General features: G+C 37.5%; 2 protein-coding genes across 3 annotated transcripts; both read right to left on the reverse strand.

Annotated features, from left to right (window-relative positions):
• Window positions 1-30,410: 30,410 nt before the first annotated feature.
• Window positions 30,411-33,486, reverse strand: LOC134846804 (uncharacterized). Its single transcript, XM_063864196.1, has 3 exons — window positions 33,440-33,486; window positions 31,230-31,434; window positions 30,411-30,874 (listed from the first exon to the last, which is right to left on the reverse strand). The coding sequence occupies exons 1-3, from the start codon at window positions 33,484-33,486 to the stop codon at window positions 30,716-30,718; spliced, it is 411 nt and encodes a 136-aa protein (XP_063720266.1). The 3' UTR covers window positions 30,411-30,715.
• LOC134845608 (uncharacterized) lies at window positions 32,616-50,306 on the reverse strand. Of its 2 annotated transcripts, XM_063862589.1 has the most exons (16): window positions 50,161-50,306; window positions 49,678-49,858; window positions 46,873-47,038; window positions 45,027-45,230; window positions 44,072-44,342; window positions 43,547-43,620; window positions 42,729-42,848; window positions 41,543-41,708; window positions 41,004-41,152; window positions 40,502-40,694; window positions 39,965-40,175; window positions 39,579-39,710; window positions 39,100-39,250; window positions 34,618-34,766; window positions 34,160-34,364; window positions 32,616-33,804 (listed from the first exon to the last, which is right to left on the reverse strand). In XM_063862589.1, exons 1-16 carry the CDS (start codon window positions 50,276-50,278, stop codon window positions 33,544-33,546), a joined length of 2,751 nt encoding a protein of 916 aa, XP_063718659.1. In that variant the 5' UTR covers window positions 50,279-50,306; the 3' UTR covers window positions 32,616-33,543. The 2 variants fall into 2 exon arrangements, with proteins under 2 accessions (XP_063718659.1, XP_063718661.1); XM_063862591.1 differs by lacking the exons at window positions 45,027-45,230; window positions 46,873-47,038; window positions 49,678-49,858; window positions 50,161-50,306 and adding an exon at window positions 45,283-45,566.
• Window positions 50,307-68,689: the final 18,383 nt, after the last annotated feature.

A 68,689-nucleotide genomic window follows, 5' to 3' on the forward strand; every position in this document is an offset into this window, starting at 1 on the left:
ATCAAGGTCGTCTGTTTGAATTACATATTTGCTGTGATTCTGGTTTGGTGAGCTGAATTCTATGGAGTAGATTCCGTATTGTTGTGTTAAGTTACATATATCTTTCAGATAGTGATCGATAATTTGTCTTTTGATTTTTACATCTGGGAACTCTGTTTTACATGGGCTGATTCCGGGTTCAAACAAATTTAAGAGTAAATTCTTGCAAAATATATGCTGTCCTCTATCATTGGTTGCATCTACAATGAAGGGGAAGATATCATCATCATCTGGACTTTCTTCACCTGGGGTGTGCGTTGAGCACATTTTTTCGTTTGATGACTGTTAATATGTAATTATCGATGTGTCTAATTGGTTGATTCCAATTGTATAAGTGTACTGGTTTGTGTTTATATTGCTTTTTTATTCTTCTTTTTCCTCTTTTTGATGAATTTGAAGTTGTTTCTGAGTCGGAAAAATATAATTGATCGTGAATTGGGCAATTTTTATCTATTGATTCTTTTAATTTATAAAGTTCGTCTAAACTGCTGGTTTCTGATTCTGAAAATGCGTTTCGGTTTTTGGAAAATCTTTTTCGTGTTATTTGTCTTTGTTTGGTTATTATTTTTCTTTTTAGTGTTTGTCGTTTTGTTCTAATATATCCAACTGTTTGTGTATGAGGTGTGATTACAAGGTCGTATTTTTTGTTATCTATCTCACAATTGTGTAAAACGATTGTTTGTTTATTTCCTAGGTTTTTAAATGACATAAGGTTTAGGATGACGGATGCAAAAGGTTGTTAAATGATTTCTATTTTCTTAGACTGTTAGTCCTTACGGTTTTTTGGTTAGCTTAACCTGGGTCTATTTGTTCAGGGTTGGAGAGAAAAGTATATCGATTCCGAAGAAAGATTTTTTACTTTCTCGTGGCTAGTATAAGCTAAGGTGTTAACTTACTTAATCTTACTTAAGGGTAGTGATTGTGTTCAAGGGTTGGAGAATAGTAAATCGATCCACAAGGTTCAGGTATAATTAGAACGCGAGTAGTTCGTTAGATACTATTTTAAACTTACTAAGTCTAAGATTTATCCTGGGTCTGGTAAGAGGGGGGATCAAGTGAAGGATGAATAACCGAAGTTCTTCACTGTTTATCCTAATTTGAATGATTAGTTTTGTTCAAAAATTTCTATTAGTCCTGGGTTTGTAGAAAGGGTTGGATAGTGAATCGACGTTTGAGGTCGTTAGACACTAGCTAAGTGGGTGTGGGGGAGAACAAAATTGTTCTTTTTGAACCAAGGATAGGCCTTGATGATCAAGTTTTAAATTTAATTAAATAGAAAATGATTTAAGATCCAAGGATAAGCCTTGATGATCTGGTTTTAAAATTAAGTGAATTTAAGTTTAAAATGATTTAAATTTGTGTAAAGAAAAGATTTAGTGTTTTTATGATATTAGTGAGCTTATGAATGCTGTTATGTTTAGGTGATGAAGCTGGAACAACAGGATGATTTATGATTACTAACCGTTTATTGTCATGCTACTAATTTTTATTTTGATTTTTCAATAAATATTTTTCAAACATGTTTTGTATATTACTGCAGAATTTAGGAAAACGATCTGAGATCTTTTTATCAATCGTTATTGTATATTAATAATTTTGTTTAGCGCCTGAAATGATTATGAAGATTGACTTCAAGATTTTATGTTTGCAAATGAAAATCTAAATTCATTGCTAATAAAATTCTAAATACAAAACTTGTGTTGGCTTTTGCCGAACTATCATATAACTATATGGTAAGTTTCTACTTTGTCGTATGTCGTCTCTGGTTCGAGGTCTTCTTCCAATTCCGGGTAGTTCTGTTATTGTTCGGAATATTGGCTCTGATCTATTGAGTCGTAGAGACATTTCGATTCAATTATCGTCGTATAACATTTTGTAAATGTTTTGTCTAATTTCTAATCTATTATTGGTTAATTCTAAGCTACTAAGGTCTTGTTCGAGACTTATGGTCGCACCAGATGAGTTATGACCGATGTGGTTAACTCATAGAGTAATTTCGGATAGGGTACACCGTCTGCTCGTCACGCTATCTTATTTTCGGCCGGATAGATTCGTGCAACTTCTTAGTCTAATACCGATCCTAATCTTACTCTTATACTTATCTAGTCTCAGGTTGTTTAACTAGTCTCTGCTAGGCTCAATAGATCTAGGGTATACTGGTTTATTGCGGCTGCTGAAGTCTTCTTGGAGAGTCCAACTAATTTCTAAGTTAAATTCAAATCTCTCTGGTGCTGAAATTACAAGTAATTTCAGCACTTACAAATAATTGGATTGTTAGTCAGATGGATCATGATTGGTTAATATTAAATACTTTCCATTGGTAAAATATCTAATTTATCCAATCATAAAATGTAGTTTAGATCAGGTTCCACAATCTAGAGATTTTAACTTGTCTTCTTTGTTTGCGAAAACCATAACCATCATAGATGCCCGTCCCGACCAATTAATTTCAATTCATGTTTCCGAGAAGGTAAACAGAGGTTATATTATTAGGATCGAACCCAAAAAAACGAACTAGCAGTTTTGAATTTACGTTTTGGAAATATTTAAAAGTTGCCCGGGTAGAAAACTGAAAACTTTTATACCGTACTTACCAACTGATATTCATAGCCAGCGATTGAAAAGTGAAATAAAGAAAATCGACAAAAATATTGCATTATGTTTGATAAAATATGGATTAAATTTTCATCAAAAAAATCACTTTCTTTCTAAAATAATCATTTATATCAATTATATGAGGGACATAGCAACAGAAAAATAGCAACATTGAAATCCATTGTGAATCGAATGATGGGGAGCGGTCGTGAAGTGCTTACGTCTCCGCCTCTCAATCGAACGGTTGGATGTTCGAGGACCGCCATGATCCGTGCTCATTGCTTGAGGGTGAGGCAGCATTACCCAGCCCAGAAAAATAACATGCATGTATTTCGTAAGCAGGGGGCACAACAGCGGTTCGCCGTGATGAGCTGTACAGCTCGTATGTTGCTCCATTCTCTCGGGGATAAATGGTCGTTACTTACTATAATCTATTATTTTTTTTTTGTTTTACAGGGACTGTATAAAAGGACTACATAATTGATCATTATCCATGAAACTGTAGTGCGGGATGAACAGAAAAGCTGCTTAGAAAATTGTTGCAAAATTGTTATGTGGAGCTAAAGCAGATCCACTTTTGTCTGAAAAAGTGAAATGTTGAGAGTTGCATATGCTTGTACAAATGTAAATTGGTCAGCGAAAGCACAGAAGAGAAAAGTTAAATAGAGAACACCTGTTAGTTTTTGTTTTTAATGAAGATTTAGCCCCTATGTTAGGAACTATGTAACATTGTAGGTCATGGTTGCAACGATAATGAATGATTGAGTGTTGATCAAAAAAGTAAGAAGTTCTTTGCATCCTACGTAGAACCAATTGTCTCCTTAACATTAAACATGCAAAACTCATTTTGGTTGGAAAATGAATCAGAGAATAGCTTGAAAACTGTTACTCTTCGGATGGCTGACTTCGTGTTCTCTAAACAAACAAGACAGAAAGTGTTTGAGGATCCATCATTGCTGAACTCTTCTCCCCTCACTGATTAAACAGTTTTAACTAAACTAGCTAACTCCTCCTCTCTCTTTGTCAGCCACTCCTCGTCAAGAGAGTTTAATACAACTCTACCTGTAAATCGCTGCTTCACATGAGATACATGAAGATCATTGTTTAACAATGGTGAGCTGTAATTTACGACTGGGAAAACATTATGACATCTGAGTCTGAAAATCTATTGCTTATAATCTGATGACATTTTCCCAGTCCTTGATTTACTTAGATCTAAACTCTTTGATTATAAATTCCACAAACTTGGAGTCTGAGCCGAATAGAAAGAAAATGGATGGCTCACATCTCAATTTCAGTGAGGAATTACCTAATTGGATAGAACTAATTGATCTTGAAAACATGGAGACTGAAGCAACGCCTTTGCTGAAGTGGCAAGTTCAACCTGATTACAGCCCAAGCATGAACTTGTTTCCGGAGGGAGAAATTAATTCATCGGGTAAATACCAAGTCTTCATTAAAAAGCTTTCAAATTAGAATTTAGAATGTTTATGCTTTGCTTGTGCTGAAAAAAGAATTCAAGAAGTTAGGATACTCAATTGATCGTTCGTTTATACTTGTTCGAACCGAATTGCGATATTTACAAACTACGTCCTGATTTTTTACATCCTGATTTTTTCGGGCTTTTTTTCGAACTTGATGACAATCAATTTTGATACAATTTACGTCTTGATTTTTCGGGAATTTTTTTTGAACTTGATGACAATCAAATTTGATTTTTTTTTTGCGTTTTGACTTAATTGATTTATTTTCAATGTCTAATGTTATTCAGTTATACATGAAAGGAGCAAAAAATTTTTGAAATGGATTTTGGTTTTCAAAAATCCCAAACAAAATAAAAGTTGTATGTTGATCTTTTGCTTCTCAACTTTGGTTGACTCAATCAAAAAAGTGTTAATCATTAAAGTTTTTGAGGGCGACCGCTCAACCAGCATAAAAGTTTATACACAATAAAATTTATCAACTAGCTTTATTTTAAAAGCATATTACTCAAAAATTAAAATGAAAGATTGACAACTACGCAGTAATAATCCACAATAAATTGGAGCAAAACCTTTAACCAATCGACCAAAAGTGCTTGCTTGATTATCATTTTTCGATGTCCAGATTTATGCTTCCTTTTTTGGTTACTACGAATATTTAAATAGAAAGCTAGCATAAATTTTGGTCATCGAAGGATGAATCAACTGCATCTTAACCTTACAGTCTGAGTTAACCTTAATTATACGTCAAAATATGCGCGAAATCAGCATTGTAAAACAACAAGTGGAACCAACTTGGTTGTTGATGGCTACCGATTTAGGAAGAAACAGAAAAAAAACAATATTGTGTTTGTGTAAAACAATCCTGCAAATGTTGTTTTTAAAAACTATCAGTACAAATATTATATAGAGAAACATAAACTGTACCATGAAGCAAGTTTTGACGATTGCAAATTGAGAGAAACCCAAAGAACTAAATCAACAACATTTTGCGAAAATGTATTCAAAATTTTTGTAAGATTTATAAGTTTTTATAATATCAGAATATCATCGAAATAGACAATCCCTAAGAAAACGGAACACATTTCTCCCTTCGATTGCAATATCCATACCGGAATGTAAAATAAAGATTTTTTTCAAAATTTTGGAAGTGAGCCTGTTTTTTTACTTGAATCCAGCGTTTTACTGATAAACTGCATTTGGTGTTATAAGCCATGCAATTTACTTTTAACATTTTCACACACAATAATATACCAAAAACGTCACTTTTTGTATGTGGCTAGAAAACTTTTACTTAGCAATTTTTGGTTCTTGAGAAAAGAAGTCTGTTATCTTTATGAAAAAATTGTTGTTTATTTTACCGCATGAAAACATAACGTTAAAGAGACAAAGAAATTTTTCTCCGTAAAATGCATACTCGAGCACTGAAGCAAGTTTGCAACAATAAAGTATAAAACATTTTTACATAAAATGTGTAATTTTTCTAGGGAAAAAAGCATATCGTACAATTTTCATAAATGAAACTGTATGATAAGCATTGTTGGTGCCAAAAGTATTTTTGATGCTCTCATATAACGGAAATTGCAATCAATTTCTTTTGATTGAGTCTTTAACCAATTTGAGATAATTTTCGAAAAAATTTTCTTTTGGAAAAAATCTTAAAATCTTGTCATACAAACTTCTTCTTTGAGAATTGAAATACAAGCATTTTTGCATAAACTTTATATGATGAATTGTATGATAGGCGTTTTTCTTGTATGGACTTCAGCTCGGGATACCGTATTGATAATTTTAAAGCGTTGGGCTGGAAAAGCAGAGTATCTTTCAAATTTCACCATTTTTGTAGAGGACTTAAATTAAATAATGCGGGATTTCCGAACATGTAACAATAATTCATCTCAACGTGTGAAAGCGAACTAATTGATCAACACGCTGCTTAGCGCCACAGATGCAATAAAATGTCAATTGGTACTTTGAACTTCTTCGGAGAAGAGTCCTTTTTCTAAACATTGTCATTTTTTAATCAAAAGTTTTTCCGCGACTTAGAAAAAACTTGTCACACTCAGGAACTTAATTTGATTCGTGCAGTTTTCATGATACAAGGGAAATGATTTTCGGAATCTTTCATACTCGGGGTGGTGTTTTAACTAAAACTGGTTCCGATATTCCAAATATTAAGTGACTAAGAAATGTTGCCTGCGATATATTGTAATTATTTTCGTAAAAGTTATGGTTCGCCATCCATAAAAGGCTATATAGGTTTGTAGCTATCGAGGGTACTATTTTATAAAAATTAAACAGCTGCTTGCTTATGTAGTTTATTCAAAACGTCGGAGCTTGAGTGCGTCAGTAACTCGAAAAGTCGATGGTTTGATGGGGACCGTAACTTTTAGCATAAAGGTAAAATAACATAAAAGTTTAAATTTTTCGAAAAGATGTTCAAGTACTTAGAAAAGATGTTCAATATTAGCCAAACCGATTTCATGATTTTAATACTAATCACAAATTCCGGTTATTGGTCTCATCAGTTTTAATAAAAAATTTGGTTGTAAATCTGCACAGCAAAATATTTAACTAAATTTTTGTTCAGACTTGAAAAGAAAGTGACGGAACATTTGTGTTCGGGTTAGTTTTTTTTCTTGGGACAATTTTCGACTTTTTTAACTATCATTTTTGACAGAAATTTATAAACATCATACTAAAAATTTTGTTGTCCTGAGCTCAATTTTACAAAGTTATTTCACCTGTGATCATTTTTTGTAATGTTATGGGGGTTTAAAATTGCCAATTTGGCCAATTTGAGACACTTACGCGCGATACATAAGCGAAGATTTATTCTGTCTTAGAAACTGTTCCAAATTAGTTGAAGCAGGCTATTTGCCATAATTTTTATGTTAATAGAAGCGATATCTACCACTTTGTACTATATATGGTTTGATTGTTTAAAAAATCTAAAATTAAAAAAAAAATCTTTTTTTTTTTTTGAAAAATTCATCAATTATTATAAGACGAACACTGCTTAATAGAACTTACAAGGTAGTCAGAACATCCAAATCTTCGCTCTGATACGAGCTGTCTTGTTTGCGAAAGCTGAATTTTTGTTAAAATGAATCAATAGTCATGCATCTGCCACTAAATGGCCATGTCGAAAAGTTCATCCAGTTCTTTCAGAGTCGCGGTATGTATAGTTCTTCCAAAATTCCAAATTTAGTTACAAAAATTTATACAGTTGCTTACTTGATAAATTAGTGAATCGAACTCTCTAATGTTTATTTAAACTTAGAAATTAATCTATGAATACATTGGGGTTTTAGAAATATGATGACAAGCAAAGTAGACAATTAGAAAAAAAGAGAAGTTTAGACAATAACTTGCGTGAAATTCATTTACAGACTTAAATTACCTCGTGGTTAAGTAAATTCTGGTTGTCCAATATTAAATTAGGTTATTTACGTCAAAGTTGCAAAATTTATGCGTTTCAAAAAGTAATTTACTTTTAGATTAAATGTTTCCCCGGGTCAAGATCTCGCTCAAAAACCGCTCAAGATATGAGCGGTTTGAGCGGTTTTTCAGCAAGATTTGAGCGGTTTGGGCGGTTGTAAAAACCGCTCAAACCGCTCAAATCTTGCTTAAAAAACCTCTCAAAAACCGCTCATTTCTTGCGGTGATTTTTGAACGGTTTTTCAAGCAAGATTTGAGCGGTTTTTGAGCGTTTTTTTCGAGCGGTTTTTGAGCGGTCTTATAAAGAAAACCGATTAAAACCAACAAAAAGGCCTGGAAAAGTAATGTGACCCCGGGTTGACATCCATAAACCGAAAATGCTTATTTTGAATTTCCCCTTACCGAAAAGGCTTATCATACAATTGCCTGCATCAAATGTATGGAAAAATGCTAATCATACAATTTTCATACAATTTCAAAAAACTTTTGAAAAAAGATTCAATCTAGTTTCTCCGGCTATTTGAACCAAATACAACAGTCTGGTGATGAAAAATAACAACGTTTGTTTTTTTTTGAAAAAAAATGGTTATCATACAATTTCCAATTTCCAAGCATTTTTGGTCAACCCACGCATTTTTGGTCAACCCAAAAAAAGTGCTTAACTGTTCTTAAATCAAGCAATATTTTTTTCGATGTCTTGACCAAAAACAATGTGAGCGACTTTTTTCAAATGCTCGAGCAAAATAACCACTGGAAAATATGTAAGACTTGAGCGGTTTGAGCGGTTTTTTTAGACAATTACGCTCAAAATCTTGCTTCAAAATGAGCGGTTTGGGCGGTTTTTGAACGGTTTATCTAAAAAAAACCGCGCAAGATTTGAGCGGTTTGAGCGGTTTTTTTAGACAATTACGCTCAAAATCTTGCTTCAAAATGAGCGGTTTGAGCGGTTTTTGAACGGTTTATCTAAAAAAACCGCTCAAAAACCGCGCAAGATTTGAACGGTTTTGAGCGGTTTATCTAAAAAACCGCTCAAAAACCGCGCATGATTTGAACGGTTTTGAGCGGTTTATCTAAAAAAACCGCTCAAACCGCTCATTTTGAAGCAAGATTTTGAGCGTAATTGTCCAAAAAAACCGCTCAAACCGCTCAAATCTTGCTTCAAATTAGGTGAAAAATCTCGACTCGGGTCATAATAAACTTACAATAATAATTTTGACCTGTTCTTTGATCATATGTTGTATTTGTTTTTGTGTCAATTCCTTCTAAGCAAAAATTTTAGTTGACCCATCACTTATCGTCTAAACTCACATTCATAATCGACGTTCAAACAATGAAATTTACGTTTGATTATTGAAAAAATTACGAAATCAAGAAGTTTTTAGATGCTCATCTCTCGCTAAGTTCTCTTACATTTTTTCATTTATGGCTGCAAGTATTCACTTAAAACTAGAAGCCAAAAAATTACAGTAGTTAAAGAGATAATTGCTTTCTTCAATTTTTGAAAATAATAGAAAACGGGTATTACTTTTTTGTATAGTAAAATAAATAGTTTTTTAGCTAAATAGTTTGGAAGCTAAAAATTTTTAGGGAGCAATATGAAGTTCCAACAACTTGTTTGAGGCACCGTAGATGTGAGTCACACGCTGGTTACTTATAGAATTGATCACTCCAGATTGCATTTTTTTATTTTTAAACTGTAAGATTTATGAGGAAAGCCATTCAATGTCGCCTCCTACAGCGTTTTTTTTTCATCACAAACTTCGTCATATAGTGTAAATTCGAGTCTTAACGTCTGCAATGTAATCCGAGTGTATTTAAATTCGAGTTGAGGTATTTGAGTATTGTTATAGAAAGACTAGTTTTCGGCGTGGTAACTTGGTCTAGCTATTTTCAGTTTGCAGATATATTAACTTACTTCAACCTATCTGTGTTGATTGTTTTCGACAAGTTAGTCTCCTACTGAGGCGCGGCCGCTTGAATGCTCAGGCATGGTGATTTAATTGATGAAGATTGTGAACAAAACAAATTGTTTCGCAAAAAGAAAACAAATGGTCTAAAGGAACCTTTTTGGTGCTATAAAGAAATATATTTGTTGATGATCAACAATAAAGTTTTTCGAAAGGCATCTTTGGCGCCAAAATACACTGAACTAAAGGGGAAAGCGCGCATCCAACAAAAAATTTTATGGTCAAAAAATTTCAAAAAAGACTTCATGTTTCGAAACTTAGCAAGTTGTTTGGCAAAATAGGGTCTTTATAGAATTTAAGGCGAGCTCGGAAAATCAATTTAATCGAGTTTAAAAAAATTTGACAGTTTTCTTAAAACGCTTTTCCCCGCCCTTCTCGAAAACTTCTATCGTGCGCACACCACTGAGAAAAACTAGCGGTAAATGCTGAGAAAATTGGCATAGAGTAGAATGTAATTGTGCGTTGAAGGGAATATTAGAGCTGTCAAAATTGTTTTCTGAGTAGAGTTACCTCAAAAGGTGCATAATTATGATCTTAATAAATTTATGTGCCAATTTGATTTTGTCGGTCTATAATTTACATATCTGCATATATGGTCAGTTTCTTCGATTAGCTCTTTTCAGTTTTTCTGGTTCAAAAGTCTCCACTGCCGAGCTATTTTAAGTAAAATACGTAATCAGGTCACTGGGCTGATTTATGTCGCACATTTTAAAACGAACTGGATTGAACAAACTGAATTTTGAAATATTTTTAGCTTCCATCAGCAAAGTTGACCAGCGTTGTCGTTTTACCATCAAACTGTCTGTGTGGACCATCATTCTCCTCATCTCCGTTTCCATTAATGTTCTCTGCCTCTTTTTGGAATGGGGGCGGAAGAGGAACCTAGCTTCCATCAGAGTAGCCAGATTGAGATATTCTAGCAACTCGTATGCTTACATCTGGATACATAAGGTAAGAGCCATGCTGAAATCAAAGTTAGCGAAAGTTTTTCAAATAAAGGGCCAAGCTCTTGTTTACACTTACAGTTTAAAAACTATTGTAGCAGTCCATAAATTTCCTTGTTTGCTGACCACAGTGTATGCTTATATAGTTTTGACTTAAAACCAGGGGCACGCCTCGGTTCTCCGTGAAGAGCTGAACAAGACGTAAGTAAGCCGTTTTTTTTTGCCTTCAGGAGAAAGAAGCCTTCTTACCTTTAACCAGAAATAATTTCGCGATTTTCTCTAATCAACAAGACGTGGTTTAAATATCATGCTAGACAAGATGTCATAATCCTTTGTAGTTAAATTGATTCACGAAAAAATTTCTAGTGGTATAAATACAGTTTATGCATCGTTTCATTTTAGATACCTGTTACGTCTGCGTAAAAAACTAGTGTTAATCTGCTTGAGTCAATAACTTTTTATAGATATTTCTCGCGTCATTTGTGTCAAATGTTGCCTACTGCGTGGTTGCATTGCTCGTCACAGGGATCGGACATCTGCCATCAACTGAGTATGCAAATGGAGATACATCCAAGCTGGCCTCCATTGGGGAAGATATCGCCTTTGGTGAGACATGGCGTCCAAACTTTAAATAGTAAACAGTAGCAGTATCGGTCGGGCGTTTAAAACGCGGAGATGTCAGATCATTAGCAAGTTCCGCTTCTATTTCCTGAAAATCGCTGATTTTTACCGTATTTTACCATGTTGATCAGGTTTTTTTGTTGTTCCAGAAATCCAAAGTGGTGTGATGTTGATATATGCTGCTGTGGAGTGTATGGGTGTTTACAAACTGGCAAAGTTTCCAGGATGCTACCCGAACGTGCTAAGGTACAGTAATAATAAAGGCGGAACCAATTTTTTCACCCTGCAAAGAATAAATTATAAAGGACCTTCATCTAACACTGAACCAAGAGCCAAGCGAGCAATCTTTTTCCCTACATCAGTTAAAAGGGATCTTTACCTGGCAAAGGTTTGCTCGTTTTCAGCCAATCACTGTTCACTGAGTTCAATCAGAAATCCTTTAGTCGAAATAAACTTGTAGATAAAAAGTCATTTTGCAGGGAAAATCAATCAGCAGTTTTCCAAAAAGATGATTGTGTAGGTTCAACAAAAGATGGGTACTCCTGACAGGCGTGTCTTGTTTCGCCGTGTTCACATCACTTCTGTCAATCGATGTCCTCATTCAACTGTCATCAAGACAAGAAGACAACAAGCACGATTGGTTAGTCACAAGAACCGTTTAGTCAAGCAGTCGAATTGGAATACACAGGCTCTGGGACAGGTTTTGTCGAACTTTTTTGCAGATCAGAAGTCTCGAATTAGTTCTAAGAAAAGTTTCCAAAACAATATGATGAATGTTTTGGCCTCCGAATATTTGGTTAGTTTCAACTTAAAAATTGCGTTTTGGAATTGCACTATTCGTATAAAAACTTTGAAAGGCATTTTTCCAAAAATTTAAGAAAAATGTCAGCTGAAAACTGGCAGATTGAAATATTGATACATAGATAAATTTTGGATGTCAATTGGATTATCTTTGGCTTTTTCGTCCAAAATTTGCCTGCGGAGCAGAAAACCCCCTAGCTTTTGATCACCCAAATTTGCGCTGTGATCTTATTTGTATTTAAAAAACAAAAATTTTTTTTTTTTTACTTGTGTTCCAGGGTCCATCTGGATGGCGGGCTATTGTCCAAAGTGAAGATCGGCTGGCTCAGTTTACTGTCAGTTGTAGGTTTTTTCATAGCAGTCATAGTCCATGCAAAAGTCAATCAACTACACGCTGAGCAGAAAAATAAGGTGGTGGCCTTAACTAGAGTGCAATCTATTAGAAGGTAAGATCACACTTGTTGTGTCTAACCTGTGTAATCAAAATCAGAATGTTTTGAACAACCGCAAAATGATTTTTTTTTATATATATATTGCAATTGAAAAGAAATATCTGTACTTGAGTATTCTAATAATAGGGAACCTAATCATGTAAACTAAGCAATAAACTGAGTCCCATGGTCATAAAAAGAAAGTTACTCGAAAAATAAAAAGCTGTGGAAAAAATGACTGCTATTTCAGCCTTGAAATGGAGTACAACGGCTTGCCTCTTGTGATGGAGGAATCGACGCTAGAATTCATGGATATTGAGGACGACCGGAGTCCAAATAATACCGATGGCGAATCCTTGAGCCCAACTTCAGTCAAAAGAAGTGTGTGTTCATTTCTGACGCAGAACCAAAATAATCCCTAACTTTACACTGAAGGACAGTCAGAACGTTCCTTAAGTTGTTTGATACGGTATTGTCTTTGCGTGATATTCTAGCATTGCAAAACAAACATGTGACGAACGAAATAAAGTTTGCTGATTGAGTTGGTTTCTCAGGGCAATTAATTGATTTACTTTTAAATTTTTTTATTTTTTTTTATACCGGTTTCACCAATTTTTTTTCTTCTAATTTTGCAGTATACTTTTATGCGTCCTTAGTTTAATCCATGAATGAAATATTCTTTCCAGCATCCTAAACTTCTTAATTTAGGATTCATGTGAGTTTTCTTCTTCAGGTAACTTCAAGACCGAAACCAAAACGGTATATAGCAGCCCGCATGACAAGCCGACCAATGAGCATGAGATTGCAGTTGTTATGAGGCCAAAAAAGAGCAGGCCGAGTGTGATGAGTAACAATAGTCGTCGTATGAGCAGACCCCTCAGTAATATATCCTCCAATTCAATGTCACCAAGAGGCAAGACATCAGGACACGTGTAAGTGTTCCTTCAGCGCACTGAAATACTGAGGGTTTTACAAACTCGAACTCAGATCATTAATATACACAGGGGCGGATCCATGATTTTCTCGAGGTGGTGTGGGGGGGGGGGGGTTTGGCGCTTCCTCAAATCACTATAAAGACCTGATTTCGACCCAAATTTCTGTGCCGCAGGCAAATTTCAAAAACAGGCAATAAGGCCTCCAGGTATTTTTTGGAAAAATTCGACAAAAAATCGCGACCCTTCAAAATTAGTATGTATTGGCGCCCAAGGCGGCTTTAGAAAATTTTTCGTGTCGGTCAGCCAAAACTTGATGTCCTAAAATAGTACCAAAGGGGTACCCTTTGGATCGATAGTGGGTCGAATCACTGAAGCAGGAAAGTCTCATGCCCCCCTTCAATCCGCCCCTGAATATACTCCTTCATATTTGTACCAGCAACCTATGAAGGTGTTGGTTATACTCCTCAACCAGATATAGGGTAATTCAGAATTTATTAATGTCTTTCTGAAACTTACGACTGGTTAGTCTGGCCCCAAAGATAGCACTGAAATATGGGCAACTTGGGTTTCGACAAATTATTCCTATTGACCAATCAACTGTGGCCAAATTTGACCTCTAGTCTCTTCAATTTGCAAAGGTAAGCTATTTTGATTTTTTTCCTGAGCTATTTTGATTTTTTTCCTGGTTCCAGCTCTATGTCTAAATGATACAAGTTTCCTTCGCTTTTTCAGGAGATATATTTTGCTTTGGTACTTTTAAGCCCCGCACATTTTGCCCAGGCACAATTAAAAACGACTTATAACGTTCGGGTGATTTTGGATAGGGATCGATTCTCCTTTCGGACGAGTGAGGCACTAAGTAGACTTCACAACCTGCTGAGGAGTAGATTCCAACTGGACATTGAGAGTGACATGGATCCAGAACACCAGCAAACGGAGTTGGATCCCTTCACGCCTGCAGAGTACATGGAAGGCAATGGCGATGATGTGCAGTTACCACAGATGGCGCCAGTGGCATGTCTCGTTTTTGGTGGGTCGCAATTTTTCTTTATGTTCTATAAGTTCGTTTAATGAGTTTGACACTATATTAAGGCTTTTTCGCATATTTGAACTCCTTCTTCATAAACATTTGTTAATTTTTTAAGCATTTTAATTTTTTCTACGGTATTTTTGTTTATGAGCAAGTGTCTTGTAATCAGCAACTAGACTTTTTTCTCCGTAAACAATTTTTCTCAGAAGAAATTGAACTTGCTTTATTATTGAACTTGAACATCTGTCAGGTTCGTTCTTACTTGGACTAGAGGTAACGCGGTCGCTTTTGCACCCTAAATACCTGGTTTTTTTCTTCCGTATATTCAAATTTTGGTGAAAATTTCTTTGTCGGACTTTTGTTTGTCTGCTTCAGCTTTTTCAACTTAGGTGCCACATCACCAATTTTTCTTCCCCTGCAAGTCTTCTTCACTGTAGCTACAGGGGGGCTTGAAATTTTTTTCAAAAAATCAAAATTTTCGGCTAACTGGTGTCTGCTCAAAGATGGTCGGCTTTGTTTCTGCTTCGTAAGTTTTGTTCGGTCGCTAATTTAAAAATCAGTTTTCTTGCTTGGCATCTTCTAGAATTCCTGTTTGATAGAAATTTATCGAATTGAATTTTTTCATAGCATAATTTTGAGATGCTCTGGAAATTTTTTTTCAATTTTTGCACAAGTTTTACTTTTCTCATAATCTACAGTTACGATTTTCAAAAAACGTATATCCATAAAAAAACCGCATTTTCCTTTGTTTACTTGCAAAAAACCTTATTCTTTTTTACCAGACTCCCTTTTCTACAGCTTTCAAAAATGTCTGTGAGGGGATTTTGAGCCAAATTTTTGTTTGATTTTTTCGTTTTCTTGAAAACCATCGTCCCAAGTTTGTAATTTTGATTTCAACTGATGGGACGGGTTGAGGAAAACTTTCCTGCATAAGCGGCTACGCCCAGAGTTTTGTTTAAACATAAAAATCAATATTCGGTTTTCTTACAGTTTTGCAACTTATTGAATTTTCTCAAAAACTATTCTGGCAAGTCTGAATTTTTGAATTCAGTCGAAAACACAGAGTGTGTAAATCTCTTCTGCGTAAACAGCTACACTAAAAAAAACTTACATCAAAGCTATGATTCTCAGAAATGTCGAAAATTTTGATTTATTGACCATTTTTGGAATTTTCAACTTTACTCAAAAACTATCCTGCCAAATCTGATATCAAGGCTTTAATCAAAGCAACAGGTCATTGAAAGCTTACTTTTATAGTTGAAAAAAATTATGACCTTCAAAAAATTAAAATTTGAATCTATGACCTTTAATTGAGGTTTTTTATGTTCTCGAAAAGTACCCTCCAATATTTGAGATTTTGGTTTCAATGGATACAACAGGCTGTGTAAAGTTCCGCAGCATAAGCCGCCACGCCCAAATTTGTGTCACAAAAAGCTATGATATTTTGATCGTTCCTGGACCAATTTTCAGGTTAAGTGTTCAACCGAGAATCCCGGTGCTAGGAATATTCTCTTCTTAAGCGGCGGCCACGACCTACTTTTTGCAGATTCTGCACTTCGACCGCTTTCTAGAAAACTTTTTTCTTTTTTTTAAAGCTGCTATTCCAAATCCGAGATGAAGGGTTTAATAAAAAAAAAGTCGCAAGAATTGTTTCTGTAGAAGCAGCGACTTCTTAATTTTTTGTAAGAAAATTGTTTTTTCCTTGGTAAAATTCATCCCACATCAGTATAACATCAAAAGTTATCAGACGCATACCTTTAGCTTTAGCTGTGCCCTAGTTATCTTTATCGAGTCATATGAAAATTTTGGTTCACCTAATTGTTTTTCAACTTTTAAATTTTTTCTCGACTTCTAGTGTCTTTTTTATGTTTGCGTTGCATCTCAAGTGGTGCGAATCTCTTTTTTCTCTGTCTCAAAGTTTAAGTTAGCAAAAATCAAAATCATCAAGGGAAAAACACAATTTTGAAATATACAGAATGTTGTTGTTGACTTTCAATAGCTTGCTTGAATTTTCACACGCAATCAGTTTAGGTGACTCTTGGTTTGGTGCCTGGACCAAAGCGCCCATCTCAGTGGCCAGTGTAGTTCAGTCTCTCCTCATTCTCTGCCATGGCATACTGCACCTGGCAGCATCTCTCCTCATCACCACACACTCTCCACGTCATCCAGATTCGAATTCCATTGTAAAGGGAGAAGACGCTGAGTATCAACTGGAACTAAGACTCAAAGAAGATGAATCTGCATCTGTTCTGGACGGAGGCCGGCTGTGCGCCACTGATGATTGGCAACACTATGTAGTGTTTGTGACCCAGGGCGTGTTGGTGTGGTTGCTCTTGCTTGTAAAGTAAGTGAAGCAAAACAATCAAACCAAAATCTGTCCCAAAATTTTTTTTGTCAGAGTAGCCCGCGATTGTGATTTAGCCAATGTCGTTTGCAGAATGGGAGCCAGCTGAAAAATATATATCAAAGTTTCGTGAGAAATACGTCAAATGAAAGACGCGGTGAGCTCAACGCAAAAAGTAGAAAACTGGGTGAATAGCAAAATGGTCGAAAGTTAAAAGATTTGCGTCAAAATTCTCAATACTGTGGGAGAAAAACCTGGAACCAAAAAATCATCGAAATTCGATCAATGTAATTTTTTTAAATCTGAAGATTTGGTTTTACCCATACGACCAGGGTCGAGAAATTTTGAAAACCCTCCAAAGAAGTCAATATAAGTTTTTTCGATAAATTTTCAACAACTAAAAAAGTATATTGACTCTGATCTAAAAAGGGCAATGCGCAATTAAAACAATTGAGATGAAAACCCGCCGGTATACTTAAATGATTGCTCGGCAGCCACGAAAACTCAAGTGTGGCTCAAAAAGCTTACATTTATATGAAAATAGACTTTTTTAATATATATTTACATGAAAATAGACTTTTTTAATATATATTTACATGAAAATAGACTTTTTTAATATATATTTACATGAAAATAGACTTTTTTAATATATATTTACATGAAAATAGACTTTTTTAATATATATTTACATGAAAATAGACTTTTTTAATATATATTTACATGAAAATAGACTTTTTTAATATATATTTACATGAAAATAGACTTTTTTGGGTTGCATTGTCAAAAAGAAGCATACGTGAACCGGAAGCTTTCTGATTTTTATTTTTCTGATACCTTTGCCCGAATCAAGGGGGAAAGCTGTCATGAATAAATTGTAATTCCCCACCCGTCAAAGTGATCTTCACTTTTTAAATCATGTTTGCTTTTCTTCAGACCTTTGTTGTACTTCATACTATTCCGAGCAACACGAGTCAGATGAAACATCTTGCACGCAGATGTTTTCCAGAATGAATCAGCTGGATCGCTTATGAATTGTGATAATCAAACTAATACCTCCAATAGAAATAGAAATTTTTGCCAATTTATTGTTCAAGGAGCACCGAATGTTCCATCTTCGCTTTTTATGCCAATCATCTTTTAAAAAATCAAAAATTTAGCTTTTTTTTCAGATTCTTAAAGCAAAAGTGTTTCTTTCTTTTGTGTCTATTATTTTTTAGTTTGAGCTCCATTTTTTCATTCTATCTTCTTTTTACCGATACCCGGAGTCTCGCGGTGACACCTCCCTACTTTCACTCATGAATTCGACCACCCAGAAAACTTTGCCTCTGGTACTATTAACCAGCAATCAGTTTTGGGCGTTTGAACCTAAAAAATCTCTAAAGATGCCGTGTACAAAAAATGTATAAAAACTTTCAGGATCAAGTGCAAGCCCACAAAATGCATTTTTAGGTCAAAAGCTTCCAGAAACTAGTACAACATTTTTTGACAACACAGACTCCCAAAAATGTTTGGGAGAGCTCGGAAAATTATTTAAAATTGTTTTTGAAATACTTTTACTTTTTATTACCTGCTGAACAAATCAAAATATATTAGTTTTAAAATTTATTAAGTGATATGCAAAAGATTGAGGGTTAGATTGAAGGTTAGATTGAAGGTTAGATTCATTTATTTTAGAAGGGCACCAACAAGTTTTGGAAAATTCTCTGATTGATCCGGATTTCCCTAATTTTTTCATAACTATCGCTAATATTAGCTGGGCAAGATTTCGGATCTTCTCAGTTCCGTTTCGTTATATATGTAATTTAGTCTTGGCAACGGTATACAACGAAATTCTACCACCTGACTGTTTGTTTGTTTTAGTATCATTATCGTTAATTTTTGAAATAAGTTCTCGGTCATTATAAATTTTTAAAACTGTTTAAAACCTCTAACAGCCTCCAAACTTCTTAAACTGTCTTTTTTTCCCGCTTTTTCGTCTTTAAGTAAGTTCTAGCTTTTACTAGCATCTTGAAGCGTTCTGGTTTTCCTTCCTTATCTAGATGGCAGAGTAGAGAAAGGCTTCCGAAACCTTTTGCTGCAGTTTCGGCAGGCGCTAGCTCCACTAACAGCAATATGTGGTACAACTTGGAGGCACTGAGGAGAAACCAGGAGCATTATACGGATGCACCGTCCATGGCAAGTCTATAGCTAAACTCGCAACTTTTATTTCTCTTTTTTATACCTCAGTTGAAATAAAACGTATCTTAATTTGAATCATCCAAACATTTCAAGGTTACGTGGTTTACCTCCAACTCTTTAATTGCATGGTTTTGATGTCCCGAAGATTGCACATTTTTCCATTTACCAACATAAATTTTTCTTTCACCTTAACATTTTTATTCTTGATTCTTCTGCTCGATTGCGGATAATAACTGTTTTCTCTTTAATGAGTTTAACGGTTGAAATACTGTTTCCTTGATTGCCCTGTACTTGATTAAAGAAACATTTTTTAAGTTTCCTTGATTGCCCTGTACTTGATCGAAGCTGCAGAGAAAAACATACGGAAAAATAACCAAGAATTTTACAAAGATGATAAACTGTTAGCATACGTTTTGCAATTCTTCAAGCCAATTCCGAAAATTGGAGCTTCTGTGTTTCCATATTTGAAAACCAAAAAATCTCTGCTTGGGGAAAGTTGTAATCCGAACTGACCCGATTATTCATGAGGTTTTTCACGTTTCGTATCGGGATGATATGCCTTCATGATATTTTTTTCCTTCTATATTTCATTAGTTGTGACAACTCATTAACTCTCAAATTTTTATCCATGAAAAGACACCTTCGTCGGCAATGGCAAAAAATACCTTCGCCGGCAATGGCAAAAAATACCACAATGGCTCGTTTTTCCCCAACTGTTTTTTTATTGAACGTGGGGATCAACTTCAATTGTTTTGGATATGGTACCCAGAATCCATTAGGTAAATCAAAAGCTTTAAGATAAACTGCGTTGCACGTAGTGAGAACAACGTAGTTGGATAGACTAGAGTGAGGATCCATATGTGAAACGTATGTGCTAATCCTTGCTAAAGCTTGTTATTTCCACCGGTACTTCTGCGCAAAAAAAACGAGTTGGCCGATTTGACTTTGTTTTTGCGCAATGATATATGTACAACACACCTCCCGATTTTTGGGGTAAATACTTCGAGGCGAGTTTTGTTTTAAAAATTTCCCACTTTTGATTTCTTCTGCTAAAAACCAATACATATTATCAATATCACTTTCGTGCTTTTCCAGTGTACCTAGTATGTTTTCATTTGGTAAAAATTCACACGAGAAAAACGTATATAAACCACGTTGCCTGGCACCTTTAGTGATTGAATTAACCGCTAAAGATGTACGGCAGAGTAATTTAGATACATTTTTCTGGTGGGCACTCCTATTAAATGAAACCATACTACTTAGACTGAAAAGATTAATCCAAATGATTACTTCACAACTCGCTCCGTTCAGAGAAAGCTGAGAATCAGTGTCTAGCTGAGAATTAGAAATCATTTGTGTATGCAGAATTAAAACTGACAAATACTGGTAGTGTTGTAATTTTCAAGAACCCAACAGAAAGGCCATAAGAAAAAACCAAGTTTGAGCGCTAAAAACTTACGCGTTTTTCTAGTATTAAACAGTTTTTATCTCCTTTTCCATTCGGTGATCCTTTATTATCCTCATTTATAGAACCAGCTGCTTTAGATATTGATTTTGCTATTTCTTTTGCTGGTGTGTTGAACGCCGGTGTTTTGAATACTTCCTAAATTTCTTTTTGCTCCACTGGGTTGTACTAGGTTGATCTTCTGCAAACATTGACGTAGCAATTAGTAATCCAGTATTTAAAACCTTCGATGGGTTATTATAATTCCCAGTCATGAGTTTTCATTGCTTGTTCCCAGATATTGCTAAATTATCTTTTGATTTTCCTATTGGACTAACCACTTCATCAGTAGTAGTTGGAACCCGTGATAGGCACTCTGCATGTGGAGCTTTCTTTGCTGTCTAGTGCTTGATTTCGAATTGAAACTACCGTAGTCTTTCCAACCATCTAACTATCAAACTGTCTGAATCCTCGAAACTATAAAGCCACGTTGAGGCTCTCTAACCCGTAATTGTTCATATTGTTCCTCCCAACAGATAGTTCAGGAAGCTTGGCTTGAAATTCACAATTGCGTATAGTTCCCTGTTGATTGCGGAAAAACTCCATTGTCCTTCATTCAGATGGACACCGGAAATTTTGCCATGTTTTTGTTTTTGTCGCCAAAATTTTTGCGAAGCTCACGTCTAACTTGACTGTTGTGGTTCCTTCGAGAAAACCTTGAAGCCTTAAGTGATTCTGAATGTCTTGGGACTTGCCTGAGTACGTCTGCAGCACCAGTGGCTGCAAATCTCACAAAAAACTGTTTGAATTTCAAATGCGTGCTAAACTTTACATGCTAGTTGTCCTCGGAAGACGACTTGATGTTCATTGTGATGCCTTGGAAAAGCTTTAACGGTCTCAAATTCTCAACCAAAAAAACCACATAAAAATTGTTAAATATTCACCTGCGTGACCTAGGAAGACCACAGGTTTTTCATTTAAATACCTTAGAAAAGCCTTAGACGTATCAGTGTAGTTTTTCCAAGTAGCCTATGGAATGGTACAATATTTTTTTTTTGCAGTTTTTAATTTTAATGCAAAATACGGCAGCCGCTCATCAGTTTTGGTTGCACTCACAGTACGTTTCCAGTTTTGTAGTGAGGCTTATTGCTCAAGTGTGTACAGAAGCTTCCAAATTCGTAAGACCCGGTGAATGCCTCCGGTAATAACATCTTCGAGCTCGACCTTGCCGTTGCAAATTTTAACTCCCATCTTTCTCATTTTTTATCTAATTTATCCATGTAGTTAGAGCTTTACGCGCTGATTTCAGCTTATTTAAAACGTTTTTTAAACCCATACAACTTGGGTCTATCCGCTGTTGATTCAGGACGTTTTTTGGACCTATTTTTTTGTTCTTGAGCTTGTTTTTCTCAATTTTTAATTGAACTTGGTCCAATTACTTTTTGTTTTTAGTTGATTGAAAGTTTATACCTGAAAATATCAAAAAAACCCAAGGTAGTCAACTTTTTGCCAAAATTTGATTTTCTCAATCAACTTCACGTTTTTTAACGTTTTGTTTGATTTTTGAATGAGTTCCGAAATGCTCGACAACTTTAAATCGATTTGATTTTTCTTTGAAATTCAGTTCTTTTTCTGAAGTCTTGTTTTTTTTTCTTTGTCGCCACTATAGTCCGATGCCGATAATTCTGAGCGAGTTTCCGTTCAACGACTAACTCGGAATTAATCATATTTCAATATTTGAACTACTTTATACTTTTAATACCCGCTGAACAAATCAAAACCAATCAGTTACTTTTCCAGAGGATCAACTTGATTTTCAAAATCAATAAGGTTAGCTTCAGTTATTATAGAGGGGTTTACAGCTATTTTTGCAAGATTCTAAGTTTCTCTGATTGTCCCGGGTTTCCCCAATTTCCTCATAAATATCGCTAATTTTAGATAAGCAAGATTATAGATCTTCTCAGCTCAGTTTCATTATACGTGTAATTTAGTCTTGGCAGCGGAATACAACGAAATTCTACCAACTGACTGTTCGTTTGTCTTAGTGTCATCTTTGTTAAAGTTCTCAGACTTTGTAAATTCTCAAAGAAGTTCAAGTTTCAACCTTGACTAATCATTGAAATACTTCCAATTTCGTACACCTTTTTAAATTAGTTGGTCGGCCAAAAATGGCCGTAAATTTTTTTTTAAAGGACGACCCTTTGGTGGTAAGGGTTCGAATCCTTGAGAAGAGAAGCATCCGCCTCGCTGCCCCTCACCCGCCCTCCTAAATCCGCCCATGTTTTTCATGGTTTCAACGTTTTTGGAATTTATTAGTGGTGTTCAGTGAGTTAGATTATAGTTTTTGTAAACTTGACGCCGAAAAAAGCGATTGCTCATCCATTTCCTTTTAGGTTGAGTAGATAGAATTTTTTCGTGATTTGTAAAAAAAACTACCATACCCCATGAGACTAAAGCTAGACTAAACTTCGGGTCTTATGCAATAAACGGCCCAAAATCAAGTTTTCTAGCTGGAAATTATGCGATCAAATTTGATTGGGTAATTTTAGCCAATCAAATTCAAGTTACACGGTCAGGCATTCCGATCAACCTTTCTAGCAGATAAAATTATTAGGCGAAATTGGCGAAAAGTTGGAATTTTGGGTCAAATTATCAAATTAATTTTTAGTCACTTGTGAAACCTTGCCCAGACAAGCAAAGTTCAGTAAAATGGCTTGACAAAACAAAATTCAATTTTCTTTATCATTTCGGCTAATAATTTTTTCTGCTTCAAATTTCAATTAAAACGGCAGAAAATGTCGATGGAACTTGATTGGCTAATTCATCCACAATGATTTCAGTTCAAGAGATGTAGAAATAATGAATTTGGGCCGTTTAGTGCATAAGACCCTAAACGTCTCCTCTCCCCTGCCTCTAAAAGCGTTGACAAAAACAGCATTTTTTATTTTTCGGTGCTTGCTTTTTGCTATTTCTTGCCTTACTGGCAGTTTTGTAAACAATTCCCTACCAATTTGTATTTTGTTGTGATGGAGATGCATTCAGCAGTTTTTATTTTGCTTGTTGCTAACTTGTTGCTCAATTTAACAATTCTGTCAAAGGTGTTTCTAATGAACTGCAGTTATGCAGTATGCATGCACAACATCAGATGATTTAGTTGCAATCAATTAGAGCACGACTGAGTCAGTTGGTTAAACATTTAAAAAGGATAATGCGCGTCATGGAGGCGGAGCAATAAGCAGAATGGTCCAAGAGCAGAATGGGTCAAAGAGCAGAAAAACAGTAAAATAATGACCTAATTTGGTTTATACAAGCCTCGTGTCTAGTACGCAACCACGTCTATTCTGAATGTCAGCAGAACTGAGTGTGCTTAAATGAAAAAGATAGAGCTGATACCTTACAAATTGTTAAATAGAAACTAGGTAGATATACTGCATGGTGCAAAAATGCAATGAAGTGTTTGAATTCATCAAAATACATTTACTAGAAAACCGCTACATGAGTGAAAAAAACTAAAATAATGAAAAAGAAAATAATATAAATACGACCACCCTAATGTAAAAACTGTAGTAAAAAAGTTGAACGGAAAAATATTATTGCCCGGTGCCTTAGAACTGGTCATAAGTTTTTCAGTTCTGGACAAAAGTTCTAGTTATCGATTAGAAAATCAACATCAAACAATTTAAAAAAGAAACCAGCCATGAGAGAGATCAAGCATTTTAACTATGTACAGACGAGTTTCTGTGCAAAAGATTCTATGAGATCCTAAAAAGGCCTATGAAATAAACTTTGATATTTTTGAACGACTTTTTTTAAGTCTCTATCACAGACAATTTTAAATCGGCGTAATTTATAAATTTCCCCAATACAGCTACAAACAACAACTTAAAAAAACTCTCGAAGCGCGTAACATTTGAGGCCGATGCTATGGAAACACTTGGAGCATTGTTAAGTAAATTGAAAAATTACACAGGGGAAGCAGAGCTTCGCAACACTTACGATACATTTAAAATATTGCGTTACAAGAAGCATAACATTGTTTTTGAAAAAAATATGCTACAAAAATTACTTTAAAAAACCGAAAAAAAAATATCTACGAAAATTTTTATACCTTTGTCTCGGTAGAGACTCAGAAAAAGCCTTAGCAAGCTATGACTTGCTAAGGCAATCGTTAAGCCAAAAACGAAACTGCGAAAAACATTGAGCCAAAAACGAAACTTTCAATCTATAAAATTTTTTAATCAAAATTTTCACTACTCATCTCTACTCGAACAGGCAAAGTTATTTTAAAAATTTGCTCGTGAAACTACTCAGCACAAGTTGGTCAAGCCGAAACAACATAACCCGAATCCGTTTAAACGAAAAAAAAAAGTTTAATCAAAATCAGATCTGGTAAATTTACAAACTGCGGAACAAGTTTCAATTATAGTTTTGGGAATTCATCTAAAGCTGGAAATACTGGTGTGATTTTTTCTAAACTTGTGGTACTGATGCAGAATGAAAAGGTTAAAATCAAAAACTGGGCTCCACCAAAAGCTTAGTTGTATCTCAAATAAAATTATTAAGAGTGATATTTTTGTAATAAATTAGAATTTTCCCAAAGACATTTTCTTACAAACTTAAAGGCGCGGCCATTTTTTTCGCAGAGGCTTCTCACAAACTAATGTTATGCCTCGATAGAACCCTTGAAATTAGATTTGGCAGAATTGTTTCGAGAAAAGTTTAAAAAAATCTCAAAAACGGACAAGAAATTAAATCAATGATTTTTCGAAGGGGTAAAACTTTTTTAAAAAAAAACTGGACGTAGCAGTTGATAAAGAGGAGTTTCTCTCAACTCGTTCTTTTAATTGAACCCAAAATCTCGCATTTATGAGAGTAGTTTTTGAAAAAAGTCAAACTGTCAAAATTGACGGACATTACTTTTTTGATGGACATCACTTTTTGCGCCGAAAAATTGTGGGCTTAGCTGTTTATGCAGAATAACTTCCCACAGTTCATTTTTTTATTTAAAAAAACCTCAGATAAGGGAGGGGAAATTCGAGAAAAATTGAAAAGCTTCAAAAAACGGTCAAATCATCTATTTTTTGGCTATTCCGAGGGCAATGTTTTGTTTGTGAACCAATTTCAGCTTAACCGCTTGTGCAGAATAACTTTTCACAGCCTATTATTTTTACTGGACTCGATATTTCAGATTTGGGAGCAGAGCTTTCGAGAAAAGTCGTGCACCGAAAAATTGTGGGCTTAGCTGTTTATGCAGAATAACTTCCCACAGTTCATTTTTTTATTTAAAAAAACCTCAGATAAGGGAGGGGAAATTCGAGAAAAATTGAAAAGCTTCAAAAAACGGTCAAATCATCACTTTTTTGGCTATTCCGAGGGCAATGTTTTGTTTGTGAACCAATTTCAGCTTAACCGCTTGTGCAGAATAACTTTTCACAGCCTATTATTTTTACTGGACTCGATATTTCAGATTTGGGAGCAGAGCTTTCGAGAAAAGTCAAAAAGCTTCCAAAAACGGAAGAAAAAAATCACATTTTTGACTTTTCCGAGAGCCATAAAGTTTTTGTCAAAATTCTCTATCCAACCAGCCCATGCAGAGGAGCTTTCAACAAGCTGTCATATCTATTGATAATAAGCCTCATGTTTATGAGCGTTTTTTAGAGAAAAATCAAAAGTTTCAAAAAAGTTCAAAAAACCAAAATATCCGATGCTCATGTTTTTTAGCTGAAATTTCACTATACATAGCCGCCAATGCAGGGGAATTTTTTGAATTTTTTTAATCCATATTTTTCACATTTGTAAGCGGAGTAATTGATAAAATTTGAAAAAAGCTTCAAAACTTGGTCAAAAAATTACATAGTAGACTACTCCGAGGGCGATAACTTTTTGTGTAGAACAAGTTTGGGCTTAAATAGTAATGCAGAAAAATTTTCCATACCTTTTTTTGATGAACCAAAAAGAACCAAAAATCTCAGATTTGGAAGCAGAAAAGAGTTTTCGAGAAAAGTAAGAAAAAAGCTTCAAATAAACGTTCAAAAAACAAAAAAAGATCATATTTGACTATTTCGAGGTCCACAATGTTTTTAAATTTTTTTTGACCTAGCTGCTTACGCAGGCGAATTTTCCACACGCTGCTATACCCATTGATCTTGAAGCTCATTTTTGGGAGCGTATTTTTTTGAGCAAAAGCAAAAACTTTCAAATAATGGTTAAAAAAATCCGAATTTTCAACAGCCATATTATTCTAATGGAAAGTATTTTGAACAAAATGCTGAGGAATTTATTTTAATTCAATCTTTCGATCGAAACTAAAATGTTAACAAAGTTTTGAAAAGTGCAGAAACTTTTATTTTGATTTTTCCGAGGGACATAGTTTTTTGTGTAAAAAATGTTGGAGCTTAGCCGCGTTAACGAGAGAGCTTTCCACAGCCCATTCTTTTGACTGAGCCCAAACACTCAAATTTGGAAAAAGAGTCTTCAATAAAGCTTTGAAAACGGTCAAAATCAAAAATTTGATCATTTGGAGGTTCGTAAATTTTTGTGCCAACGTTTTTCGCGTGGTGGCTTATGTAGAAGAATTTTTGCCAATGACACTATAATCCTAGAATTGGGAGCGTATTTTTTGAGAAAAGTCGAACGTTTCAAAAAACGTTCAAAAGACCCAAATTTCGACTTTTCCGAGGGCCAAAATATTTTTGTGGAAAAAAAGTGTCCGCTAATAAAAAAGAAATGAAAAGTTAAAAAATTGGTCCAAAAATCAGAAACTTGATTTTCTGAGGACCAAAATTTTTTTAAATTGAGTCGTAATCGCTCAAGCAGTAAAATATTCCAACACCTGTTTTTATAATTTAACCCAAAATCTCAGATTTGAGAGAACATTTTTTTGGCAAAAAAAATCAAAACCTTAGGTCAAAAACTAACCCATCCATCAGACTTTTTGGGTGGCTGTAGATAGTAGGTTTCGTTAAAAAGAGATTAGGCGTTTATGCAGGCGCACAGTGGAAGTGAGTGGTCTTTCCATTGGTGTCACCCTCCAACCAGTCTCCAACAAAATGAAAAAATAAACACCAAATCTCAAACAATTTCATAATACAAGTTTTTTCCAAACTGGAACAAAATGTTGGAATGGCTAATAACAAACCTACACTTTGAGAACAATATGATTAAAAAGCATACAGCAAACAAAAAATATTATAAATTTAATTTGAAAAAAAAAACGTGCAATCAGCCGGCAAAAATTTGGACAAAAATCAAAAATCCGAAAAGTATGATTGAAAAATTAAATATCACGCTAAATGAACTGAGAAGTAGTTACTTTTCAACTTTCAGAAAATTGAACATAGATGAGTTGCAACAATTGATTAGCAGAAAATGTAAGGAAAATTGTTAATGCGAAAAACGTATGTCAGGCTCCCGATTACACACTTGCTCTCGCAAGTGAAATTTAAAAATTTCAATTTAAAACTAATCTAAACGCAGACAATTTTACATACTTTTTCATGTAGAATTTACCTGGCCACAGTAGTTTTGTTAATTGCATGTAATAACGGTTTAGAGGCTATATCAAACAAATAATTACCTTTAAGTAGAAATTCAGTTAATGAAATAACAAAACCAAGTTTCTGCCAATTTAATCACCAAATATAATGTCTAGAAATTTTAAGAATTTCGATAACCTATAATGCATATATTTCGACAACTTATCAGTTTCGCTAACCGATATAATTTTGAATTTTCAGGACCTCTATGAACCATTCTTGATAACACGCAAAACTTTGTATAAAAAACTATAGCAGACATAAATTGGAACCTTTGTAAGGCTTCATCAATTGGTTGTTTAATTTGTAAAAAAATATTTACAGTCTATAATTAAGACTCAAAGTTTTCATTTTTATTGTGCCAAATAACACTTTTGTGAAGCTAAAGCGCAATTCATCTGCAAAAAAACTTGGATGCGAAAACAGTCAACAAAGTGGAAAATGTCAATAAATTGAAGGAAATCAAAACTTGGTAAGTTTTTAGATCATTCTAAATTTCCAAATATAAATTCAAAATTATTACAAATTCAGCAATCTTCCATGATTGAAACTGTTTTTCGTTGCAAACTAACCAAATTACAAAAGAAAGAGCACTAAAATTTTTGAAATTAAAATTCAATTTTTGAAACATCAAATCATTAATGTTTTGTTTGCGCCATTTGCACTTTTGTATTTGGAGATCAATATTTGCTTTACATTTAGCAATGTATTTGAAATCAACTCAAAAAGAATTAAAACTTCAAGCAGCCAAAAAGGTTGTTTTCAGTTCGTTCACTGAATCTTTCAAAAGCACACAAACTAAATAAGTGAAAATATACTCCGTTCACTAACTCCTAGAAATTAAACACAGCCAACAAACAGTTAGAATAGAGTCAATGATTGAAAGAAAACAGTCTCAATGTTCTATGGCTTAGTAAATGAACTGAAAATTTCATGAAAACAAAAAATCAGCAAAGCCTTTATCAGAATCTTTATTATGTTCGACTCTCAAAAATTTCAAAACGTTAATTCAAACAGTTATTTCGCAAGTTGTTTTCGAGAAAAAATACTTTGAGTTTTCACTTCGTTCATAAAAAGCACATGAACCAAAAATGAAACTTTACACCAATCAATAACTCTTATAAATAAACATAGCCAATAGACAGTTGGAAAAGACTCAATGAAAGTGAGGTAACAAAAACCTCTATTTTTGAAAACTTCCACTTTTGAATTTCAAAGTTAAAAATTTTTGGTTTTACAGCTCTATGACAAAACAAATTTACTGGACATAAAAAATCAAATCTCGAACCTTCAATACCTATTCGCTTGAGCTTAAATTCACTTCAATTATTTTTTCTGAAAAAAAAACTGCCAATAGACAGTTAGAAAAGAGTCAAAGAACGGAAGTAAACGGGAAAAATTGACTTGTTTTTTGAAATCTCAACTTTTGAGTTTCAAAGAAATAGATCGCCTTAAATATCTTTGTTCATTATTGACACTCTTTTAATATAACAACCCTATTTGAGAAAACTATCAAGTAATTTTTTTTATATCGCTCGGAAATCTGAGAGGTAAATTCCATTGTTGAAGTTCGAAACCGATCACGTTTTTTATACCTTTACACTTTCGCTGTTCGATTAAGGAGTCTGCTTTCCTTTTTACCAAAATGAATTAACTGAACTTAAAAAATCAAAGTAAAACCGCAAAAAAACCTAAATTTCAGACTGCACAAATTTTATGATTTTTCCATAACCATCACGCCTCTATAAAAGTCTGAACTACGTTCATCGACTCTTAACAAAAACAATCAGCACACTAGCTATAATAATTTTCACGACGTTCATCGACTCAAATTTCACACTGTATTTCAAACAGCTATTTTTCAAGTTGTTTTTAAGAAAAAAAAACTTTACTTATCGGTCTTTTTTAAAAAAAAATCGGAAGAAAATTTATTTTTGTTGCACGGGCATTTCAAAATTATGCGTGGTTCAACCTACTTAATCGTACAGATGAAATATAATTATGGCATAAGACATGGTACAAGCTTATTTGGCTCAAACGCAGCTCAGAAACTAGGGCGAGAACAGAAGCATTTTTCCATCAAGTTTAAAATTTAAGCGAAGCATTTTTTTTGAAATGAATTCATAACCATATGCTCTAAAATAATGATATGGACCCATAAAAAACGGCACATTTTTCAATAGCAGAGCGTATATAAATAGATATGTCAAATTAATTTTTGCTTTCAATATAACAAAATCGCATTTGTTGCTTCTGAACTAGGAAAAAAATTTGGTCATGTTAAACACATTGGATCTTCTCAGCGATAGATATATTATCTCAGAGAGACAATATAAGATCATTTGAAAAACATTTTGGCGCTTTCCACTAAATACGCCTTGAAAGAGTAGTTAGGGTCCCGATATGATTCTATAAACTGTTTGGTCTTTGACCTAGCAGCTAGTATTGCAGTGAGCTCGCATTTTACTTTACATAGAGCAATTTTAGTTTATATCAAAATATACATTTTTTACACATTTACTATGATACAACTCGAACAATTTTCATAAAACACTGGTGTCCAAATGCGTCAAACCTATTCAAAATTGTTATAATACAAAATTCAATTGTGCTTCGATAGGGACGCCAACGTTTTCAGAGATTTGAAATCTAATTTGAACAATATACAAACTAAATTTGCGTTTTAAAGCAGCTTTTCATATGATAAGACTATTAGGCATCTACGCTTGGCCAGTTAGTTGACTTTTTTTCTCGACATTTTTTTCTCTCATTGGATTTTAGTGCATCAATGTTCTCTTATTTTGTTGATACGATGCTTTGCAGTCGTCAATGGTGCCTGGTAGTCAATGTGGGCTAACTTGTACACTTCGTGACAGAAGGGCACATAGTCCACGAGAGGCATGCCCACTCCTCCCGACCGGTTGCAGAACTAGTTGAACAGGATACTGTAGTCCCTCGCTGTCATTTGGGGTCCCAGATTGAGTTGTTCGTTCAGCACTCGCTTGAACTGTTCACGTGTCACCGTGCCCTTGTTGTTCCTGTCGAAATCACAGAAGGGCAGGAACAGCTGCATCTTTGTCGGCAGAACCTAAATATCATTTTTTCTAGTTTAAATATTTCAGCGTAGTTAAACTTTATCATAACGAAAAATCCAACTAAAATGTTACCGTTTTGAGCAATTGATACCAACAATTATAATAGCAAACCTCGTTATAGTTATAAAACCGTCCAAGTGATTAAACTCAACTAGTTGACACACCTTTAACAGTTAAAAACTAACTGAGCGAATGTCTTTAATTAGACTAGTAGAGAAGCAAGACATAATTAATCAAGCCATATATTATTTAATTAAGCTAAAAAAGCTTCAATGACGTAATAGTTCAATAAAAAACCAAACCGAGACCGTATTAAAACCCTAGCAATGAGATGTGCGACTAACTAACCCTGTTGGCCAGTCTCATCATGCAGTTATTGTACTCAATCATGGCCTCTGGAGTGAGTTCATTGATCAAGTGGGCCGGCTGTGGGTGCAACTGTTCTGGCTTGAAGTGCGGTCTCTTCTCCATCTCGTGGGTGGTGAACACTGCCTCCAAGTCATCACAGAATCTCCTGTATACCACTTTGCCCGGCTGAGAGGCCGCTTGGTAGCTACAAACAAAACAGGTGGAAAAAAAGGACACGGAACGCGTAGATATGGACCGATAACACTCTTCATCTAAACATTCGACTCATTTTCTGCTCGTTTCTGGACATTAAACACAGCGAACAAACAGTTAGAATAGAGTCAACGATTGAAAGAAAACAGTCTCAATGTTCTATGGCTCAGTAAATGAACTGAAAATTTCATGAAAACAAAAAATCAGCAAAGCCTTTATCAGAATCTTTATTATGTTCGACTCTCAAAAATTTCAAAACGTTAATTCAAACAGTTATTTCGCAAGTTGTTTTCGAGAAAAAATACTTAGAGTTTTCACTTCGTTCATAAAAAGCACATGAACCAAAAATGAAACTTTACACCAATCAATAACTCTTATAAATAAACATAGCCAATAGACAGTTGGAAAAGACTCAATGAAAGTGAGGTAACAAAAACCTCTATTTTTGAAAACTTCCACTTTTGAATTTCAAAGTTAAAAATTTTTGGTTTTACAGCTCTATGACAAAATAAATTTACTGGACATAAAAAAATCAAATCTCGAACCTTCAATACCTATTCGCTTAAGCTTAAATTCACTTCAATTATTTTTTCTGAAAAAAAAAACTGCCAATAGACAGTTAGAAAAGAGTCAAAGAACGCAAGTAAACGGGAAAAATTGACTTGTTTTTTGAAATCTCAACTTTTGAGTTTCAAAGAAATAGATCGCCTTAAATATCTTTGTTCATTATTGACACTTTTTTAATATAACAACCCTATTTGAGAAAACTTTCAAGTAATTTTTTTTATATCGCTCGGAAATCTGACAGGTAAATTCCATTGTTGAAGTTCGAAACCGATCACGTTTTTTATACCTTTACACTTTCGCTGTTCGATTAAGGAGTCTGCTTTCCTTTTTACCAAAATGAATTAACTGAACTTAAAAAATCAAAGTAAAACCGCAAAAAAACCTAAATTTCAGACTGCACAAATTTTATGATTTTTCCATAACCATCACGCCTCTATAAAAGTCTGAACTACGTTCATCGACTCTTAACAAAAAAAATCAGCACACCAGCTATAATAATTTTCACGACGTTCATCGACTCAAATTTCACACTGTATTTCAAACAGCTATTTTTTAAGTTGTTTTTAAGAAAAAAAAACGTTACTTATCGGTCTTTTTTTAAAAAAATCGGAAGAAAATAATTTATTTTTGTTGCACGGGCATTTCAAAATTATGCGTGGTTCAACCTATTTATTAGTACAGATGAAATATAATTATGGCATAAGACATGGTACAAGCTTATTTGGCTCAAACGCAGCTCAGAAACTAGGGCGAGAACAGAAGCAATTTTCTATCAAGTTTAAAATTTAAGCGAAGCATTTTTTTTTAAATGAATTCATAACCATATGCTCTAAAATAATGATATGGACCCATAAAAAACGGCACATTTTTCAATAGCAGAGCGTATTTAAATAGATATGTCAAATTAATTTTTGCTTTCAATATAACAAAATCGCATTTGTTGCTTCTGAACTAGGAAAAAACTTTGGTCATGTTAAACACATTGGATCTTCTCAGCGATAGATATATTATCTCAAAGAGACAATATAAGATCATTTTAAAAACATTTAAGCGCTTTCCACTAAATACGCCTTGAAAGAGTAGTTAGGGTCCCGATATGATTCTATAAACTATTTGGTCTTTGACCTAGCAGCTAGTATTGCAGTGAGCTCGCATTTTACTTTACATAGAGCAATTTTAGTTTATATCAAAATATACATTTTTTACACATTTACTATGATACAACTCGAACAATTTTCATAAAACACTGGTGTCCAAATGCGTCAAACCAATTCAAAATTGTTATAATACAAAATTTAATTGTGCTTCGATAGGAATAAATTAAAGGGACGCCAACGTTTTAAGAGATTTGAAATCTAATTTGAACAATATACAAACTAAATTTGCGTTTTAAAGCAGCTTTTCATATGATAAGACTATTAGACATCTACGCTTGGCCAGTTAGTTGACTTCGTTTCTCACCATTTTCTCCTCTCATTGTATTTTAGTGCATCAATGTTCTCTTCTTTTTGTTGCTGCGATGCTTTGCAGTCGTCTATGGTGCCTGGTAGTCAATGTGGGCTAACTTGTACACTTCGTGACAGAAGGGCACGTAGTCCACGAGAGGCATGCCCACTCCTCCCGACCGGTTGCAGAACTTGTTGAACAGGATGCTGTAGTCCCTCTCCGTCATTTGGGGTCCCAGATTGAGTTGTTCGTTCAGCACTCGCTTGAACTGTTCACGTGTCACCGTGCCCTTGTTGTTCCTGTCGAAGTCACGGAAGGGCGGGAACAGCTGCATCCTTGTCGGCAGAACCTAATTATCATTTTTTCTAGTTTAAATATTTCAGCGTTGTTAAACTTTATCATAACGAAAAATCCAACTAAAATGTTACCGTTTTGAAAAATTGATACCAACAATTATAATAGCAAACCTCGTCATAGTTATAAAACCGTCCAAGTGATTAAACTCAACTAGTGGACACACCTTTAACAGTTAAAAACTAACTGAACGAATGTCTTTAATTAGACTAGTAGAGAAGCAAGACATAATTAATCAAGCCATATATTATTTAATTAAGCTAAAAAAGCTTCAATGACGTAATAATTCAATAAAAAACCAAACCGAGATCTTATTAAAACCCTAGCAATGAGGTATGCGACTAACTAACCCTGTTGGCCAGTCTCATCATGCAGTTATTGTACTCAATCATGGCCTCTGGAGTGAGTTCATTGATCAAGTGGGCCGGCTGTGGGTGCCACTGTTCTGGCTTGAAGTGCGGTCTCTTCTCCATCTCGTGGGTGGTGAACACTGCCTCCAAGTCATCACAGAATCTCCTGTATACCACTTTGCCCGGCTGAGAGGCCGCTTGGTAGCTACAAAAAAACAGGTGAAATAAAAAAAGGACACGGAACGCGTAGATATGGACCGATAACACTCTTCATCTAAACATTCGACTCATTTTCTGCTCGTTTCCGGACGTGGTTGATTTAAAAAAAAAAAACCTAGTGGGCGTTCTGTGTAAAAAACAGCTAAACATAACCTAGTCATACTAAAAGGCAGCTTCAGGTTCTTACTACTACTTTTGCAAGCGTTTTGACAAGAAACGTCTCCCGTAATTTCACTAACTGGTTGTAGATAATCTCCTTCTCTGGTTCTTCCAGCTGGAACCCACAGATGTCCATGGCCCGGATGAAGTTGTCCTTGGATATAGTGTTGTTGTTGAACCTGTCGAAGTCCTTCATGAACTCCACGACTCGCACTGGCTTCTTCATCAGCTGCAAAAGAAGCAATTTCACATATTATTAGGTCTCTTACAAAGTATCACAACACAGACAGTGATGAAACACTGAAATGCAACATTGAATCATCTCAAATCGTGAAGTTAAAAAAAAGTCCTGTGATAAACTAAAATCCATTTTCACAGGCAAAAAAACAGCCAAACGAAGATTGGAAAAGAGTAATGAACGCAAGTAAACATAAAAAAACAGTGACCTTCTTGAAAAAATATCAACATTCGAATTTCAAAGAAAAAATAGATTCCCTTTAAGTTCTTTGAACTTCTAGAACAATTTATGATTTGCCGACACCTTTTAAGCCGAACAAGGAGAAACGAAAACAACAAAAAACGATATAAGGAAATCGCGGTTTGTAAATCAGCAACCAGCTTTAAATAAAAAAAATTCGAACAACGGTCATTTAAAATGCAGACATGCTCAAAAATCGTCTGTTCTCCATCTTTCTGTTCGTTGACGAAAGTAAAGATGACCAAAATTTAAGTAATCCTGCGAATAAAGTTGTTGACGAGTAACAAGTCCAGTACCCGATTGCACTACCCTTGATTATCACAGGGGTAAAACTCTCAAAAGAGGCTTCTAAGCCGATAGATTAAAATTCGACACCTTTTAAGCCAAATAAAGACAAACAAAAACGAAAACATATGCAGATATCGCGGTTTGCAAATCAGCAACCAACTTTCAAAAAAATTCAGACAGATTGGTCATTTAAAATGCAGACATGCTCAAAAATTGTTTGTTCTCCATCTTTCTGTTCGTTGACGAAAGTAGAGATGACCAAAATTCAAGTTCAAAATCCTGCGAATAAAGTTATTTCCGGGTGAAAAGTCTGGTACCCGATTGCAATACCCTTGATTATCGCAACGGTAAAGGGCTTTCAAAATGCTTAAAAGAAAGCGAACCTTTCTGTGGGACCTAAAAGAACAAAAATAAGCAACCACGAAAATAAGCAAGTCTAAAATAGTAGAAAAGTTTTCAATTTTCACAAAAAACAGGTCTCGACTGGAATCGAACTTCCGGGATTTGTCGTCTCATTAAAAGTCATTACTTCTGCCCCAAATGCAGAACACTCATTGAAATTATGTTAAAAAAAACTTCCACAAGTTATTAACATAAAAAAACCGTCAAAACTTCTTTGACCTCAATTACTTCCTCAAAACCGGAATAGACCGAAACAATTTTTAATTTAAGTAAAAAAATCCTGAAATTTAAGCAAAATTGGAGTCAAGGCAAAAATGCCGACAAACAAGCAGACCAACATAAGTCAGTCAAAGTTTTTCCAGGAAAATTTTCCAATAGCTAAACAAATGAAAAACTTAGTCGGATTAAAAGCATTGACTTTTGTCTTTACACGTGAATTAGGGTTTTAGTTTTGATTTCATATGAACCAAAGGTAAAACTATTCAAGCGATTCTGCTATACTAGTTGCTAACCCAAAAAAAAAATCTACAGTCCGATTTGACAATGCTTGCATAACGCAAGCTTAATTATCTTCATCAAAAAAAATTGAAATACACAGTAAGCCACTCAGACAAAAGCGAGTGAAAATTTGAACATACCTACCTCCGTGAAAATGAATAATAATAATAAAAAAATTATTTCGTGAAAAAAAATGAAAATTTTACATTTTTTAACTTTTAAAAGAGGCGGAGAAGTTGATTCACAGAGACGAAACTGCGCTTTGCAAACACTAGCGAGAACATAACAAAAATCAGCTCTATCAAGAGCAATAAAAAAACAAGTAGAAATAAGCCTCAAATTATAAAAATTCGGCTAGGCCTCAGATTCATCTTCAACCTACGTCGACCAAGAAAATATGTGTCTCATGCACTAACCACTCAGTCGTGGACGCTTAATTAATCACAAACACTAGCCTCAAATAAAGCAGAGAAGAGATGTTATGAAATTTCCAATGTTATACATCGTGATTAGGAACATTTTGCCACCAAATAACGAACGCTTTTATTTGCGAGTTAGGCTAGAAAAACAACAAGGTTCGTATGAATACACTAATGCTTGCAACCTCGCTAATGTAAATAAGGCCAATAGAAAAAAACATTAGGTAAAGAAGCCGACAGAATTAAGGACGACACCCAAATCACTGAAAATAATCCTGAACTTTTTCGAAAAAAAAAACAATCACATGACTTGCATGGACCACTTAAAAATCAACTATTATCCCTAAATAAGTAGCACATAGGTGGTAGGCACATTGAAAGGAGCTTCGAAATGGTACAATATTAAATGAAACATTCTGGTAACAAAGTTATTTACGAGAAAAAAGTCTAGTACCCATTAGCAATACCCTTGCTTATCGCAAGCTAAACACAGAAGCGAAGCTGTGCTTCGCAGACACTTGCGATGACACGACCAAACAGCAGTTCTATCAAGCGAAATAAGAAATAAGCCTCGAATTAACGAAAACTCGTCTACGCGTCGGATTCGAATCTGTGACCTAGCAAATTTGAGTCTCACGCATTAACCACTCAGCCACGATGCTTAAAATCCCCAAAAACTAGCTATCAATAACGCAGCTACATATGCTAACAAACTGCCAATTCGATGCTGCAAAAGTAGCACCAAATACCAAAAGACATAATTTTGCATATAATAAATTGCAAAGCATAAAGCCACATTATGTATATATTATGCACTTCAACAAATTGCGAGATAAATTCAGTTGGAAAACTTCTGAAACCGAGATTCAATTATTGTTTTAATATTTGAAACAAATAACTTTTTTCAGTTCATTGATGAATTAAAAATGCATCAACTGTGTAAACTTATTACTTTTCGTATGTCAAAGCATGTGATATCAATAAGCTGTCAACGTGCCCCAAAAGTAACACCAATATTTGCCACTTAGATTAGAAAAACAGAAAATTCGTACTAATACGCTTTGCTTCGCAAGTGTAAAAAGAACCAGGTTTTAGATACTAAGGAATCAAAAGTGAATGTTTACCTTTCATGCAAATATTTCATTGATATTTACTTTTTAGTCGTCTTCAATGTAGGTTTACTCAGAAGTGGAACACAGAGGCAAAGCTCTGCTTCGCAAACGCTATAGAGAACACAACAAAAAGCAGCTCTATCAGGTCCAATAACAAAAAGTAGAAATAAGCCTCGAATAATTGAATATTAGGCTACGTTTCGGATTCGATCTCCAACAGACCGCGACCTAGAGACACTGAGTCTCACGCACTAACCACCGAGCCACGGGCGCTTCATTAGTCAGAGACACTAGCCACAAATACAGCAGAGCACAAATGCTAAAAAAAATTCCATGCTACAGATCGTGATCATAGCAAAAGTGCCACCAAATAAGTGAACACTTTTATTTGCAAGTTAGGTTTAAAAAAAGCAGGTTCGTGGTAATACTCTACGCTGATCTCAAGTGTAACGCAGAGGCGAAGCTGAGCTTCGCAACACTTGCGATGCACAAAAATATATTGCGCTACAACATAGTGAATGAAAAGAAAAAAACAAGTGAAAAATATTTCGGATAAATTGTGTTGGAAAATAACTTGACAAAAGTTGAAAAATTACAACTAAAAAACTTCATATTTGTATCGGATTAGGTTCATAAACAGGCCTTAATTCATGGAAATCATTTACCGAGCGGTAACAAAGGAGACACTTTGGGGCGAAACCCGTTGAGCCGAAAATACAACTTGTCATAAAAAATCTCATACAATTTAGAAGTTTTTACGACCCATCCGAACTGAAACACATAATCCCAAACGGATATAATTTGCTCTCAAAATTACGCAAAATAGCTTAACTAAGTCGACACAACATAAACTAAAACTGTTCAAATAGTATTTGAAAAAAGAACATAAAACTCGAAATCAGACATGATAAATTTACAAATTTGTGATTTACAGATTTATAAATTAAAAGATTTACAAATTAAAGTTCCAGTTTAATTATGAACTGTTTCAGTTGGAACAAAACTCATGCTTTAAAAAATAAACATGTAAAAACCTAACCAGATAAAAAATGGCGTTTAAATAAACGGAAACAGAAACGACAGAAACTTGAACGAACTTTTTAAAATGTAATTACTACCTGAAACGGGTTTAAACTCATTACTACTTAATTATCTTCTAGAGAAAACCTGCAACGGGTTTCAACTAATTACTACTTAAGTATCTTCTAGAGAAAGATACTACTAAGGTATCTTCCTCTAGAAAAGAAGATCCTCTAGAAGTGCAGATCTTGTGGACAAAGTTGTTTACGGCAAAAAAGTCTAGTACCCGATTGCAATACCCTAGCTTATCGCAAGGGTAATAAGAATGAATTATGGTACACTCACATAAGTCTTAAGTCTGGTCATGATTCGGTCGAAGTTGGCCTCGTATTCTAATTCCATCTTCTCCCTCATAGTGTTGACCAACTTCAACTCATCCATCCTCTCCAGGTACTTGTTATCCAACTCCTCTGGAGGCTCCAACTCCTGCAGGAACCTACAGGCGCATAATTCTGTTTTATATTGCATCAATGTCGGTTTTTATTCGTAAGCCAGAGAATCTATGAATACGACCGTTCTAAAAAAGTAAACCAACGACCATCCTCTCTAAATTCTGGTTGCCAAATTTTTCCGAAGGGTCCGCCCTTTGGTATAACTTAACGACATCCATTTTTGGCTGATCAACATCAAAATTTTTCTAAAGTCGCGTTTGGCACTAATAAAAACTAATAGTGAGGGGGAGCGCGCGCCGAAAAAATGCAATTTTTTGGTCAAAATTTTCCGAAAAAAGTTAGAAAAATTTCTGCGCACGCCACTGCTCTCACCGGAAGTAGTTGAATCCCTTTTCGTCTGAGAACTTTGCCTCCAGTGCGCCCATCTCCTCGTCTGTACATGCTAGATCCAGCATCGCCAGACACTGCTTGAACTGATATCTGCTCACATAGCGATGGTTCAGCCTGGAAAACAGGGAGAATGTTTCAAAAACAATGCTCACATTTTATAAATTTAACATGTTTATTCAAATCGAATTGAGAGCACAAGATGCTATCTATCAACGCCGTGGTTGAAAAGAAGGCAAATTTCAGCTATAAATTCCACCCGAAAGCAACCTCAAAGGACAAGTAAGAAAGCATACAACACCGTTTCCGCTTTTTTGAAATTCACGAAGACTCAAATTAGAACTGGTTAGAGAAACTTGAACGATGCTCACTTGTCGAATTTCTCGAATGTGGGTTTGACTAGGAGTCTCCTCCCGCTGATGTATGCCTTGAACCTCTCTATGCAGTTGTTCACCATCTGCTGGTGGTCCACAGTGGCCGAGGTCCAGTCCATGCCTCCCTTGTGTGGCATCCGGAACGACTCAGCTGGAGCGGGGAAGTTTAGAGGGGTGCGCTCCATGTTAGGAATCACTTGCGTGAATACTGAAACAAGAGAACTTCTGAAAACTTAGTTGAGGAATATATTTATTTTAACATTCTGGTATATATTTTCAACTTGTAAAAAAAAGATATTGATTCCTGCAAAAGATATTATCATTAATACAATAGCTCCTAACATATTTATTGAATATAACATTTTACTCATTATCAGCTAACAAAAAGGAATGGGTAGAGTTGACGAAGCATTTCACATCTAAAATAAGGTAAGCGAACTCTTTCACGATTGGCTGGCTGAATTTTTACGATGGCGGTCTGAAAATTTTGCCGAAAAATTAGCTTTTGATAAGCCGATAACAATGGGAACTGACCTTGGTCGATTTCATCGCAGAACGCCTTCCACATAGTTCTTCCATTTCTCTTTGGGTCTGCGAACTGACTGCACAACACTTCTGCATCCGCATTCGTCAGTGCCACCCTAGACGTCATAAGGCCGCGTCTGAATTGACTGTTAGTGACAGAGTACTCTCGCAGGTTGTCGAAGTCCTTGAAACCCTCGCTGATCTAAATTGATTCGACGTGATTCATAAATTGATTTCTATTGCTTATAGCTAATGACTTGTTTTGTGTAACTCTTCAACTTTGCTTTCAGTCAAAACCCGAATTAATAATTTAAATATGCTCTCAAAGTAAAAGATGATAAACACACCAAGTTCAAATGACAAGCTCAAAACTCAAAGCGTTAAATTTAACGAAGATGGGTTCTATGTTCGGAATTACAGGAACTTTATTAGTAGACACACTAAGTAGTGTATGATCGACACTTACAGCAAGATTTTTTTAGCGTGGGTGACTCTGTCGAAGGGTACTTACCCTGATCCTGTTGACCATGCAGTGCTCCTTAATTCGACCGATGATCTCTCTCAAGTTTACATTACTCGTGTCCAGAGGCAACTCGTGCCACATTGGCTCTTCAACATGCGTAGTTGGCTTCGGCACTTCCGTCTTGAACGCCGTGAACCCTGAACAAAGACAACATTTCAGATCTACAGTAAGCCCCGTATATCAAACATAATAGAAAATTCACTTTTTGACAAAAGTGAAGCTGAGCGACCAGTTGCGATACAACATACTGATGAGAAAATTTGCATGACAATTACTTCGAACTGGTTATATATCACGCAATCAACTGACTCAGTTGCCAAAGTTGTGAATCTGAAAAAGCTTAGGTTACACGAGCGTAAATCCTGAATCAGTTTGCAGATTTTTGCGCTCACCCATTCAGTCAAAGTTGCAAGATAAATGACTGTTTCAGTATTTGCTGGTCATTAATTAGCCCAGTGATAAGCAAGATTAAGAGGCTCCGAATGAAAGGTTTAGTTTGTGTAGATGGCAATCTAAAATAGACTCACAGTAGTCTATGGCCTGTACAAATGCGGGGTAGTTGATGTCTCCCTTGTGTTGCTCCTCGAACTTCTTGCAGAGGATGCGGAAGTCCTCCGGCTGCACAGTCATGCCTAGGATGGCCAGGATACGCGCAAACTGGTTCTTAGTCACATTACCACTGTAACACTTGCCCTGAAACACACAGCCAGCATAGAGAGTCTACAATCATCAGACACGATTTACAGAAATTGGATGGTCTTATTTTTTTTGAAATTGATACTTCTGATATAAAGGATACATGATCAATTGGAGATGCAAGACACAATAACATTGCCAACATACCGTTGGTGTAAGAAAAATGTCAATAAACTAAAGAACATAGACAACTAACAGTTGGAAAAGAGTAATGAACGCAAGGAAACTGAAAAAAAACCGACTTGTTTTTTTAATCAAAAATCTTCAACTTTTGAACTTCGAATGAAAAAAAGGCCTTGAAGCTCTTTGAAATTGCAGAACAATTTATGGCAGACACTTTTTTGTTAAAATTAACCCAATTTGAGAAAACTGCATCGATAGGTAAAACTTTTATTTCGCTGGGAAATCTGATAATTAAATTCCAGTTTCGAAATTAGAAGTCGATCACGTTTTTCGTGACCTTTACACTTTTGCTGTTCGATAGTGGAGTTTGCCTTCCTTTTAACAATATAAATGCACTAAACCTAAAGTCAAACCGCGAAAAGTCAAAATTGAGCGTGAACAAATTGTAGACTTTTTCCTGAAAAAAAACATACAAAATCAGCGAGACGTTCACTACTCTTAGAAACCTACAAAAAGGATTGACATATTTTTGAATAATTTTCAAATTCGAATTTCACAAAAAAAAAACATATTATTAGTTTCTCAAATTTTTTCGCGCCATTTGCACTTTCTTAATTGGAGAGGGAGATTTGCTTATTAGCCAACTAATTGAAAAATGAACTAAAAAAGAAACCATGAACATTTTTTCTTGATTTTTTTTAAAAATGAGCATGACTTAAATAACTGTTTTTGATACGTTCATTGACACTAAATAGCATGAGATGAATAGCTCTTCCACCCGTTAATTCAAGCACTTTCTAGAAAAGTCTGCCGAGAACTTTTTCCCCGATAATGTCCATAAAAGTGCGCGAAATAACGCTTATTACCCCTTGGGGTAATTAAATATTGGGTTACCCTATCGAAGTCCTTGAAGAAGGGGAAGACATTGAGTCGCCTATCTCTCACTCGGTTGGCCAACTCAGACATGATCTGCTGCAGTCTTCCCTCGTCCACGTCTTCTAACGGGTTCAGAGTCTGTAAAACAACAATTAGTTATTAGACGCTGGACCAAAAATTACTGCTAAAATACAACCAACAGACAGTTGGAATTGTTCATCACAAATTCTTTGGAGCATCACAAATTTTAGGAATCTTTTGATTGAAACTTTTCTCATTAGAAAAACTTATCTGAGAAAACTGAACCAACAGATAGATAATGTTTTATTTCGCTGGGAATTCTCAAAAATCCTCTTTTTAAAATTGAAATCCATTCACGTTTTTTTTCGCAGTTGCAAAGCGCAATTTTCCACGGAAAACCCGACGACCTAAAAATATCTTCGTTTTGTTCATGGTCACTTGAAAACGTCTTCGATATAAATGGAAAAACTATCGGGTCATGATGGGTTGGTCGAAATGATTCTACGCTTACTTTTCTACTTTAATACAGTATTTCCAACGTTTCCTCCCTTGTCCCCCCCTAGTATAGTTGGTAATGTGGTATTAATAGGGAATTAATGAAGAGAGAAGGGGTCATGAAATGATTCTTGCTTTCTGTTACCCTTCCGTAAACATCGCTCTCAGCTGAGCTAGGCCGAGAGGAAGCACAACTCGAAACGAGGGAGGCAGAGTCAGACTGAAATTTATTCAAGAAATTGTCAAAGGGTTTGAATGATCGATACAGGTTCACACCAAAAACAAACCCAAGATACTGAAGAGCGGTAATGATAACTTACCCTCTGCAGGATTCCTTGCAATGGTCTCTGCACTTCGGCCAAGGGCTGCTTCTCCAAATTAGGAATGTTGAATGCTAAACAGACAACACAGAAAAATGAAACTCGCAGAGAAATCTTCTCAAAAACCTTGTTCCTTGTTCTCAAAAAGTAACACAGTAATATTCTATTTACGAACAACCTAACTACTCAATACTTAAAAATTTGAAACGTAAGAAAGGAAGCAAGAGCTGAAATAATCCGTGTAAAAACCTAACAGTATTCACGCGACCATTTCTCTCAAATCGTTATTTTTACACAGAGGCGAAGTTGCACTTCGGAAGCACATACAAGCAAAAAAAAACGCCAAAAAAGAGTTCTAAAAACCGCGCCAAAAGAAAAGAAAAAATGCAAAAAAATGTCTGCCTCAAAGAATAAATGAAAAAAAAAAAACAGTGCTTCCGTAATTTAAACCGAAGCTTCAGATTAAGCCCAACATGTTATTTAACTACAACTACGATGTTCATGCAACATCTTGTTCATACTAACTGTTCTCGATAAGATCTGTGAATGCTCTGTAGTATATCCTGCCATCATCCGGCACTCTGTAGAAATTAGTCACATCATTCAGCTGTTTCTGACTCAAGTGGAGGAACTTCCTCGTGAACAGATCCAGTCCAGCTCTGAACTCGTCCTCAAGACACAAGCCCAGTCTCAGTTTGTCGTAGTCTCGGAAGAACTCGATGGATCGGATTCCGAACTTGTAGCAGAGCACTTGGATCTTCTCGATCACTGTCAACACCTCAGACAAGGCATCTCTCTGTACAAAATTAAATCGACAATTAACAGGAGAATAGAATTATATCCTTTTTAAAAACAAAAAAAAACGTCACTACAATTACAAGATAAAAGAAAAAATCTCTCTGATTTTTAAAATTAAAAATATTCCATGTTTAAGAACATCCTGATTTTTGCTCGTTTGCTGAAAATATCATTTCCTAAATACATGATCAGGGGCAGATTTGGGGAGGGGGACGCTTTCCTCTCAGGGATCGACCACCTCGACAACCAAAGGGTCCTTTGATATTATTTTATGACATCCATTTTAGGCCGACCAACCTGAAATTTGGTGCCCCAAAACGGCATTTTTGAGCCCGAAAACGGCATTTAAAAACCTTCGCCTGCGTTTTAAGGGTGTTCTGAGAGCGTTCGGAAAATCAATTTGGTCGACCTAAAAAAATTGTTTTCAAAATCAGTCGAAATTGTTTTAAAAATCCGTCCCTCGAGAAAATCCTGAACCCGCCACTAATCATAATCATTTCTCTGAAACAAACTCTGCCGAATCCGACCGACAATTACAGTCTTGATGCAAAACTATTCACAATGCCATGTGTCGCTAAAATGATTTGCTTCGTATTGGACTGAAAAAAGAAAACTGGAAGTTGACGGAAGAAAGATCAAACAACTGTATTAGTGTGATATTAGTTGAGACAAGTGGAACAACCTTGTCCTCTTTGTTAGTGTAGCCCTCAATCATTGGCATTTGGATGAGACAATTGTGGTCTAGTGTCTTAGTAACAGTGGTTAGGTCGTTAGTGAATCTGACATAGTTGCACATGTTACAGTCTTTCAAATCCGCATACTTCCTAGTCAACACATCAAGATTCTCGTATTCCATCTTGTGTTCTTCCGGCATATTCATCAGGAACTAAACAGTTTAAACTAGTTCTAATTAAAAATGGTATAGAAAATAAACTTACTGTTTCTAGACGTGCCCCATAAAAGGGTTTCTCGGGACCCAAAAAAGTTCGGGTAGTGTAGGCTGTCTGAGCTCTTCGAGAGCGATCAAAGACCATTGTGGGGAACAGTATATAGAGTAATGGTACAGTTTTATAACAATAAAAACAATAAAACTTCAGCTATTTGTGTTACTGTAAATGTAACGTGTATCAGAAAGCATTGACTTGTATGTGTTCGCCGAGCAACAAGACGTTCACAAACAAGCTGAGATCTCCGCTCTTACACAACAGTTCTGCACTATTTTTTACCGTGGTATTTTTAAGATACCGCCGTCAAATTAAAATTGGCGCGTATAATTTGTGTATTTATTCGCGAATAAATGCTGGTTTGTCTAGTTTCATTCAAGATAATCAAGTACAACAAAATGGACATGAATTTTTCTACTTCAAAGCTTTTAAACCAACAGTTCAATTAAACTTCACACCCTTCATTTGCCCATCAAAAACATCACAATAAATTGATATAAATTGGCGTTTTAATTATGTTTCCGCTCCACTTATTTAGAATCGAATAAGAATTCAATTTATAGTTCAGAATTTTTGTTCCGACCATTTGAAAAATGGGGAGGAACTTGTATTCGGGTGTATTTTAGTTGTTATTCTTTTTTGTTTCCACGCAAAATCAGGTACCACAAATAATGATCGAAATGGGTTTTTTTGATTTGACATTTGACACTAGTTTCGATTTGACAATGGTTTGTCATTTTTGATGTTTGGTCTAATTTCGAGCGAATAAAGGCGAGTGAGCAGGCTTAAAATAACTTACATATGCTTACTTTAAGTCGCGAAAACTTAGTTTTAGTCGAGTAGAAATTGTATCGGATTTTTTTCAGCGAAAATTTGGGAAAAAACTACACAAATTTCAAAAAAATTCTGCAAAAACAAAACTTTTGATTTTTTTATAAAAAATATTAGAACGGTGTTTTTGTTTTTCTAATCTTTTTAAAAAAAAACTGTTGTCCAATTAACCTATTTAACTATGACGGTCGAATATGTTTAAGTTTTAGTTTTTCGTTCATATTATTTTATCAGACGATTCAAGAAAAAAAAACTACACTAATTTGACAAAAAAGTTTTTTTTTATTACTATGGTCGGAACACTCTGTGCTAGTTGCACAACAGTAATCAGCTATTCTTGTTATTTAATTGCTTTAATTATTTACACTTACAATGTGGAAAACTCAAATCTACCAAGCGTGAGTAATCAAACGATGAATTTGTTCTCGGCTCTCTTTAGTTGTTCTCGTGAAAATTTTCTTCCCAAATTTTTATTCCGATTGCAATGAAATTCAGCATATAAACTGATTACTCAAATTCAAAAACAGTTGTTCTCCATAGTTTATGCATTTTGCCTTTTGGGGAGGTTGACATAACAGCTGTAAAATAGACAGTATGCCATTTTCTTCTTTCTCATCTTTCGGCACGGGGGGGGGGGGGGGGTGGTGTGAGTGAGTGTGGTCGGAACAATTCTAGATATTACCCGATAAGCAATGTATGCGGTCATATCAAGTAACAACATCTTTTTCTTTCTTTCCATCATCAAATACTTACCACATCCTTGGGTACCAGCCCGGTCCCTTTCGGGTCATAGGCCGCAAACACTTTTTTGGCATCAATCTTTCTCTGCTTGTAAGTATTGGCCAGGAATGCCAGAATGCTCTGAGCATGGGCAGAGGCATCCGCCGACAGTGGCTTCAGAATCGAGACATCCGGGTCGCTAAACACATTAATTAATCTTGGCTTTGAGTTCGCACATTTAGAGAATAAAGCTAACTTAATTCGAATTAAAAAAAAAACAATCATAACTCTCACTCAAATATAATTTTTTGGTTTTAGCACATCTTAAACCTCATGGCACTCAAAAACGCTGCAATAAAAACTTTCATTGCTTGATTTAAAGCATATTGATGCTTTCAAATTACAGAAACATCCATCCTGCTTTTCTAACCAACTAACAGTAAATACAAAAAAAATTCATTTACTCCCGAAACACCGAAATAGTATAAAAGTTTCTGGGCTTCTGAGATCCTATGCAACATGAATGTTGATGCGATCGTAGATGCTAAGGCAATTCACGAGCTTTCACGTAACCTCTAGCTTCAGGTCTACCACAGCCTGGCCAATTTCGGCTGCAATAGTCGTACCACGTCAAAGTTCTAGACGCAAAAAAACTACCTTTAGTCGCAAGAAAAACTTCACTCAACAATACCTCAGTCTGTAATGAGGTGAGATAATAGAAATAGAAACGGACTATGGTTAGACAGCCTGGATAGCACGTCATAGATCCTCTGAGAATCGCAAAAACCACACTTATTGCTATGCCATTTTTAACTTGAGCACCTTTCAGTCTAATAATGACATCAACAGAACAGGACGAGTCAATTGACAAGAAAACGAAAACTTAACACTTTAAATCACAGCCAAGGCTTGTTTCTACGCAATTTCATCGCTCTTATTTTACATCGATTGTTGTGAGCCTAATTTTTGTGATAAATTTATTTAATAATGTGGTTTCAAATTTGAATTGAGTTTTAAAACGCAGCGCACAACGTCCTTGTAGAGTGAAACAGACCAGATAGCAGCTGTATCATTTGCTGGGAATTGCAAAACATGTGATGCAATTATCAGAGCTAAATTGATTTTTTGTTCTAATAAATTAGAGCAAGTGAACATTATTTTAAATTCTTGATAGAACCTGACTATAATTACTAACAAAATATACTGCAGCTGCTTTATTGAAAAAAATATGAGCAGACGTTGGTGATACTAAAAATGAGTCAGATGGATGATGGATGTTTTTCTAACAAATAACTCAGAAATTGTCAAATCAAGTTCTGTCGACAAAAACTACACCGTGACTTTTCCTTTGAAGACGGACAGAACTCCGACCAAATTCCATACACTAATAATATAATGTGCTACTCTCTACAATGGATGTTTAATTCCATCAATTTGTGAATGAAATATATCCAGCCAAAAACACAAATCAATACCAAATTTCATATCATCAAAAATGGTAATGCTATGAACTTTGAAGGGCATCAGAGTCTTCTGCTGAAAGAGCAACGAGTTAGCGGTCACAAAAACCAGAAAGATCACCAGCGGCAAATTGTGGTATCATATAATCAAAAAGACGCGTGTCGAAAGCAATGAAGTCACTATTATTTATACAAAGAAACTTATCGGCGTGTTTAACATCTGAAAGTAAACTGATTTGTTAGCTGGGATAAGTAGTACCCTTTCCTACATACGGTGCTCAATCAGTCTTCCTGAAAAAAAATAGAAAAAAAAATTGTTGGACGAAACCAGAACAAACTATCCACCGGATCTACGGATACTCGGTGACCTATCATCAGAAGCTGCAGAAGTACAAAATTCTATCACTCACTTGTACAAGAACTACACCATCTTCTTCTATTCATCAAACTGATCAATGGGTGATACGATCTCGACATTTCAGAAAATATCAAAGTGAACGTAAACGAAACTCGACAAGGACAAAAACTTCAATCTCAGAAGTAACAGACTTGCAAAATGCGATGAAAGTTTTTGGTCCACGTCAAAAGTCCATTAAAAATCAGACCCTGCCCAGTTTCGATCCTCTTATTTTGTTGCGGGTCTCCTCCCTGCCTCTACGCTACAGATTCATGATGCCTTGAAAGTAAAAAGCTATTTGTAATACAAAACTGCTCGTATCGGGGCCAAACCCCGAATGTTCTCACTGCTTTCAAGTTCTATGGAGCAGTAATAACATGATTAAATTGAATGTTAACTTAAATAAAAGGATTTTTTTTAAATTTGAGAATTTTGTGAAAATCATCCACCCACACGCCATATGAAGAACAAAAAGATAAATTCACTCCTAGTAACAAATCAATTATGGCAAATAAACTTCCTTCAACCAATTTGGAACGATTTCTGAGGCGGATTAAATCTCCGCTTACGCGTTACAAGCGCGAAATTTATCGCGCGTTAATTGCCCCAAATTGGCCCAAACGGCAGTTTTTAAAACCCCATAAATTCACGGAAAATGATCACAGGTGAAATATCTTTCCAAATTTAAGCTCAGAACAACAATACCTTTTGAATGATATAAAAAAATTCCGTCAAAAATGGCTACTTAATAAGTCGAAATTTGTCTGAAGAAAAAAAAACCCACCCCGAGCACAAATATTCCGTTACTTTCGTATCGAAAGTCGGAACAATAATATATGGCTTGATTAATTATGTCTTACTTCTCTACTAGTCTAATTAAAGACCTTTGCTCAGTTAGTTTTTAACTGTTAAAGGTGTGTCCACTAGTTGAGTTTGACACAATTTATTAATTCAGTTTAATTTGACATTTACTCAACTTACTAGGCACTTGAAGATCCTTCAATCTTCACTTTTTTATTCAGCCTTGTATTGATAGCCTGCGCGAAATCCTTGTAGTTGAAGTAGCCGTTTGAAGCAGTGTACCGATCAACCAGGCATTTTGCCTGCTCCTCTGATAGCTTCACTCCCACTTCAGAGTCAAGCAAATTACAGATATGATCTCCTAGAAACACTACATTTTATTCAAAAAAAGTCCAAGCTGTGCTCAATTTAATAGTAACGTGGCAAAAAATTTACAATACGCCAACAAACAAGGTAGCATGAAATTCTGCAATCAGAACACAGAAAAAGACAAGCAAGAAAAAATTTTGGCGGAAGCAGAAATCTCTCCTCTCAGTATTCTGGCTTAAAGTAAAAAAAAATCTAAATATCAGAAAATAAAATATTTGTATTTCTTCACAATGCTCAAGAATCTTAAGTTAAATAATTCCCAATTTTAAAGAATAAATTGCTAAGAGCTTTTACCCGTTAAGTAATCCGTTTTCAGTCTATCATTTTTCATGAACACATCAAACAGGTTGAGTTTCTTAGCTTCTGCCTCCACGGCGATAATTTCTTCACACCTGTCAACTAATTGTGGCATTGTTTCAATCTGCAAAACCAATATTACGCTTCTAAAGAGAACTCAAGCAAACGACGAAAGCGATTAAGTTTAGAACTCTAACTTTCGAATAGATTATCGCTATAATTGGACTGGTTGTGGTTCTTATTTCACGCTAAATTAGAGAAGCAAAAAAATTGCGAAACAAAATATATGCTGTGAGAAAATACATGTGAACAGAAGCGCGAAGCGGAGCTTCGAATCAATTGCGATACAAAGCAAGCAGTATGTGAGGGGTGTTCAAAATAAGATTGCAACTAACATTCGCCCGGAAGTGCATACCGACTGATGTAACATTCGCCCGGAAGTACATACCGACGGAAAACAAAGCTAGGTCCTCAAACGACTGGCCAGCGTCTAAACACAGCTTCACATGCTTTTAACCCTCTCTTCCAAAGCCAGTTCAATGTCTGGTCCATTAACATCGGGTCGTCAAAGTCCTTACTATTTAAGGCTATCGGCCAGATCGCGCGAATTACCTAAGTTACATGCAAAAATAGTGAGCTCATGGCTGGGTTTCAGTATCCCCAGACTACGAGGTCATTCCTAAAAACAGGGCTACTACTTACTATCATATTACTAATGTTTTTGTTCATTAGATAAAAATCATCATATCCATCGGAGATTGATCAACCCTTTCCATCAACTCCTAGCTTCTCATATTCCGGAAAATGAATTAGATGTGTGACATTCGACCAGAATGGCCAAAATGCAATTTATGCAGGATTCGAATTTTGAGCAGTAAGCCTTCCGAGTTGATGATTTCGAAGGATTAACGACGTTATTCGGATGATTGGCAGAACGGTGAAGGTCAGGATATTCCCGTATTTTAAAATTTTAAATTTTCGAAGAGATGACGTAACATTTCTGAGAAACGTCAGAAACGGCCATTTTAGAAAAAGAACTAAGAAAAACAGAACAACTTTTGTGACATTCGACCAGAATGGCCAAAATGCAGTCTCTGCAGAATTCGGTATTTTAGCAGCAAGCCTTCCGAATTGGCGATTTAGAACGGATAAGGACGTTATTTGAACGATTGGGAAAACGGTGAAGGCTAGAAGATTCTGGAATTCTAAATTTTAAATTTTCGAAATGATGACGTAACATTTCTGAGAAATGTTAAAACGGCCATTTTAGCTAAAATAGCAGAAAGAAACAGAACAACTTTTATCTGTGATTGCGAACAGAACGAGAATCGAGACTAAAAAACGACAACGAACTACCGAACAGCAGAGGACGTTCCGAGTTGCAACTATTGTGCTGTTACAATAGTTGCAAGGCCGTTGCGAACAACGGTGAAGGGTAAAAACCAGCCCTCCGAGTTAGCGTGAACCTGAGGTTAAGGAGCTTGATTCGCCGGATTCAAGAATCCGGAAGGGTCTCGGGACGGGAACTTTTATGAACTTGTATTGAATTTTAGCATCCTGTCATGTCCTGACTTGAATTTAACTGATATTTAGATTCGTTTTGACAAGAATGAGGAGCTAGGAGTTGGGGGAAAGGGTTGATCCATCTTCGATGGAGATGATGATTTTTATCTACTGAACAAAAACAATAGTAATATAATAAGTAGTAGCCCTGCTTTTAGGAGTGACCTCGTGGTCTGGGGATACTGAGACCCAGTCATCAGCTCACTAATTTTGCATGTAATTCAGTTAATTTGAGCGTTCTGGTCGAAGCCGGGGAACAGTAACGTTTTTGTCAGCCTGATGTAAGAAAGACCACCGAAAAGTACTGGCTTGGCAGAGACGGTGAAAAACATGCAAAGCTCTGTTTAGGCGCTAGCCAGTCGTCTTAAGACTTAGTTTTGTTATCCGTCGATATGTATCTTCCGGGCGAATGTTACATGTATGTTTTTATGGCGCTCCTGGGTGTTATTCTTTCATAACATCATGACCGGCGGAACCGTTAACAAGCACTCCGCGCCGAGCGGATGCTCACATTAACGCCCTTAATAGGCCTAAACCGCCGGGGCGGAAGGGTAGTTCGGAACGCGGAAGCCTTCCGGATTGCCGTGAATAGTTTTTTAACCTAGTTAAGACCGAAAATTCATGAACCAGGAAGGGTGGGGGGAATCGCGAACCCCTCATCCCCTGAGTGGTTTGTGACCAAAAACACTTAAAGATATAAGCAAAACCAAACAAAAAGTAGTATAGTACCCAAGAAAAACAAAAAACATAAAAAATAACCGAAAAAACCAAAAACAGTAAAAAAGTAAAAAATCAGTAGAAATCATCCCCCCAGACAAGATGTGATTCAACCCCCCCGTTTGTTGTTGATAGATATACTGTTGTTACAGGCATTTATATCAGTCAGGATCGTTACGATCAATTTTGTGGCCCGTTCGTGAGGCTTGTACTGTAGGGTTATTTGAGCATTTAAGCACGTTAATGATAAATTGCGCTCAATCCGGAGGGGTCAGCTGATTTGCGCTCAATTCGGAAGGGTCTTGGGTGAAGACCGATCCGGCAAGCAGTACAAGGAGCAACAAGAAGGGGCTCAACGACAACAACAATCGACTGTTGGGTATCGTTAACAAGTTTTTTATCCATTTTGGTACAAAAAGTAAGATAGTAATCTGTGGGGGGCTCGACAGTGCTGCACTGTAGTGACCCTTCACCGAACTGCGAATATCCGAGTTAAGCACCTTAATTCGGAGATTAAACAAACCCGGAGGGGTATAGTATTCCTAGTATTATTACTTATATAGCCTATATTAATAGTCTTATATCGATTTTCAGCCAAAAACAACGAAAACTGACCGGTTTTTAGGGTCAAAATTGCGATATTTTGATCCCCCCACAAGTCGCGATTTTTGAGATATCGATATTTTTTGAAACGGAAAAAAGCGCTAAGTTAGTGTGTTACATCGTAACTGCACTACTGTAATAAGTAGAACCGGTTAACTTTAGTTCGGAAGTGGTTGGAACTAGTTTGGTACCAAAAACCAAATTTTCCCATTTTTTGATAGTACAAAGCGCTAAAAAATCAGAAAAATTTTTGAAATTTTTGAGTTAGGACAGTAAAAATAGTTGTTTGGACAACGTCCACTAGTGAATCTACGAGTTTTAAAACCCGCTACCCGAAAGCCTTCCGGGTTGCAGAGAAATCGAACTTAACGTGTTTGATTTGGTAGATTCACCAATCCGGAGGGGTCCAGGTAGCATAGTTTTTCGCAAATTTTTTCTACAAAAACGTTTTAGATCGGGTCTTTTGCATTGAACTAGAAGAGTATAGGCCTCTTGAGCTCGGATCAATAATTTTTAGGTCGAAAGGACCAGATTTGAGGAAAAAGTTAGGCGGAACCTATAGGAGAGAAAATTTTTGAATTTGGAAAAAAGACGTTTTGGTTAATAATTTTGGAAATACTGGGCATATCGAGTTGATCTTGGTACCAATAGATCAGAAATTAGCTGAGCTTACTGATAAGATCAGAAATTTTTCGGAAAAACGAGAGAAAAAAAATTTTTGAGATTGTTTTTAGCAAATCACACAAATCCGGAGGGGTACACCCTTCACGTTTTACAAATTTTTCTGAAAAACCCTTAGACCTCAACCAAAAGTTGATAGCGATTGAACTAAGTAACTTAGGACAGTTCTAGATGGAAAAGGAGAGCTGAAGGCACAAGACAACCATAATAGAGTCGAAATTAGGTAAGCGATAAGACCCTTCACCGTTAGTGTGAATTGTCAAATAAGTGCCTTAACTTCAATCCGGAGGGGTCTAGGAAAGGACCCTATACCCTTCCCAGTTAATTCAAACAGCATAATAGTAACACAGAACGTATTAGGAGGGATATAGGTTGAAAAAGGGAAATCTCCTAAAAACTACTTTTACAAAATCGGAGGGCTCCCAATCCGGAGGGGTCAAAGTTTTTACAAGAGGGGTCCCAATCCGGAGGGGTCTTATAGTAGCTAATTCGGAGGGGTCCAAATCTGGAGGGGTCTAGATTCTGACAAATCCGGAAGGGTCCTATTTGTGCCAATCCGGAGGGGTCTAGATTCTGACAAATCCGGAAGGGTCCTATTTGTGCCAATCCCGAGGGGTATTATTTTATTAAGGACTTAGGTGAACGAAAGAAAGACTAAAAAGTGAGAAGTATTAAGTTATTAATACACAGGCTAGCTATCAGTGACTGCACTGGTAACTTGCCTTTAGATAAAAACCAGACTAATACAATACAAGTCCAAACTCGGATATTCGCGACACTAAGTCTAAATTAAAAAGAGCGTGGTTCATTGGTGTGGATTGGACATAATACATTTTTGGGAAAAGTGACTGCCCTGAGGAATTTAGTAGGTCTAGCTCGGGCAGTCCGAAGGCAGATAGGTAACACAGTACTCGGTGGGTGCAATAGACGCCCACTTGAGAAAATTACTGCCTTCAAAGTTTTGTCTGTTTGGTGCAGCACCGAGCAGGGAAAGCTTTTTCTTTAAAAGACAGGTTCGACTATTGTACTGCGACCCACTAAGAGTACAAAACACATACGTTTTTTTTGTTTTTATCATATATACATTCATATTGTGTCAATATATATTTTTGGTTTTTGATTTTAAATCAACGTAAATTGTGCTTGATTGGGTAGTGAATACACTATCTTTTAAATTGATTGATAACATCATATTGTGCTAGTTTCCAAATCTTTGGAACGATAATCGATTAGTGTGAATAAATTTTATACAAACTGTACTCTAATAACATACAGAGATTCGTGGTCACTATTTAATAGAATCTGGTGAAATTGATTGTGTTGTGTCATTTTATTGTTAATAAAACTATAAGGTCTCTAGCAATCTAGTTAAGAGTAGGCATTGGAAAGTGACAAATAGAGAATGAGTCTAGACAAGTCAAGGATACCAAAGCGAGGTATTAGCTCTAGGAAATTCATAACTGAAAAGCAAAGAAAAACGATGACCGATCCTTTTGTGGATTGGATCAAGCGATCCCGGTCTAACAAAAGGGGAACGGTTTCAGGCAGAATGGTTGAAACGAGAAGTCAAAAGACCTCAGAAGAGCGAAGAGAACCATTAGAAGTGGAGGTCAATACGGACCATACCATGAATGACAACCAGGAAGTAAATGAACTGGAAGGGAGAGGCAGAAGGCTGGCGAGTGAATCTACCCCGGTAGAACAAGGCCATGATCTTGCCACTTCCACCGGGACATTGGATCGAGAAGAGATGTCGGAACTGTCCGACATCTCAACTGAGGTAGCGACAACGAGAAGATCTCCGACAGACAACACTATGATGGCAGGTGGAACTGGGAAACAAACAACGTCATCATCATTTTCAGAAAGAATGAAGAACACCTTCGGGAACATCTTTCCATTCAGCATGGGAGGAGGAGCAGGCAACGATGGTGAGTCCCAGGAGGAAGAAGATGAAGAGGAGCAAGGGGACTATGGATCTCAAGTCAGCCTCAATAGTTCAGTCCAAGAGAGTGAGGCACACGTCGGAAGAGAGACTGGAACCACGGACAAATTTGGTGTGGTGACAACAATAAGCAAAGAAGCAAACACACCAGGCCAGTCAAAAGACTTCACGATGAGGGCAAGTTCGGAGCCAGAACCTGGTGAGAATAGAACCAGAGGGCTCTGCAACGCGTCAAATGATCTTGAAACAAACAATGAAAAGACGTCGAGGCAGAGAGTCAAGGCCCGGATCTCGACAAGCACGAAGTTACCTGGGACCGACAGGGTTACACCACCACTAGTAACGCCACTGGTGGATAACGGGGCAGCACTAGAGGAAGCCTTAAACAACATAGTTGACAGTTTAGGAGAACAAAACGAGCAAATGTCAATAAGGATGAGTGAACTAGAAAGAGCAGTTCACATTGAGAGAGAAAGGCTGCGGGAAGAAATAAACCGCAACAGACAAGAAGTTGACAGGAGCGAAAAACGCTTGAAAGAGAGAACGGACGAACACATGACGAGGAACTTGTCGCGAATGACAAGAGAGGCGGAACAGAGGGAGTTACGCTTAAGAGCCGACATGGAGAAGTTGAGAATTCAGCAAGAGCAGTCTCTTGGGTCTCTTGACACAAAGATAGATGCGATGATGGAGAGGCGAACTCAGGCTATCATGGATAGGTTGGACGGGCTACTAAGCAGCAAAAGTGGACCAAAAGAAGGAGAACCGAATTCGGCAGGCCCCAGCAGGGAACCGAAGGTGAACTTCAATGAACATCAAAAGAGGAAGACGTATGGATCCACTAGAGGCAGGGGCAGTTCATCAGGCTATGCCACAAGGGATAATGGAGCATGGGGCCCGAACAATAGAGCAAGTTCAACGGGGAACAGACGAACCTCTAACGAACGACCAACGCAAGGCGCACAGGCGACTGGGAGAAGTGATTCCGGCAATAAGGGGCATACAAGCCCGAGGAGGGGTCACGTGGGCCAAGCGGGAAGTGCTCACGATGATTCGGATTGCAGGGATGCACCGCAGACAGAGCCTTCGACGAGGTATGGGGACACTCAAGCGGGACACTCAAGGGATTCTACGGCAATGGCCACAGCATTTGAACCCCTGAACAGGTCTCTGGAGACATTCCTGACGAGGTTATCTAAAACCAATGAATGCAGTGAAAAGTCCAGGAGAGTCTTTAAGAAGCCAAGATGCTACAAAGACGAATCTGACGGCTGTATTGATACCTGGATAGAGGTAATGAAGCTGCATTTCGAGGAAGAGGACTTGTCTGAGAGACAGGAATGCAGCGCCCTCACCAGCAACTTAGAAGGGACGGCCCTGAACTGTGTCATGGCCAAGAAACAGTATCAACGTGACACTGCAGAGAAAATCTTCGAAATCTTGTTAAACCGTTTCGGATCAGGGGTGCAGGGGCACCAGGCGATGATGCGCTTCGAGAAACGAAGGCAGCGGGAAGATGAAACTATAGACAAGTTTCTCGATGATTTGGAAATGCTGAGAAGACGCAGCCAACCGGATGAGTCAAACCGAAGGATGAACCTGGCCGTAGCCTCAAAATTCATCGATGGTGTGAAAAACGATGAACTTCGTACGATGCTAGCAACGCATTACACACCACTATCAACTAATGCGCCAACACCGGAGGAGTTGAGGCTCAAACCAAAAGAGTATCTATTGTTGAAACCTCCTTCGAGATCTGGATATTACAAGAACATTTATGGCAATTTTAACAACGGACCAGCGAACCAAGGAAACAATTGGTACAAACCGAGGGACGATATGGACAAGAGACGCTCTTGTGCTAATTGTAGTTCAACAGACCATCATGTGTCAGCATGCCCAGCTTATAAACAAGGCATGAAAGCAATAGGCTTTAGCCTCGAGGACGAAGATGCGTCAGAATTGGAACATGAGGATTTCATGAGAGGAGTAATTGCGAAATTCGGCCCGAGGTGTTTCTTTTGCAACTTGGAAGGTCATTTTAAATCAGATTGTCCACAATTCTGGGATGCAGTGGCAGACATCAAGCATCCAAGGCATGAAGAAGCTTTGTCAGGAGTGAAAGCAAGCAAGGCTCGACTTTTGAACGAAGCAGAGGCACGCAGGAAGGACAAACCTCAAGAGCTGGCGGCAAAGAAAATGCAAGCGGTAACAGAAGAAGCACGTGATCCGGAACCAGCAACTGCGGCCGATGACTTCAAGATCGATTATAAGGCAGCCGCAAAGGATGCTCTAAATAGAGTACAGCAGGAATTGGTGACGAAAGAGATCGAACAAAAAGTGAAACTTGAACTGGAAAATGAAAAGCTTCAGGAGCAACTGAATACCTTCGAAGCAACGGAGTTCGAGGAGACGAAAACACCAAGCAGTTTAGATATGAAACTTAAAGTGATCTCCGGTAAGAGGTTCGGCATGGCGCCGCAAGGAAAGAAGATACAGTCGATAATCTCAGTGGCTGGACACCAGGTAATAAGAAATCTGAGTGAACCATCAGAATTCACTTTAATGCATTTGGACACATATGCAGATTATCTGAGGCAGGTGGAGCCACGCACTGAATCGAGAGCTGTGCGAGCACTACTAACGACGGGTGGCCCTCGCATGAAGAAACTTCATGGACGCTACTTGGAGGTCTATGGGCCGTATCAAATAATGCTGAACGTGGATGGAATCAGCATTTACACCAGGACTTACATAACAACAGATGATGACCAAATGGGGCAGATCTATTTGGGTGAAGAGGAACTCAAAGTCCGCAGGATAGGCCATGACGCCATGATGGAACAAGACGCGGTACATATTGGATATGAAGCAGATGTGACAGTACACCTGCTCGACACCAACGGAACAAAAATCGGAGTCACAGGGCTTCTGGACACAGGCGCGGTGGTGAGTGTGATGCCGATAAAGACCTGGGAAAGAATGGGCTTCACGCGGGAAGATCTGATTCCTACGAATCTCCGACTAGCCGCTGCAAATCGAGGAGCTATCTACGTAGCCGGAAGAACACCGGTGACGGTCCTTCACATGGGAGGACGGAACCTTTGGATGAGCTTCCTGGTGGTAGAGAATCTGGACGATGCCGACCAATTCATCTTGGGCAGAGATTTTGTCAGGAACTTTGACGTGATGATTGACTTGAACAACGGTCTAATACGGATTAGAAACCCGGACCGAAAGTATGTGAAGAGACCAATTAATAGGATAATAACAGACGAGAATAAAGTACCAGTTTTTTTGGATAGAAAAGTAAAATTACAACCAGGACAAGCTGTGGTAGCGATTTTTAGAATGAGAAATTTAAATTCGTTAAGTGATAGTAAACAGGTTTGCTTAGTACCGAATCCAAATAGTCAGAGTTCGGTGATTTTAGGCCGGAGCTTCTCGGTAACGCGAAACGGACTGTGTGTCAGTGTGTTGTTGAACACACTGGACACCGCGGTTTCAATCCAGCGTGGAAAGAAGCTTGGTTACGCATTGCCGATGAGGACCGATTATGAAGAGACACAAAACTTGAAGAAATATAGTGTCAAAAACTGTCCTTATCATGCCAATAAAGATAAAATTTTAAAGACGATTGATGAATTAGAATCTATTCATAAATTTTTTTCAATGAAATCCGAAACGGACGACGGCTTATCAAGCTGCTCGAATTTTCCGGAACGCCCCTCGTCATACGAACTAGAATCTGACAAACCGGTTTTGCCAGAGATAGAACATTTAAAAGGGAAAATAGGTGAGGGGGATTTCGAAAAATTGCGGGACCTCCTAAATCGGAACGCTGATGTATTTTCAAAACATAAGGCGGATATCGGTTGTTGTAATTTCGTCGAACACGAAATCGAACTAGAAGAAGGCGCCGTACCCCATAGGGAAGGCGCAAGGCGAATGACACCGCAGAAATCGGAAGCGTGCCGAGCAGAAATAGAAATGTTGCTTGAATACGACATGATAGAACCCTCGAAATCGCCGTGGGCTTGCGGAGTAGTAATGGCGAAAAAGAAGGGGGGCAGCTTAGATTCTGTTGCGACTTTCGCTACTTGAACGCGGTAACGATTAAAGATGCGTACCCGATACCGCGAATAGACGAGAGCCTATCTAAACTTGGTGATGCCAAGTTCTTCACCACACTGGACTTAGGTTCTGCCTTCTGGCAGGTCCCTCTACGAAAGAAGGACAGAGAGAAAACCGGATTCGCGTGCGAATTGGGGTTGTACCAGTGGAAGAGGATGCCCTTCGGCTTGTGCAATGCAACAGCAACTTTTCAAAGGCTGATGGCTCAGGCTTTGACAGGAGTGACCAAAAAGTACGGGAATCTCTTGATGTGCTACGTGGATGACGTAGTCATAGCGACACCGAGCCTAGAGGATCACATTGATCGGCTCGATGAGGTCTTCGGATGTATGAAAAGAGCAGGCTTGAAATGCAAACCATCGAAATGTGAAATCCTTAAGGATTCGATCAAGTACCTGGGAAGAATGGCGGACAGGCATGGTGTGAGGCCAGATCCGGACGCAGTAGAAGCTGTGCTGACATGGAAAGCTCCTAGAACGGACACACAGCTCATGAGCTTACTAGGGTTTGCCAATTACTACCGAGAATTCATAAAAGGATACGCGGACAAGGTGTACCCGATGCAGAAGCTGACGCGCAACAAAGGGAAAAAGTTCGAATGGAACGATGAGGCACAAGTTGCTTTCGAGAACATAAAGCGGGAACTGTGCGAAGCGCCAGTGCTGGGCATGCCTACAGAAAAGGGCATGTATGTTCTTGACACAGACGCATCGGTGGTGGCCATCTCAGGAATATTGCATCAAGAGCAAGAATGGAACGGAAGAACAGTCCTCCGTCCCATTGCATACGGCAGCAAAGTCTTGAGTGACATAGAGATGAAATATGGCGCACCAAAAGCAGAAATGTTTGCAGTAGTTACCTTCGTGGAGAAGTACCGTGCATACTTGGGGAGCGCTCCTTTCAAGTTACGCGTGGACAACAGAGCGTTATCCTGGTTGAAGACCTACTCGATGGATCAGAGTTATATTGGTAGATGGATAGTTAGACTGGATGGCTACCATATGATAGTCGAACACAGGATGCGTGATAAACATCAGAATGCTGACAGTCTCAGCAAGAAAACTGAATTCTATGAAAGATTGGAGCAGAAACAGGCCAATCAGGCGGAAGTAAAGGAGGGATTCTCGTTTCTGGACAAAGAAACTTATGAAGCGCTTCCCTTAACGAGATGGTTGGATAAGTCTGGACATCCAATTCCAGGGCATCCTGAGTTACCTGTAGAGAAAGCAGCTGAGATAAAGATCCTGTCCAAGGAGGATCCAGTCCCCTTAGATTTGTTGCTGCGCTCGAACCTGGTCCAGCAAGAACTCTCTCGCATGAATATAAACAGCCTCTCATTATTGGATAAAACGGTGCAAGTCACACCACAAGTAATGCGGATGCTGGGTGGATTGTTAGAAAGAGAAGTGACCAGAGATGACCCCGAGTGGACAGCAGCAGTGGCATCGCTGACAATCAGTGAGAAGGTGAAGATCGTGCCGTCCAGACGACAACACGAAGAGAACGAGAGGGATTGTAGGACAATAGTTCAGCAACTAGTATCCTCAATACCCCAAGAGATTTTAACCAGTACTTCTTACGGACAGAAAGGACAGGAGAGCGGCAGGCAAAAGAAAACTGTCACTTTTGTAGACCGGGATAAAGACGGTGAAGTTGTAGAACAAAATCTGCTGCAAGACTATTTGTCCGGGGAGAAGGATGAGGAGAAAAACCAGCGATCACAAGATCAACACCCGGGACAAGGAAATTTGTCCGGGGAGTCCGAGATAGACGAGAAAATTCCTGAGGAGAAACAGGACCTAGAGAACAAAGTTTTGTCCGGGGAGTTCAGATGGATGCGAAGGAAATACGGACATGATCTGGAGGAGCGTGCAGTCTCCAGCACAACACCTTCGACGGAGGATAATGATTCCCGAAACTCAGGAATGGATACCTATTCCGACAGGAATTCCACTTCGGGATCCGAACTGTCAGAACTGGCAATACACACGCTACTAGTGGAAACTCGGGCGAGAGACCTGGACAGAGAGGTGTACCAGGATCCTGACAGTGATCGCTACCTAATACCAAGCGAAAGAGTCTTTGACAACGCAGCGGATGACTTAGAAACGATAGCGGTATCGAAACGTTCGATAAGCCTGTTGCCACAGAAAGAGGTAGTCAGGACTGATCTTCAGCCGTTTCAGCAAGAAACACAACCGTTGGCGAAGATTTGGTGCGTTAAGATGGAAGAAGACACACATCAGCCCAACGAGCTGAACAGTCAGATGAGAGTCATGAAGACGTACTTGAAGGCGAGATACAGACTCTCGGACCTTCTAAGGGCGCAGAGAAATGATCGCATGACAAGCAACCTAAAAAGGTGGATAGGAAACGGTGCACCTGACAAAGGTGACCTGGAAAAAGACAGCTATAGGTTCCTGAGACAATACTTCATGCAGAAGGAGGGGAGGTTATATCTGAACAAGGACGGGATCGTGGCTTGCAGGAGAAGAGAAGAAGACAAGGTCTTATACAAATATAACGCGATAGTGTTGCCGCAACTCTATCAGACAGAACTATTATTCAGGTCGCATGATCAGATGGGCCATCAAGGGATCGACAAAGTGTATCAGAGGATTCTGAAGCGATTTGAGTGGCCTGGGGTGAAAAAGGCATGCGAGAAATGGGTGACAGCATGTCTGTCATGCCAACAGGTCAAGGATCCTAGGAAGTTGCGATTTCCTTTACAATCAATTGAGTCGTCTGAATTCAACGAGGTGGTGCAGATAGATCACCAGAAGATATGCATGACAGACAGCGGTTACAACCAAGTCTTGGTCATGATAGATCACTTCACGAAGTATGCAGAGGCCGTGCCCTGCATAACTGCCTCGGCGGAAGAGACATGCGACCACCTGATCAATACGTGGATAGCAAGACACGGATGTCCAATGACGTTTCAATCGGACAATGGAACGGCTTTCGTAGGCGAGCTTACGAAAGAGCTTATGAGACGGTCACAAGTCGCTCAGGCTCACTCCACGACATACCACCATCAGACGAATGGCTTAGTGGAAAGACAGAATAGGACGTTAGTGTCGATGCTGAGGGTATATTGTTCCAGGTACATGACCGATTGGGACAGATACCTTCCACAGGTGATGGGAGCTTATAATAGCACGCAACACTCCACCACTGGGGTCAGTCCACACATGATGCTGACGGGACACGAGAAGTCTTTACCCTTGACATTATTCTACCCAGAATATGAGGGGAAGAAAACATCTCCACAGGTTTACGTGAGGGATGTGATCAGACGTCAACAGGAGTTGAACGATCTGTGTAGACGAAATACTCAGCAAGCACAGGCAAGGCAGAGGAAAAGATTCGACAAGAAAGCAGCTGGTGCAAAGGCTTACTCGGTGGGAGACTACGTATGGGTATTTCAGAACGTTATACCACCGAAAGGAACAAAGAAGCTTCTAAAAAAGTGGAGGGGACCCTTCATGATTACAGAGGTGCACCAAGAGCGACGTTTTTATAGACTGAGTACTGGCCGAGCCGCCCACTACGAGAACATCAAGCCACACAATCCATCGACAGAAGACTGGTGTATACCTGCAGACATGGAAGAAGGAGATTATCTAATGATGGATCCTGCTTGTGAGGTCAATGAAAAAGGCACCAGGGAGAAGAACGATGGATACGAAATCGTAGAGGAAGGTACGGATATACCGCTGGACCTGGATCCAAACGAAAAGATCGAGGCGGATGATGAAACCTTACCCTACGCAGAAGAGGATTGGCAAGATCCCGAACAAACAGAGGTTCCCAAGAACTTGGAAGCAGACCTTCCGTTCACGATGCAGACTCGACAAGGCGACGGGAAAAGACCTAGAAAGAAATACAACCGTTACGGTGACGACTATGTAGTAGACAAGATAGATCTGAAAAAGATAGTGGAAGAAGTGGTAGGTCTAGAGAGCATAACAGTCTCACAAGACATTGACATAGTGGATGATCACGACCAGGAATGGATCGAGGACAGATCGAAACCCGAAGTGGATTTCGATGAGGAGCAATCGGAGTCCAACAGAGATGATCTCACAAATCTGCGAGTCTTGGAGTGGCTGAACGAAATGACATCAGATCCTACGAGACCAGCGTCACGATTCAAGATGTGGATCGTGAAAGCGCGAAATACATTAAGACAGAGCGAGATGATCCTTCTTGGGCTGCCCAGGAAGGAAAACTCCTCATTCCAGCTTCTAACCTCGACTTAATATCCGGTATGCGATCGACGGGGACGCCGATGGATATTTTTGTCCGGGGAGTGGGGGTAGGACTTACCCACACTGAAAACTTGATAATAAAAAAATTGAGAATAGCAAGAGAGACAGGAGACTTAGAAGCAGAAACAGGCGAAGAACCTAAGAAACCTGACATAGGCAGGGTAGTTGAGTCATATTTTAACTTACCAAATGAATATTCGAGTAACATAGTACTAACAGATAGTGATTTCATACTCACAAACAGAACATGTGCGATAGCGATCACCGCAGACATGAGTTTTAGGACAGCGCTAGCGGCAGATTTTAAGAGAGAATACAAAAACGTGGAATTCCTTTGGAAGCAAAGACCAGGGATAGGGGGCGTAGCAGCCTTACCCCCGGCGGTGTCGCAGATACCGGGAAAGTACTTATGCTTCTTGGTAACGAGGGCGACAGAGAAGCAGCACGTGGACCCGGAAAATCTAGTCTTGTCTTTGACGAGGCTGAGGGACTTCCTTGTGGAAATGGACGTGAAGGAACTTTCGCTTCCAGTGTACGATCCAAATAGAGGAAGACTGCATCCTCGGGAATTGTACGCGCTCGTACACGTGATATTCTCTGATACGAACATACAAGTGTATCTACATAAGAAATATTACTTAAGTATAGGCTGAGTGATGTGCGAGAGGGTGTTAGGCCAAAGACCAAGTTGCATGTAATATGTGATATGTGTGTTATGTTATGTTATGTTATGTTATGTGTTGAGCTATTAAGGTCATGGGTAAGTAGGGGTTAGTGACCATGAACAAGTTTTAAATGACGATTTTGGGAATAGATCCAAAGTTTGGACTGTCCAATCTTAGGTCGTATTCCAAAATTTTAGAAACCAATTGATTTTAATAAATTTTAGGATAAATATCTTTTTACCTGAACTGTTTTTAAGCAAATTTAGTTTTAACGATGTATGTTAAGGTGAAATTGACAAGTGTGACATTCGTGATTTCTTTTCTAGATCCTGATTGATCATTTAATTACTCATTTGAGTCAAAACTTGAAATCGAAATCAAATCAAACTTGAGAAGAATAGAATGGACAACTTCAACCTAGATGAATTGATGAAGCCATCATGGTGTCCTAGTCCCAACGCTGACTCAATATTACGGGCGACACAAGACATACAGAGGGAACGGAACTGAATGCGGACTGTAACCTGCGTGACCTCAACATCATATATAATGTGATGATAACAGCCTCTAAGAGCGACGGAGAAGATAAAGTGGAGTGGCCTGGCTGGGGACCAGAAGACTGGGTCAAACCTGGTAGCTGTCTGGCGGAAGTCTGTGGACTAGAGGGTCACGTTTGTGGAAGTCTAGACTGTGTGAAAACCCTGGAGAAACAACACAAGCAGTTGACAGTATTGTTTGGAAATGTAGTGATGAAAGCAAGAACGGAAACGGAACTGATAGCAGATTGCCATGGAGGAACCGATGTGAATCTAGTGACAGCACTAGGATTCTACAGCATGTTTGGTTCTTTAGAGTCACTATTGAATCTAGAACAGAAACATGAGATGGTCACAGCCATCAGCGTAGAAGTATTCCCAGGAGTTCTGCAGACTGAGCAGAAGTATATAGGAAAATGGAGGGAAGCAATCGAAACAGAGATGAACATCAGATACAGCGAAACTTATTGTAGACCATCAGGAGCACGATATTTGGTGGGGTCAACGTTGGCTCCAATGTGCAAGAGCAAGTATCCTGTACATTTCGTAGCTGTGGATGCGAAGAGTACAAGAACGATTGTGGATCAAGCCTTTTCAGTGCCGAAGTGCGTGAGGTTGGCAAGAATGTCTGAAAAGTCTTACGAGTTACTGTGTAAGGTTTTCTCAGCAGTTCCAGAGAGAACCAAAGAAGAGTTGGAGTCAATACTAGGAAAGAAGTTCATGGGATATGTGAGCGGGAACTTCAGTGACTTTGAGAAACAGAAACAGAGAGGATCAACTGTCACAGATTACAATGCAGTAGATGAGAATGATGAAATCCACCGAGTGATGATGGAAGTGGAACCATTGCTGGAAGCTTCGGGAAAACGTAATTGGAGGAGCATCATGTTGACGCATGATGAGTTTCCTTGCCACTGCTTGTTGCAGACCTGGTGGTATCCCAAGCGTAGTAATTTGGTGTTGATCTGGGACTCTGGAGAGCTGCTCTCCATGGGTTTACCAGATTCATCACAGCCCGTAACAATAGTGATAGTGGGAGTTATGATGGCGATACGATGGCTGGAAGCTCACGTGAGAGAAAATAATAGACAGGAGGCACCAACGAGAGAACAATTGCAGAAATTGGATTGTCTAAAAGATTTAGATCTTTTTGAGACAATGTGTAAAGTTCTAAATATTCCGATGGAAGTGAAAAAGATATGGGCGAGAAAACGATTGATGCCATGGTTCAGAGCTAACATGACTGCGTGGTTGTACGAATATGCGAAAAAGCATATGTCGAAGCATGGCAGAGTGTACAGTGAATATCAGCTGGACATTGGGGCAGGAGCTTTCAAGCGAGCTTTCGTGACTCATCGGAATGCAGTGACCACCGCTGTGAAAAGAATTTCCAGAACGAGTGAGCGTAGTGGAAATGAGAAGGCAGAGATGCTGAAAGAAGATCTGGAGAGAAACGTGACGTTGTGTCTCCACAACAGCTTCTGTAGAAACAGAGAATCCAATGTGGATCCTCTACCTTGTTGTAAACAGAGGGTAGAAGAGCAGAAGTGTTGGAGGACGGCTTCCAACAGCGTCAGGATAGTCAACGACGTGCTACAAGACACGGAAACCGAAAGTGCGGAGTCAGCATCGCAGGAGGAGGAAATGGAACATTGATGAATGGTCGAGAAAACAAGAGGCAACAAGAAAGAAAGTTAGAAGAATCTAGAAGTTTTAGAACTTCTAAACGACGAAAAAAGAAGAGAACAAAGAAATGATGAAGAAAAAATAAAACTCAGAATTGTTTTATGTGTGTGAAAAACTCAAGTGAGAAACCAAGCAACCAAGTTGTAATTGAAAACTGAAACATTTTGTTGAGTTCGGAAATTGTTGCATTTATAAATTTGCATTTTGATTTTAGTTGAAGTGGCTTTAGAGACACTCACTTATTATTTATTTAGAAAGGCTTGAGGGAAGAGTATATTTAAATATTCCAGCCTGCATGATTGTTTTTAATCACTTAGGAAAACTGATCACTTTGTGGTGACACGAAAGACTTGAGTAACCTCTTGAAGAGGGAGGTTGATACATTGTTCTTTCTAACCACAAAGTTTCTTAGTTTTAATATTCAGGACAATAAACAAGCATAATTTCCGAAGGGAAGGAGCATAGTAGGATAATTTTTGCTTGTTGGTTGGCAGGACTGTCCTGCAAGCCAACACCTTTTAAATCTAAGAGAAAAGAGTTTTAATCGGGACATAGACACTGGAAGTCAGAAAACATGTTTTATCTTAGGTTATATTCTCAATGTGCAGATGAATGAAAGAATTTGAAGGCTATAGTGATGTAGTATGATGCCAATTGTATTCTGCAGTGAGTTGATATGACGTGGATAAAAGTAATTCCGTGCATTTTGTAAATTCTGTTCGATGGCACTATAACCATTTTATGAACATTGCGCGATTCAATGAGGACATTGACCGGACTGTCCGGGGAGTATGTGACATTCGACCAGAATGGCCAAAATGCAGTCTCTGCAGAATTCGGTATTTTAGCAGCAAGCCTTCCGAATTGGCGATTTAGAACGGATAAGGACGTTATTTGAACGATTGGGAAAACGGTGAAGGCTAGAAGATTCTGGAATTCTAAATTTTAAATTTTCGAAATGATGACGTAACATTTCTGAGAAATGTTAAAACGGCCATTTTAGCTAAAATAGCAGAAAGAAACAGAACAACTTTTATCTGTGATTGCGAACAGAACGAGAATCGAGACTAAAAAACGACAACGAACTACCGAACAGCAGAGGACGTTCCGAGTTGCAACTATTGTGCTGTTACAATAGTTGCAAGGCCGTTGCGAACAACGGTGAAGGGTAAAAACCAGCCCTCCGAGTTAGCGTGAACCTGAGGTTAAGGAGCTTGATTCGCCGGATTCAAGAATCCGGAAGGGTCTCGGGACGGGAACTTTTATGAACTTGTATTGAATTTTAGCATCCTGTCATGTCCTGACTTGAATTTAACTGATATTTAGATTCGTTTTACCAAGAATGAGGAGCTAGGAGTTGGGGGAAAGGGTTGATCCATCTTCGATGGAGATGATGATTTTTATCTACTGAACAAAAACAATAGTAATATAATAAGTAGTAGCCCTGCTTTTAGGAGTGACCTCGTGGTCTGGGGATACTGAGACCCAGTCATGAGCTCACTAATTTTGCATGTAATTCAGTTAATTTGAGCGTTCTGGTCGAAGCCGGGGAACAGTAACGTTTTTGTCAGCCTGATGTAAGAAAGACCACCGAAAAGTACTGGCTTGGCAGAGACGGTGAAAAACATGCAAAGCTCTGTTTAGGCGCTAGCCAGTCGTCTTAAGACTTAGTTTTGTTATCCGTCGATATGTATCTTCCGGGCGAATGTTACATTTATCTGT

This window comes from Symsagittifera roscoffensis, chromosome 5, assembly GCF_963678635.1.
Source record: "Symsagittifera roscoffensis chromosome 5, txSymRosc1.1, whole genome shotgun sequence".
Classification (NCBI taxonomy): Eukaryota; Metazoa; Xenacoelomorpha; order Acoela; family Convolutidae; genus Symsagittifera; species Symsagittifera roscoffensis.

Bases quoted from the DNA above. Each gene is read 5' to 3' on its own strand.
- LOC134846804 (XM_063864196.1), bottom strand. From the start codon at position 33,486: ATGAGAGGAGAAAATGGTGAGAAACGAAGTCAACTAACTGGCCAAGC. The intron at 31,435-33,439 runs GTAGATGTCTAA...TTTTGTTTGTAG, and splicing joins AGTCAACTAACTGGCCAAGC to CTACCAAGCGGCCTCTCAGC. The intron at 30,875-31,229 runs GTTAGTTAGTCG...AATGATATTTAG, and splicing joins TGATGAGACTGGCCAACAGG to GTTCTGCCGACAAAGATGCA.
- LOC134845608 (XM_063862589.1), bottom strand. From the start codon at position 50,278: ATGCCACAATTAGTTGACAGGTGTGAAGAAATTATCGCCGTGGAGGCA. The intron at 42,849-43,546 runs GTAAGTTATCAT...GTTGTTTTACAG, and splicing joins TGCAAGGAATCCTGCAGAGG to ACTCTGAACCCGTTAGAAGA. The intron at 33,805-34,159 runs GTTAGTTAGTCG...AATGATAATTAG, and splicing joins TGATGAGACTGGCCAACAGG to GTTCTGCCGACAAGGATGCA.